This window comes from Sciurus carolinensis, chromosome 2 (genome assembly GCF_902686445.1).
Source record: "Sciurus carolinensis chromosome 2, mSciCar1.2, whole genome shotgun sequence".
Taxonomy (NCBI): Eukaryota; Metazoa; Chordata; class Mammalia; order Rodentia; family Sciuridae; genus Sciurus; species Sciurus carolinensis.
In genome coordinates, this window is record NC_062214.1 from 60,686,040 (window position 1) to 60,758,128 (window position 72,089).

A 72,089-nucleotide genomic window follows, 5' to 3' on the forward strand; every position below is an offset into this window, starting at 1 on the left:
CCACCAGGCCCCACCTGCTAAAGATTGCACCACCTTCCAATAGCATCAAGCTGGGGACAGAGCCTTCAATGCATGGGTCTTTGGGAGACCCTCAAGATTCAAAGGATAGCAGCTTTATTATTATTAACTTACCTGCACCCCCACTAGACTAACTGCTTCAAGAAAGAAGTGATGTCCACTTCACTGTGTGTAGCAGGTACCATCACATAATAGATGCTCAATGAACACGTGATAAATGAACTGATGGTTTAGATATGAGGTGTCCCCCTAAAGCTCATGTGTGAGACAGTGCATGAATTTTCAGAGATGGGATGGTTAGATCGTGAAAGGTATAATGTAATCAGTGGATTAATCCACTGATATGGATTAACTAGGTGGTAATTAGAGACAGGTAGGATATACCTGGAGGAAGTAAATCACAAGGGGTGTGCCTTGGGATTTATATTTTGTCCCTGGTGACAGTAGCTCTTTCTGCCTCCGGGTGGCCATGTCCTGAGCTGCTTTCCTCTGCCTCACCCTTCTGCCATGGATGTTTGCCTCACCTTGGGCCCAGAGCTATGGAACTAGCCAACCATGTACTGAACCTCTGAAGCTGTGTGTCAAAATAAGCTTTTCCTCCTCTAAATTGTTTTTGTCAGGTCTTTTGGTCACAGCAATGAAAAACTGACTAAAATGTGAATCAATGCTTTACTGATACTTTCAGCTTCTCTGGACCAGTTTCCAGCAAGTCATTATCCACTCCCTACCATCAAGCCATAATGACATTCCAAAACTAAGCTGCCTTTCCTTTTGAGCAAAATCACCAAATGAAATGATATTCCTGGCACCACTGTGTATATTCAGATTTCTTGAAAATTAAATCTATAAACCACTGAAAGAGCAGAAGCAGCTCTGGGACATCATCATTAAGTGGTGTAAGTGCCTTGCCTGTGAATGGTTTCTATTTGATTTCTTAGTAGAATTGGGAGATTATTTGCAAGCTTTCCACCCCTTATGATTTCAAAGGCCAAAAATAGACTCTTTTGTTGTTCATTCCATCAGCAACTAATTTTCAAAAGTCAGTGCCAGGCATTGTTCTAGAATGTTCTGAAGCTATAGGAGTGAAAACAGACAAAACCTCTGACCCAGTGGGGCTTACCCTATAAGGAACAGAAGAGGCAATGAAGAAATAGAAATAAAATACATAGACTACTAAATAGAAATACATGCTAATGAGAAAAGCAAAAGCAGAGGGAGATATGAAAAAGTTACAGGTGGATTTGAGGTTGTGTCTTTAGGAAAGGTTTCACTGAGAAAGTAGTTTAGAAAAGGGGTCTGAAGAAAGCAAAGGTGCCATCTTAGCAGACATCAGGGGGGAAGCGCTGCTGGCCCCGGCACAGCCAGTGCAAATGCCCTGGGACAGGAGAGCACTTGGGTGTGTTTGATGTAGACTAAAGAGACTTGTCTAGCTGGGGCAAAGGAAAGAAGAGGAAGGGCGAAGCAGTCAGAGGGACAACAAGTCTCTACCAACAACTGTAGCTTTCTCTCTGAAAAGAAAGGCCCTAGAAGAGTTTGAATGACAGCTGAATATTTAAAATACCATGTGCTGAAACAGAGCCTAGTGTTTTCTAGGATTAAAAGTAGGTGAAAATGTGTATTTATGTTTGTCATTTTCCTATAATATACTGCTCCCTACAATATACTTTCTAAATTATTTTTGGTGTCAGATGTAATATGACTATTATCAAAGATTACAAAATACAAACAGGGTTAAGTAGGAAAATTAAAACCAAACATTCTCCTACCATTCAATAATGACCCTTGATATTTTAGCACATTTCTTATCTTTTTATATATATTATTAAAAATTTTTTAAACTATTGTCATACCTATATGTGTATATATATGCAAATATATGTTACTTGAGCCTTTTTCCCTTCTTAATCATGAACATATTTGCAATGGCACAAAAATTTTCTTTTAAATCACCTTTTCAATGACTTCAAAGCACTTTGCCACATGAATGAACCATATTTTTTTTTAATCATTCACTTCACTCCTTTTCTCTCCTATAGAATCACAGCTCTACTTACAAAATAGATAAGACTCTGAAGGATTGTTTCTATTTTATCTCTAACTCAGAGACCGCACACAAGTAGCAGCTTGCATCCTCTGAGGGGCCAGGTGAAATAGGAGCAATTGTGGTGGTTGGTGGTGATTTCCTCTGCAGAACATTCTGAGGTTCGACAGTCATGGACTAAGGATATTCTGTGGTTGGGTACACTCAGATATGATAGTTACTTTGAAACCATGAATCTGGCTTCTTTTCAATGAAATGGTGGTCCTGGAGCTTTATCCACCCCCGCAGCCCCCAACTCTCTGTTCCCCTGTGCCATGTCGGATTTAATCAATCAGGAAGGAAGGCAGTTACCAGCCCTCCTGCCCACTTTAGGAACCCCTGATGTGATGTCACAGGCCTGTCCCCCAAAGCCTGCAGGTGCCTCCCCAACCCTGACATCTGGCTCCCAGGACTTAGCCAACCTTTCTCCCCAGTTCCTCTCAGCCCTGCAGGGCTCTCTCTCAGTCACACAGCTCAGAAGTCGGCATTCTTTAGCGGTGATTAAAATCCATCGTGATGTTTATGTTGTAGTAACCAGCACTGAGCTTCCCTAAGGAGTTCCCAGATTCCAGCCTTTCCCAGCCCAGGTGCCCAACAACGCACATGACCATCTTCCAGCCCAAGGAGGCTGAGTCAGACAACACGAGGGTTCAAGGCTCTTGTCTTCTGGTTCGTGTGGCAGACATGAACCCTAGCCTCCACCTCACTCCACCCCATGGTGATTCTGACCTTCACTCGTGTCATTTCCGGGTGAGCAGGGCACGACTGGGGTGCCTTAGATGGTGATTCTCAACCCTATTACACATAGCTTGCTGGCAATGCAGAATCTTGGGCTCCACTAGTGAACTGGCTAATAAGTTAGCTGAGAAATCAGACAGAGCCTGATTTCACAAGTTCCTCAAGGGATTTCTGTGTACAACAATATTTGAGAAGCATTACTCTAAATCAGTGATTCTGATTTGAGCAGGCATCAGAATCACCTGCAGGGCTTGTTGAAACACAGGCTTCTTCTTATTCAGCCATAAGAGAGAATGAAAGGTTGATATATGCTACACTACTACAGGAGTGGACCTTGGAAATATCATGCATGGTGGAACAATCCAGACAAAGGGCAAATCCGATATTTTTCCGCTTATATGAGATACCTAGAATTGGCAAATTTGTAGAGACAGAAAATAGAGTAGAGGATGCCAGAGTCTGGGAGAAGAGGGGAGCCAGAGGGGAATGATTGTAAATGGATAAGGATTTTTTGCTGGGGGTGATAAGAAAGTTTGGAATATAGACAATAGTGATGGTTGCACAACATTCAGTGTCTTTAATGCTACTGCTACTGAATTGTATACTTACAGGGGATCAATGTTATAATATATTTCACCACAATTTTTAAAAATCTAAAAAAAAAAAAAATGCAAGTTGATGGGTTCCACCCTCAGAGTTTCTGATTTCTAATTCAGGATGTCTAGGCTGAAAATTCACATTTCTAACAAGTACCCAAGTGATACCAAGGCTGCTAGTTTGAGGACTATATTTTGATTGTTAAAAATCTGAACACTATTTTCTCATCTAATCTGACATAGCATTCTTAGATACATATATGAATATACCACAATGAATTTCACCATCATGTACATCCACAAAACACTAATTAAAAAAATAACAATAATAGCAGAAAGATCATTAGTGTAGAGGGAAAAGAATAGTGGGTAGGAGGAAGGGGGGAAGTGGAAGTACTAGGGTCTCAATTAGAACAAATTATGTTCCACGCTTTTATAATTATGTCAAAATAAATTATATTGTCAGGTATAACTAAAAACCAATAAAAAAAAAACTGAACAAGAAAAATTGATGTCCAGAGCCCATTGCAGGCTGGGCATGGGAATTTGCAGCCCTCCTCAGGTGATTCCTCTATGGGGACAAGTTAAGGAACCACAGGTGGGCATTATCCCATGGAAACCTTCTCCCCTGCCTGTACTTCTCAAGTGACACGGAGAGACATTCAGATTTGGAATGAGCCCTTGATTTTTTCTGTATGGAAACTTTTAAAAGCATCTGGGTAGTAAAGGCTTTTATTCTAGGAAAAAATCCCATCCCACCCTTTTTTCTCCCCAATGATATTTCTAACCAAACAACAGGTCAAGAGGGAAGGGATGGTCATTCATTTCATGAAGCAATAGGGTTAATGGACAGAGTGGAGTTTTGTTACATCTCCATTTTAGTGAATGTGAATTAATTCCTTTAATTAATTAATTAATAGCGGTAATTTAATTACCACTGTTTTATCAAAATTTGACTCCCTGAATTATCCTTAATTTCCTAATTTCTGGCAATTCTGTCACAGGTAAATGTAGCAGAAGATAATGTTCAAGGAAGAGAAAGAAAGCCAACAACACTTTTCTGAGCTTTCTTCCTCAATCCAAAGCAAATCCCATGCATAGGCAGTTTGTACTTGACAATTTTCTACCAATTCTAAAGAGTTCCATACGATTATAGAATTGACCAGACAGCTGTGCAGATGAAAATTGGACAATGAAGCTCTCACATATTTGAGTTTCCATTAAAATTTCCTCAAGCCTTTTTGCACCTTACTCACCAAGCTATTTCTATTTCTTCAGCACCTTGGTGAACACATTGTCCAGGGCAACTAGAACCTCCTCCCTGCTACCTCCTCTCCTCTACCCCACATGCACCCACCACCATTCCCACCTGTGATTCAGGTTCACTCTGCTTCCTACGAAGAAGCAGGGAAAGGATGGTATCAAGTCCACATTCTCTACCCAATTCAACTATGGTGAATTTCTCACATTAAAAATAATGCATTAACATGACTTACCTACCAAAATTTCTGTGACAATATATAAAACCATGTTAACAAGTAACAACATAAGTCAGTAATAGACTCCTAATAAAGAAAAGCCCAGACCAGATGACTTCCTTGCTGAATTTTACCAGAATTTAAGAAAGACTAAGGCTATACTTCTTCAACAATTCCAAAATATTGAAAGGGAGGGAACCCTTCTAAATTCATTCTACAAAGCCAGACAAATACACAAAAACAAGAAAACTACACACCAATAGCCCTGATAAACATAGATGCAAAATATCTCCACAAAATACTAGCAAATAAAATCCTCTGACACATAAAAAAATATTCTCCACCAACAATGCAGGCATGGTTAAGAATACACAAATTGATAAATGTAATGCACCACATCAACAGAGTAAAAGAAAAACCATATGATTATCTCAATAAATACAGAAAAAGCAATTGATAAAATTCAGCATCGCTTCACTGACTAAAAAACTCAAAAAAAAGGTATAAAAGGAATGTAACTCAACACAGTGGAGGCTATATATGACAAATTTGCAATCTACTTCATACCAATGAAAGGGGGGACTAATATAATTTCCTTTAAGATCATGAAAAAGACAAGTATGCCCACTCTGACCACTCATATCCAACATAGTATTAGAGTCTTAGAGCAACAACAAGAAAGAAAGAAAGAAAGAAAGAAAGGAAGGAAGGAAGGGCGTTCACATAGAAATGGAAGTGGTAAAGTATCTCTGGAGATATCATTTCATATGTAGGAAAACCAAACAACAATAACAACACATACCACACACACACACACACACACACACACACAAATTACAAAATCATCACTTTAAAAAAATCATTAGCTTTATTATACACCATAACAAAGTTGCTGATAAATTAATCAAGAAAGCAATTCCAGTTACGATAACTATGACTAAAAAAAATAAACCTAGAAATAAATTTAACCATGAATAAGTTACCTCTAAAATGAAAATTACCAAAAAATGATGAAAAAAAAAATGAAGAGGACATCAAAAAAATGGAAAGACATTCCATGCTCTTGGTTTAGAAGAACTAATAATGTTAAAATGTCAACACTACCCAAAGCAATCTACAAATTAAATGCAATTCCTATCAAAATGCTGATAATGTTCTCCACAGAAATAGGAAAAAATTCCTAAAAATTATATGGAATCACACAATGCCCTCAATAGTGAAATCAATCTTGGACAAAAGAACAAAGCTAGAGGCATTACATTACCTGCTCCAAAACATACTACAAATATATAGGAACCAAAAGAGCATGGCACTGGAATAAAACCATGCCTAAAGAACAAAGGGAAAGAACAGAGAACTCAGACTTAAGTCCTTGTATTTACAGTCAAGTGATTTTCAACAAAGGCAACAAGAACATACATTGGAGAAAATCTCTTCAATAAATGATGCTGGGGATATTGGGTATCCATTTACAGAAGAAAGAAACTTGACCTCTATCTCTCACCATATACCAAAATACACTCAAAATGAATCAGACTAAATGTAAGACCAAAAACAGTGCAAGTAGTAAAAGAAAGTATATGGAAAACATTTCAAGAATAACTATAGTTGACAACAATTACCTGACTATCTTGAAATAGTAGAGAAGATTTTGAATGTTCTAATTAACAACAAAAAGATGTCTGAGGTGATAGATAATGCCAATTATCTTGACCTGATCATTGTACATTCTATACATGTATTAAAATGCCAGTGTGCTTCCCTAAATATGTACCATTACTGTGTGCTGATAAAAATGTGCTACAAATAATACAAGTATCAGTGGTTGCTAGGAATTGAGGGGAGGGAAGAATGAATAAACAAAGCACAGAGAATTTGGGGGGCAGTGAAACTACTCCCCATGATACTATAATGGTGGATACATGTCATTATGCACTTTCTAAAACCACAAAACGTACAAAACCACAGAAAGTATGGACTTCCAAAGATGATGCTGTGTCATTGTAGATTCATCCATTGTAACAGGCATCCTGCTCTGATGGAGGATAGTGACAACGGAGTGTGCTAGCATACATGGGGGCAAGGGAGACAGGAGACCTCTTTACAGTTCCCTCTCAAGTTTTCTGTGAACGTGAAACTGCTCTAAAAGATTAAGTCTATAAAAAATTTACATTCATAATATATTTAAGAGGAGCTCTAGAAAAGAAGACAGATATTCAAGGGTTAGCTAAGGCCTCAAAATAAAACACTTGCTTTAAGGTATCCTAAAGACCCCTCTGGGGGGAAAAAATGATAAAAGAAATTCTACTTCACTTAATCTTTCTGAGCCCTACCTTCCTTGCGACTCTTTCTCTGTCTATCCCAAATTATTCTCACTGATAGATCCAATTATACCTCTGCTATTCCTTTGGCTCCTTCCCCTAAATGAATCATGTTTCACAATATACCCTCAAAATCAATGGCCAAAAGGCTAATCTAGGTGTCAAATTTAAGTTAAGGGCTATAATAAAGACTTCTAAAACCTCAGGAAAAACAGACAAATATGTTTTGCAAATTAAGGATTTTGTTGGTCACTTAATATCTACAGTACTAGATCCATAGTAATTAGTTCCATTTACTGTAAGCCTTTCAGGTGGGGGAAATGGCTAAAAGCAACAAGATGGGAAAGACCAGGGGTGAATTCAAATGATTCAACTGCATACAATTCAGATATTGCTCTTGAGAGAACAATAAAATAAGAAAATAACTACATATGGCCATTATTGAAGTATTCCCTTAAAAGAAGAACCAGTGTCACATATTGGTTAAGAGAAAACAACTGTCCAAAGCCTGCCCAAGGATAGTACAGTCAAGAGAAACATTAGAACCCAAACATTCCCTGTTCATCTACATTCCCAAGGGGAATGTTTATATGGACAACAATTCAACTTTCTCCTTGGTATGGGTGCCACTCTATATCCCATGGATCCCACTACCACAGATCATCAGGTTACCTAAGAGAGAGCCTACAGAATGGGAGGAGATCTTTGCCCCTGCTCCTCAGAAAGGGTGTTAATATACAGGATATACAAAGAATTCAAAAAATTTAACACAAAAAAAATACACCAATCAATAAATGGGCAAAAGAACTAAAAAGACATTTCTCAAAAGGAAAAATACAAATGGTCAGCAAATATATGAAAAAATGTTTGACATCTCTAGCAATTATGGAAATGCAATCAAGACTACCTTAAGATTTCATCTCACTGCAGTCAGAATGGCAATTATCAAGAAAACAAATTATAAAAAATGTTGGCAAGGATGTGGGAGAAAAGGTACCCTCATACATTGTTGGTGGAATTGCAAATTAGTGCAATCACTCCGGACAGCAGTATGGAGATTCCTCAAAAAACTAGGAATGGAAACACCATTTGACCCAGCTATCTTACTCCTCAGTATGTATTCAAAATATTTAAAATTAGCATAGTGCAGTGATGCAGCCACATCAATGTTTACAGCAGCTCAATTCACAATAGCCAAGCTATGGAATCAAACTAGGTGCCCTTCAACAGATGAATGGATGAAGAAAATGTGGCACATATACACAATGGAATATAACTTATCCATAGAGAAGATTGACATTATGGCATTTGCCAGTAACTGAATGGAACTGGAGACTATCATGTTAAACGAAATAAGCCAGTCCCCAAAAGTCAAAGGTCAAATATTTTCTCTAATATGCAGAAGTTAATCCAAAATAAGTTGGAGGAGGATAAAAATTTTAAAAAGAGAGAGAGGAAAAAGGGGAGAGGAATATCATCAAAATAGAAGGAAGATCAGTAGAGTTAGATGAAGGGGATTGAGGAGGAGGAAGGAGGACAGGAAAAGGGAAGAACAGTGGAATGAATGTGACTGAACTTTTGTATGTGCATGCATGAATGTGGCATGGTGGGTTCCAGCATTGGGTGTATCCATAGGATGTTAACTTAGGGGAAAAAAAGTAAGCTGTACATGGAATGAAGAGAGATTAGTGGAATGGAGGGAGGGTAGAGGTGGGGTAGTGGGGAGGTGCTGGGGACTGAATTGAAGCAGTTGAATTCCACACCTTTGTGACAAGGTCAGGGCATATTCTGGTGTTGTATATAACTAAAAAGAATAAATTTTTTAAAAAAGAAAAAGGATTTCCTCAGAGAGCCAAAACACAAATGAGAGCAACTTCTAACAATTCAAAGTCCATTTCCATGTATTAGCCTGTGACTTCTACCTTAGGACCATGGGAAGGAAAATATTCCTTTCTTGTCTGTAACAACTCCTGCATATTTAACAGGAAAGGATGCGTCTGCAAGTGAAATTACTGACTAAAATGTACTGCAGTATTATTTTTAGAAGTCCCAGAAGTTATATCTGGTATGTATATTAAATTCTTCCACTATATATAATTTGAGAAACAACTGAAGGAATGGGAAAGGGGAGGAATACAGAATGATATTGATCAAATTATGCACACATGAATATATCACAATGAATTCCACTTTTATGTATAACTATAACACACCCATTAAAAATAAATAAGTAGCCAGGCATGATGCCACTTGCCTGTGATTCCAGTGACTGGGGAGGCTGAGACAGGAGGATTGTAAGTTCAAAGCCAGCCTCGGCAAGGGCAAGGTGCTAAGCAACTCAGTGAGACCCTGACTCTAAATACAAAATAGGGCTGAGGATGTGACTCAGTGGTTGAGTGTCTCTGAGTTCAATCCCTGGTACTCCTCCCCAAATATAAATAAATAAATAGAAGGAAGACCAGGAGAGTAGAGGAAGGGGGTCTGGGGAGGGAGGAGGGGAGGGAAAGGTGAAGCACTGAGAATTGAAATGGAGCAAATCATGTTATATGCATTTATGAATACGTCAACATGGACTCCACTATTATGTGTAACTATAATGCAGTAATAAAAACATTCTTTAAGGCAACTGAAGAATGAGCCATGGTCTCAGAATCCCTAAAGACCAAAAACTATGAACATAAACTAATTGGAACAGAGTCCTAAGGGTTCAAATGGATTCTTCTAAACCTTCACCTAAACATCCTTAATACACTACTGAAACTGAAGCCAAGAAAGGTCTTAAGCCAATTACCATCAACCTACAATAAAAGAATTATTAACTGTCCTTTGTACTAGTGCCCACAGTACCTGCTTCACCTATTTAAAGGGTTACTAGTTGAGGATATAGATTTGTCCAAGATATATGAGCAATTAAAATGGGCTGTTTCCCAGTAACGCCTAGCCCAAATACCACACCATCCTTGTGCCCTCTTTGAAGCCAAATTGTTTACTGTAATAAGATTTGTGCTCAGCTTTCCTTAGTATCCCTGTCAGCAAAGATTATCAATACTTATTTGCCTCTTCTTTGGGAAAATCAAAAATTCTTCTGGATAGTTTCTTCTACAGGGGAAATTTACACAAATTCACTGAGACATTTTAAAGGATCTGAATTAATGGAGAAATACATTGTTCTTGGATAGTAAAACCCAGTATTATAAAGGTGTAATTGATCCCCAAATTGATCTATAGGTTGATTTTAATCAAAATCCCAACAGATTTTTCTTTTCATGAAAACAGTTTTTATTGATCATATCGTATTGAAAGGCAAATGGGGAAAAAATTGCCATTCTAAAGAAAAACAGAGAGTAAGGACTTATTAAAAAGTTATGGTAATGACTATTGTGTGGATTAGGCTTGGGGATAAATAAAATCACCAGTGGGGGGCTGGGGAGATAGCTCAGTCAGTAGAGTGCTTGCCTTGTAAGCACAAGGCCCTGGGTTCAATCCCCAGCACCACAAAAAAAAAAAAAAAAAAAAAAAAAAAAAATCACAGTGGAATAAACCTCCCAAGATCCTTCCATTCTCATGAGCATCTTTGCTGCAAGGTAGAGGTGGCACAGCAGACCAGTGATGGCAGAGGCCATTCAATAAAGAGAACTAGAAAACAATCAGCCTTCATATAGCAAAATATGACATTGGAATCTACCTCACAGCATGCATAAGATCAGCCTGCTGTGCATCAAGGAATTAAATATCAAAAGGCAAATTTTAGGACTATTAGAAAACAATTTCAGAGAAAATGTGGTATAAATGCACCATGGAGTTTTGTAAAGAACAAAATTGTTGTAAAGAACAAAATTGTGTCATTTTCAGGAAAGTGAGTAGAACTGGAGAGCATCGTGTTAAGCAAAATAAACCAGACACAGAAAACCACAAGTCATACATTTCCTCTCAAATGTGGAAGCTAGAAAGAAAAAAGGGGAAAAGAGCAGGGGAGGTCTCCTGAAAGTAGAAGGCAGATCAGTAGAGAGGAAGAGGGGGACTGGAGGAGGGAGGAGGGAAAGAAAAGGGTAGGTATTGAGAAATGAAAATGACCAAATTATGTTATGCTCATGTACAAATGTATATAACAAATCCTACTACTACTATATATAATTATAATGAACTGATTTTTTTTAAAGAAAGGAAAAAGGGAGGGCAATTTAGGAGAAAGTTTTCAAGAAGGAATTTTTTTAAGGTAGAAAACACCCTATAGCACAAATGATTGATTCATGTGCCCATCTTAATATTAAGAGCTTTTAGCCATAGATAGGAGATTGAGTACCCCCTTGCAATAGGAGTGGAGGAAGGATGGGTGTGTAGGTTTGACACATAAAGTAAGAGATTTACCATTCCATGACTTCTTCTTTTTCCTTTGTAACATAGAAGGCAAGTTCATACCTGGAGTGAGAGTAGGGTAAATACACCGTTGGCTTGGAGGAGGTAGGGAGGGGAGCTGAGTGTAGAATCTGAGGGGTGTGGAGATGGTGTGCTCCCATCACTGAGTACAGGAATAACGGAATGGAGCACAGGAACATAACTGGTGGCCAGGACTCACTGAGCCCCAGCCAAATGAATGCTCCTAAACTGGAGGCGCCATCTGTCCCATGCTAAGACTGCCTCTGGCATGCTTGGCTGCAGGAGACTGGAGACTGGTTCCCCAGCTAATCCGAACAGCCTATCATTATCATCAAGCCCCCTCTCACTCAGTTGATGGTTGGTCATGTGTTAGCCTCCTCACAGCAATAGTTTCCACCTTGGCATTTAAATACCAAAAGATTACCAGGAACAGTGAGCTAAGTACTACCTAAAACCCTCTCCTAATTCTTAGATGCCAATTGATGATATTTAGTTGCAATCTTCCATCTGAAATTAATTGGTAAACATCCCTCTAACAAAGCCAGCTTTGAGGTATTGGTGTGCTTGTCAGTTTGGTACACATAGAGCTTCTAGGCTGCCTCCCTCAGATGCCCCTTCTCTCTGTGGTCTGAAAAATAGCTATCACTTGGCCATACTTCAGGGGACTTGCAATTTCCTTCATAGTTACAAATCACAAGACTCTAAATTTGTCCACTTTCTTTCTCCTGAGGTCCAAACTAGAAAGAAAACTGACTACAGCCTCATGGACATCTCCACACCAAGCATGACAGACTGAGAACTTATCCCTAACTTTTTGTGAATTTCATTATTTTTACATCCCCAAAAGTCCTCCAGATTCCTGATACTGATTGTGCAACAAGTTCCTTTGGAAAACAATTTGCAAACCTGCCCTAATAGAATCTCCTGTCTGAGGCAGGTATCATATTTCACCACAAGACATGTTTTTCAATCATTTAAACAGAAACAATAACAAGATTTCCCAATAAGGATAGTTGATTGCTTATCTCTGTCCTGTGGAGGTTAGGTAGAAGAATTCTAGGACTGATTCTATCACTCATTTGTCAATCAGTTAGGTAAGTAAGCTTCTGCCAGTTATATTCCACTCTGTGGCTCTTTCACCCCACCCCCACCTGCAAAAAGGAATGGTCACGTAGAGCTACCTCCTTCCTCACAGAGACATTGCACAGATTAAAGAGGATAATGAAGTCAAAGTGCTTTGCAAACTGCAAATCTAAGGTGTTATTTTTCCCTTGGTGGAAGTAAATGTAGGCTGTACATCTTCTCTGCAGAAGTGTAAAAGTTTGGAGTTTTCATTAAAGGCAAATTTACCAATATTTATTGAGCCACCTTTGTTTGCATGCATTTGCTAAGTACTTGTGCATAAATCATCTCATTTTATTCTCATATTAATCCAGTGCAGTTAACTAGTGTTAGAACTCACCTCACAGATAAGATACAAAATTAAACAACCTGCCCAATATCCCACAGCCAGTAAGTGCTTGCTTCAGTTCTAGACCAATAAGCACTTCTTCACATAATCCTCAAGGCACCAGGCTCACCACATTGCCATCTTAAGAGGCGGTCCTTGTCCTCATCCTCCAAAACCAATGGCAGCCCCACATTCTAGGTGGGGAGAAGAGAGAAGGAGCAGAGAGACTAACTCTTAAGGAAAGTTTGTGGAAGATACTATTAACACTGGCCAGTGTCACCTGGGCCAGAATATGGCCACGTGATGGTTGACCAGTTTACTGCAAGACACTGAGGGAGCACTTCAACAGGACAACAGAAGAGTGTTTACTAAGAGAGCCATGTTCCAAGGATGGGTATTGTAGGAAAATTAAGGATTTGGTCACATTCCAAAGCCAGTGATAACGAGGAATTGTCACAACTGTAGGTGTGAAGGGGCATGGGATAGATGACTACCAAAACCTAGAAAGAGTTGGAGCTTTGACCAAAGGAGGAGGCTAACCCCAGCTGCAGCTCAAATACATATGATGGATCTGGAACCCATCATGCTAAGTGAAATAAGCCAGTCCCAAAAAGCCTAGATTGAATGTTTTTTAAGCTAACCCACAATAAGGGGGCCAGGGATAGAAATTCAGTAGATTAGACAAAGGGGGAGGAAGGAAAGGGAGCAGGGATAGGAAAAGGGAAGACAGTGGAATGAATCTGACATAATTTTCCTGTGATCATATATGAATACACCACAGTGAATCCCACCATCGTGTACACCCACCAAAAGGGGGTGGTCCTAATTATATTCTATGCTTGTATAATTATATTGAAATGGATTCTACTGTCACAAATAAGTAAAAAGAACCAATAAAAAATAATATATATATATGACTCTACTGTCATATAAATCTTAAAAGAATTAAGATATTTAAAATACATACATTAGCATATGTATATAAAAATATGTATTGGATTTATGTATTTATATTTAAAATCTGTCTTCTCAACAGGCACAAACCAAAAAAGCCTGAACAAAAGCCTGCTCCTTTTAGCCAAAACATCAGGAAAGGGGCATCCTAGAAATACAGGAAACTTAGACAATAACTCATCCAACCCAGTCATATGCCACAGAAAACCACTGGGGCCCACCTTTGCATGCCAGCAGAGGCCACATGATAAGGCTTGGAAGGCCATATCCACCCTTGGAAGATTGTATGAGATGCATGAACCAGTATCCCCTAACCAGATTGGTGTCAACAAAGTTGAATGGGGATCCAGGACTTTTCTTTCTAATTTCATTCTATTGTGATCTGATAAAATGCAAGTTATTACCTGTATTTTTTTGTATCTTCTAAAAGTTGTTTTGTGGCCTAAGGTATGATCTATTTTATAGCAGGATCCATGTGCTGCTGAGAAAGAGGTGTATTCAGTTATTGATGAATGAAATATTCTGTATATCCATTAAATCTACATTATTATTTGTATTTTTTTATTTCTATTGCTTCTTTATTTAGTTTTTGTTTGAGGATCTATCCAGTAGTGAGAGAGGTATGTTAAAGTCACCCAGTATTATAGTGTTATTATCTATTTGATTCTTGAAATTGAGAGGGGTTTGTATGATGTATGCAGATGCTCCATTGTTTGGGGCATATTTATGATTATTATGTCTTGTTGATGTATAATCCTCTTAAGCAGTATGAAATGTCCTTCTTTGTCTCTTCTGATTAACTTTGGCTTGAAGTCCACTTTATCTGATATGAGGATGGAAACCACTGCTTGTTTACAAGATACATGTGAATGGTATGTTCTTCCCCACCTTTTACCTTCAGACTTTGCCTCTGAGGTGAGTCTCTTGGAGATAGCATATTGTTGGGTCTTGTTTTTTAATCCAATCTGCCAGTCTATGCTTTTGATAAATGGTTTAGGCCATCTATATTCAATGTTATTATTGAAAAATGATTTTTATCCACTGTCATTTTGACTTATTTTTAAGTTGAATTAGTTTTCCTTTGATTGACAATTCTTCTAGTGTAGTTCCTCCCTTTGCTGGTTTTCACTTTTATTTTTCACTTCTTCATGAAATATTTTATTGAGTATTTTTTGTAGAACAGGCTTTCTAGTTGTGAATTCTCTTAACTTTTATCATGGAAGGTTTTTATTTCATCATCAATTTTGAAGCTTCATTTTGCTGAGTATATTATTCATGATTGGCATCCATTTTCTTTCAGAACTTGATTTATATTTTATTCCAAGACCTCCCAGCTTTGAGAGTCTTGAGAAATCATCTGAGATCTGGATTGGTTTCCCTCTAAATGTAACCTGTGACTTTTCTCTGACAGTCTTTAAATTTTTATCCTTATTCTGATGTTGGGCATTTTCATTATGTTCATTTTCATTTGTGTGGGTCTTTTGTAATTTTGTGTATTTGGGGTTCTGTAAGCCTTTAGTATCTGATTTTCCATTCTATTATTTAAGTTTAGGAAATTTTATGATATTATTTCATTGCAAAGATTGTGCATTCCTTTGGTTTATATCTTGGAACCTTCATTTAGCCAGATAAATCTTAAATTTTGTCTTTTCAGGTTATCCATTATTTCTTGGAAGTTTTGTTTATAGTCTCTTAACATCTTTCCTCATCTTTTGCTTTGTCAATTTTATTATTAAGATTATATATTTTGTCTTCATGCCTGAAACTCTGCCTCCCAAGTGGTTTAGTCTGTTGATGTTGGTTTCCACTACATTTTTTCTTTTTTTTTTAATCTAATTGACTTTTTTATTATTTATTTTTATTTTTTCTAATTAGTTGTACATGACAATGCATTTATACATTTTTGATAAGTCATACATAAATGAAGTGCAATTTCTCTTTTTTCTGGTTGTACATATTGTAGGATGACATCAGTCATGCAGTCATATACGTACATGAGATAATGTCTGTTTCACTCTATTATCCTTCCTACCCCCTCACCCCTTCCCTCCTTTCACTCCCTTCTACATAATATAAAGTAACTCTATTCTTCTCTAGTCACCCCCCTGCTTATTGTGAATTAGCATCTGCACATCAGAGAAAACATTCAACCTTTGGTTTTGGGGATTTTGTTAATTTTGCTTAGCATGATATTCTCCAACTCCATCCATTTAACCAGGAAATGACATTCTCTATTCTGCCATCTTGAAATTACCTAGATCTGGTTTTCTACAGCACAGTTGGGAATTAATGTCTAGAAATCTGTGATATACTTTAAAATACCTAGAAGACTACATTATGTCCCAAAAATGTACAAATCATATGCCTCAATGAAAGAAGACAATCACAGTAGCTTAAATGAAAATTTTACTAAATGAATTCATATAATTTTTTGGGCAGGTGGGAGAAAAAGAAAGTCAGTGAATTAGGCAATATATCAGTTCATGTTAGCCATCTGAGGAACAGTAAATAAAAACAATGAAAAAAATGAATTAAGCTAAGATGTATGGAAAAGCACAAAGCATACCAACATAAGCATAATAGGAATCCCAGAGTTGGAAAAAAGGCAGAAGTGTGCAGAAAGAACATTTGAAGAAATAATGACTGAAAAATCCCAAACTTGATGAAAGATATGAATCTACATATCCAGGAAGCTCAACAAACTCCAAGTAGGATAAACTCAGACACATATTAGTTAACCTATCAACAGACAAAAAAGAAATATTGAAAGCAAGCAGTAGAGAAGAGACTCATCTTATAAAAGAAAACTTCAATAAGATTAGCAGTCTGTTATTCATCAGAAACCAGGTAAGCCAGAAAGCAGTGGAATGTCATATTTAAAGTGCTGAGAGAAAAAAAAAACTGTCAATGAAGAACTATATATCTAAGAAAATTATTCTTGATAATTAAGGAGAAATTAAAACATTCACAGATAAAATCTAAGAGAGTTCATCGCAAGTAGGGAGTCCTTCAGGCTGAAATGAAAGAACATGAGGCCACAACTCAAAGCCAAAGAAAGGTATAAAGAACACCAGGAAAGGTAATTATTTCTATTATTTCTACATGAGTAAATATAAAAGCCAGCATTATTCTACTTTGGGATTGTAACTCTTCTAAAAAAATAACTCCAAAGACAACTTTATAAGATGATTACATATATATGTTAATGGGTACACAATATTAAAAAATGAAATTATTGCTTACTATGATCTGGAAGAGATAAATAGGAGTGTATTTTAGTAGACTATAAAATCTCAGTCAGTATTAATTCCTACCATATGGTTATAAATGTGAGATATCAATTTTAATTCTCAGGATAATCACTAAGATAATAACTAAAAAAATACAGAAAGGAAAAGTAAAAGAATGAAAAGAGCACCCTAGAAAAAAAAGCCAAACACAAAAGAAGATAATAAAGGAAAAATTGAGGAATGACAAAAAAATGTCAAAAACAAATGTTAAACTATGTAAATCAATACAGAGTTTCCTCAAAAGACTAGGCATGGAATCACCATATGACCCAGCTATACCACTCCTCTGTATTTATCCTGAAGAATTAAAGTCAGCATTCTATAATGGTACCTGCATACCTATGTTTAGAGCAGCACAATACACAATAGCCAAATCATGGAACCAATCTCAGTGTCCATCAACATATGAATGGATAAAGAAAATGTGATATATATACACAATGGAGTTTTATTAATCATAAAGAAAACTGAAAGTATGTCATTTTCAGGAAAATGGATGAAATTTGAGAGCATTATATTAAGTTAAATAAGCCAAACTCAAATATTCAAGAGCAATGTTTTCTCTCATATGTGGAAGCTATAGAGAAAAAAATAAAAAAATAAAAATAAGTGAGGGATCTCATGAAAACAGAAGACCATTAGAATAAGGAAAAGGGACCAGGGGAAGGGAAGAGGGATATAGTGGAGAATGAATTGACTAAATTATATTGCTATATTGTGAGTATGTATGAATATGTAACAACATATCCCACCACCATGTGTAATTTTAATGCATCAATAATTTTTTTTAATTTTAAAAAGAAAGTAAATGTTAATTATTTTTTATCTTCCTTACCAGTGAATACTTTCAATTTAATGGATTATAAATTGTGGTTAGTTCTTTCATCAACTTGACTGGAGAAAGTTTCTCTAAGAGGCAGTACATGCTCTTGGATCAGCATCCAGTACATGGTGCTATTTCTCCCATGGCCAGAAGTCACAGGTCTAAGAGTCCATGAGTGGGAGAGTGGCACCACTCCCTTTTACTCCTACTGGGTCACTAGAAAAATGTTGTATTCCCACTCTTATGACCTTGTCTCTGCAAGCCTAAAGGTCTTCATTGTAAAGGAATAATGTTTCCACCAGGAGACACAGGATGACATTAAACTGAAGCTAAAGAGCACCAGCCAGTCACATTGGCATCCTCATGCCTCTGTGTTAACAGTCAAAGAAGAGGGTGACTATTCTAGTCCAAGTTCTTAATCCTGACTATCAAGGAGCAGTTGAACTGTGTCCAATAATGGAAGCAAGGAAGAATATGTCTATGATTCAGAGGATCATTAAGGGAGTCTCTAAGTATTACTATGCCCTCTGATTGAGGTCAATGAAAATTATAACAACCAAATCTAGGCATGACTATCAATGTTCCAGTTCCTTAAGGAATAAAGGTGTGGGTCACCTCACCAAAGAACCAGAGCTAAGGTACTTACTGAGAGCAAACGGGAACATGGAATGGGTAGCAGAATTATGTAGTTATGAATACCAGCTGCATCCATGTGACCAGTTACAGAAATGAAAATTATAATTGTCATAAGTATTTCTCCCTTATTTTGTTACCAACAGCCTCTCTTATCCCTTTATCATATAAAATATGCTGACTTTGTATCATAATTCAAGTTATAGGGGATTGAAGAGAAGTTAACATCACCAAAGGACTCTATATTCTTTACTGAAGGAAAGGGTTAATGTGGTTGGGGTTATATGCAGGATAACTGTATCATGTTAGGTAGAAGTATGACTTTCTCACTTTTTGTTTGTTTGGAGACTATAATTTAAGGATACGCATATGGGTGCCAAGTTGACAAAGATTAGATTTGTGGTAGTTAATTTCATATGTCAACTTGGCTGGGCCATGGTTCCCAGATATCTGGTCAAGTATTTTTCTGGATAATGTTTAGTGAGAGTAAAATTTATATGTCAGTGTATTTTGAGTAAAGTTTATTACCCTACAAAATGTGTGTGGGTCTAATCCAATTAGTTAAAAGCATAATAGAATAGACCTCCCTGGATAAGCAAAAAGGAACACTACTGGCAGATGGCCTTTGAACCTGAACTGTAGCTCTGCCTGGAGTCTGCAGCCTGCCAACTAGCCCCATGGGAGTTAGTCTTACCATACCTTCAAAATCAGATGAGCCAATTCTTTGAAATAATTATATTTAAGTATATGTGCACATGCATGTGTGCACACATACACACACAAACACACACACACAAAGATTTTCCCTGTGGGAAACCCTCAGTATTCACTCTAATTAAAAATCAAAATTTTGCAAAATAATTTTTTTACTGATCCAACTATATATTGCCTACAAGAGACTCTTCAAATCCAAAAAGACAAACAGTTTGGCACTGAAAGAATGAAAAAAGTAATCCATACAAATAGCAACTAAGAGAGCTGGAGAGGCTGTACTAATATAAGATTAAATAGATTTTAAGACAAAAGTTTTTGCTAGAGATAAGGAAGGACATTTTATAATGATAAAAGGGTCAATCCACTAAGAAGCAATAATAATTATATGTGCACCTACAACAGTGTCCCAAAATACATGAATGAAAAACAGGCAGAATTGAGAGCTACATAGTTCTACATAACAGATGAAACCATCCATGTCTTTACCTTCAGTAATGAATAGAACATTGAGATGGATGGTCAATAATAAGTAGAGGACTTTTAAAAACCCATAAACTGAGTAGACCTGACATGTATTTCTAGAACATTCCACCCAACAATGTTATACGTTCTTCTCAAGTGTGCCTGGAGCCTTCTTAAGGAAACACCATATGTTAAGCCATAAAACAAGTCTCAAAAATTTTTAAAAGATTGAAATCACCCAAATGTTTTCTTCAACAACCATGAAATTATAAATCAATAATAGAAGCTGAAAAACTCACAAAAATGCAGAAGTTAAACAACACACACAATCAATGGGTCAATGAAAAAATCACAAGGAAAACTAGAAAACATTGTGAGACAAATTCAAATAAAAATACAAGTGCCAAAACTTATGGAATGCAATGAGGGAAATTTACAACTCTTAATATCCCAAATTTATTGGGTGTGGTGGGACATACCGTAATCTTGAGAGATTGAGGCAGGAGGATGGCAAATTCAAAGCCAGCCTCAGCAACTTAGTGAGTCTTAAGCAACTTCCCAAGAATCAGTCTCAAAATGAAATACAAAAAAGAGTTGGGGTTGTGGTCAGGGGTTAAGTGCCCCTGGGTTCACTCCCTGGTACCAAAAAATTAAAAAATAAAAAATAAAATCCCACATGAGAAAGATCTCAATAACCTAACTTTATACCTAGTATAAAATGAGAAAAAGAAGAGCAATCTAATACTAGCAGGAGAAAATAATAGAATTAGAGTGAAGAAAAATAAAAAAGCAAATTTTAAAAACACAGTGGAGAATCAATGAAACTAAAAGTTGATGTTTTGAAAAGATCAACAAATTTGAAAAATTTATAGCTAGACCAATCGGAATAAAAGTGCAAAGATTTAAATCACTAAAATCAGAAATAAAATTGGAAACATTAATACAGAATTTATAAAAACATAAATGACTATAAGAGAATAGTATAAAAATTGAATATCCTTTTCACCAAGGTGGCACCAAAAGCTAAGAAGGAAGCTCCTGCCCCTCCCAAAACTGAAGCAAAAGCAAAAGCTTTGAAGGCCAAGAAGGCAGTGCTGAAGAGTGTCCACAGCCATAAAAAGAAGAAGATCCACACTTCACCTACCTTCCGGTGACCCAAGACCTTGCGGTTCCGGAGGCAGCCCAAATATCCTCAGAAGAGCGCCCCCAGGAGAAACAAGCTTGACCACTATACCATCATTAAGTTCCCCCTGACCACTGAGTCAGCCATGAAGAAGATTGAAGACAAAAAACTTGTGTTCATTGTGGATGTCAAGACCAACAAACACCAGATCAAACAAGCTGTAAAGAAGTTCTATGACACTGATGTGGCCAAGGTTAACACCCTGATCAGCCTGATGGAGAGAAGAAGGCGTGCGTTCGACTGGCTCCTGATTATGATGCTTTGGATGTTGCCAACAAAATTGGGATCATCTAAGCTGTCTAATTCTAAATATACCTTTTTTTCAACCTAAAAAAATTGAATATCAAACAAATTAAATAGCCAAAATGAAAAGAAAAAAATCCTAGAACTGTACAAACTACCAAAACTGACCCAAGGAGAATTAGAAAATCAGCACAGATGTACAGCAAATAAATTAATCAGTAATCAATAACTTCCCTAAAACACAACAATAAAAGAATCAGATGGCTTCACCACTTAATATTTAAATAATAATTAATTGGGAGATCCATAGTGGACTAGAGGGAGGCTGCATTCCTTGTCGCTCCATAACTCAGGTTTCAAGCAGAGGAAAATCTGTTTCTCTCTGAGGCAGTCTTTCTGCTCATCAGTCCCCTGCTGTTTACCCCTTTTGTCCACCTCAATCACCCACAGTCTACCAGCATATCAACTACTTTTTGAGTGCAGAGTGCTCACTGACTGCCACCTATCATCTACCCGTTGGCCTGCCTCTTGCCTGCCCATCCCCTGCCTTTCATCTACCCATCACACACATCCTGATGTCCACCTTCCCATTATCTGTCAGTAGCCTGCAGATTGCCTGCAGACCGCCAGTGGATCACCAGCTGCCTGCTGTTGCCTGGAAGTCCACTGTCACAGTACCCATAGGTTTGGTTACATGTGACTGCCACCATTTTTGGGACAACAGCCAGAACCTGCAGGATCCCCAGCCTGACCAACCATACACTGTCTCCAGGACCCAAGGCCCAACCAACCACACCCCACATGGATCAGCACCCACACCCTGTGATGCGGCTCCCCATTTGCCAACACATTTGGAAGCCAGTGCAATCATCTTAGATTATCCTGGAAGCAGAAGCTGCCATATTTAGGTGGGACAGATCCCATCCTGAGATGCCTGCTGGAGACTGGAAGCTCATTGTATCAGACTACTGAAGACTGTGATGTTTGAATAGTACATGACTGTTAAGTGTAGACTTTTTATTTTCTCCTTTTTGAAATTTTTTGTTTGTATTTTGTTATTTTTCTCACTCTATTTTCCTTTTGTTTACCTGTTTACGCAGTTTCTTTCTCCCTTTTCTCTTGCTAACAACCAACTTATTTTGATTCCATTTTCACAATTCCTACAATCTAGTACTTCTATATACTCTTCTCCTAGTCCATTAACACTTACATCCTACACCCCTCCCCATCCTCTTTGACCAACAATAGAAACTGTAGACCTCATTTCAATTCTATTTGTTATACTATAGATAATAATTGAACTCATCCTCTCTGTTTATTACAATATTGTTAATGTCTTCATAGGGGCTATCTGGCTTAGGGCTGCATATTGTCTGTACTGGGTGCTGCTAATATTGATCTTCCCCTTAAAGAAGAGGTTTTGGAAACCTGCAGGGTCACTATGAGCCTATAGGGAGAAAATTGTAATACTCCAGATCTGCATTGCTAGAGGGGAAGATATGTGAACAACATGAAAAAACAAGGGAAGAAAGTGTTCCAAACAAACCAACATTCTATATTAAAAGAATCCAATAACAGCATAGTAGAAGAAATGTCAGAAAGGAATTAAACATACTTAATTAAAATGATTCATGAAGCAAAGGATGAAATAAGAGCAAATGAAGGCAATGAATGATCACTCCAATAAACATTTAAAAGAACAATTGGAGGAAGCAAAAGATCATTTCAACAAAGAGACAGAGATTCTGGAAAAAAAAAATCCTTGAAACGAAGAAAATAATAAACCAAATAAAAACAAAACTCAATGGAAAGCATCACCAACAGACTATATCACTTGGAAGATAGAACCCCAGAAAATGAAGACAAATATTTAATCTTGAAAATAAAGTTGACCACACAGTGCAGTTGGTAAGAAATCATGAACAGACCCTCCAAGAACTATGGAATATCATGAAAAGACCAAATTTAAGAATTATCAGGATTGAGAAAGGTACAGAGATACAAACCAAAGGAATGAATAACCTATTCAATGAAATAATATGAGAAAAATTCCCAAAACTGAAGAATAAAATAGAAAATCAACTATGAGAGGCTTACAGAACACCAAATGCACAAAATTACAACAGACCATACCAAGGCACATTATAATGAAAATGCCTAACATCCAAAATACAGATAGAATTTTAAAGGCTGCAAGAGAAAAGTATCAGATTACATATAGGGGGAAACCAATATGGATATCAGCATATTTCTCAGCCCAGACCTTAAAAGCTAGAAGGACCTGGAACAATATATTTCAAGCTCTAAAAGAATATAGTTGCCAACCAAGAATCTTATACCTAGAAAACTAACCTTCTGAACAAAATCCTTCCATGATTAAAAAGAAAAAAGTTAAAAGAATTTAAAAATAGAAAGCCTGCACTACAGAACATTCTCAGCAAAATATTCCAAGAGGAGGAAATGAAAACAACAATGTAGGTCAGTAAAGGGAGGAACTACCCCAAAGGCAAAGCCAATCAAAAGAGAAACCAAGTCAAGATAAAAACCAAAAATAAGCCAAAATGACTGGGAATACAAAACGTATCTCAATAATAATCCTGAACATTGATGGCCTAAACTCATCAATCAAAAAAACATAGAATGGCAGATTGGATTAAAAAGCAAGACCCAACAATACACTGCCTTCAAGAGACTCATCTCATAGAAAAAGACATCCAAAGACTAAAGGTGAAAGAATGGGAAAAAAATCTACCACGCACATGGACTCAGTAAAAAAGCTGGGGTTTCCATCCTTATATCAGATAAAGTGGACTTCAAGCTATAGTCAGAAGGGATAAAAGAGGACATTTCATACTACTTAAGGGAACAATAAATCAGGAAGACATAGTGATCATAAATATTTATGCCCCAAACAACAGCACATCCATGTACATCAAACATATTCTACTCAATTCAGGGTATCAAATAGACCACAACACAATATTTCTGGGTGACTTTAACATACCACTGTCAGAATGCATGAGAAAATGCTTTCCCCTCCAGAGTCCTATCAATAGAGTATCTCAGCTAACTGAATTTTTGCCAATGGAGAGAGAGAAAATGGTCTTTCATCCACAATTTTAACTTACGTTTCTCTTTTTTAATGATTGAAGTTAACTATCCTGTTGTTTATTAACAGCAAATTTTATTTCCTTCTTCTATGTTTTGAAAGACTTATGATTTTGTCAATTTACATGTGAGGAAGGATAGTTCTTTGTGATATGAGTTGTAAATATGTCCCTGAGTTGTGTTTTTTAAAAGTTTGTTTATGATGCTTCTTTCCATAAAAAAAATTGATTTTCATATAACAAAAAGCACCAGTGAAATAATTTATGACTTGGTGATATTGAATCATGAAAGGTTAGATAGTTCTTGCTAACTCCAGATTTGAAGAGAAAAAACTTTGAAGTTTTCTTTTTATTACTTAATGGCTGTGTTATTTTTAAAATATCTTTGGTACATATAGAATTTATCATGTTATATGAGGTAAGGCAGGGATATTACTTTACTTATCCCTGTAACATTTATTAACTACTTCTTTTTCTCAGTGATTTGAGATGATGTCCTCTTTATACATTCAATTTCTATATGTATCTGCTGAGTGTGCTTACATCTAGGCATTCTGTTTTGCTAATAGACCAGTATGATACTCTTACATTATTTAGGTTTTTTAAAATGCCTTAATGTGTTTTAGTGCTGGTTCCACTTCTATGTTTATTTTTTTTCACTAAATTTAGCATCAGGTGATATAACTTAAAACTGTTTTCATTGAGATTTTGTTAAATTTACAAGTTAATTTACACAATAATGTGGTCCTTCTATTTGTAAAAAGGTTTTTTTTTTGCTTCAGTGGTATTTTAATTTTTATTTTTAATAGATCTCACATTTTTATTAACAAACATATTAATATATTTTTCTTACTGTTATATATGAAATCTTTTCTTCCATTAAATCTTCCAAAAGATTGTTTGAATATACATAAACTACTGATTTTTGTATGTTGATTTTGTACTTGGTAATCTAATTGAGCTATCTTACTGCTTGTAGTTGCTGTTAATATCTTGAATCAAAAAAAAGTAGAATTAATGCCAGTCTTTCTCAAAATCTTCCCCAAAATTTAGGAGGAAGAAATACTTTCCAACTCATTTTATGAGACCAGCATTATCCTGGAACTGGTGTCAGACAATAACATCAATAGAAAAGAAAATTATAGACCAGAACTCCTTATGAATATAAATGCAAAAATCTTCAACAAAATACTAGCAAATTTAATTCAGCAGCACTTTAAAATGATTACCTACCATAACCAATTGTCATTTATCCCAGGAAGGCAAGGATAGTTCAACACACCAAAAAAATTTCAGTATAGAACACTATATTAATAGAATGAAGGGGGGGAAATGCATGATCATCTTAATTGATACAGAAAAAAATTGACAAAAAGAAAAATACCCTTTCATGATTAAAACACTCAAAAAATTAGAAATAAATGGAACTTCAGTGTGACCCCAGGTATTTATGAAATACCCACAACTAACAAGCTCAGTGGTGAAAGATAAGGGAAAGGGCAAGAAAAGAGGCCTGCTCTTGCCACTCACTCTCACACTATATTGGAAGTTCTAGGCAGGTCAATTAGGCAAGAAAAACAAGTAAAAGTCATTCAAACTAGAAAGAAAAAAGTAAAACTTATTTTGCTGATGATATGGATAGATATGTTGTTGACATAGTTCTTCCTTCCTAGTTTGGAGATAATGATAGATGGTAGATGATAGATAATAGATAAATAGATACACCTGTATTTTTATATAAAAAAAACAATGTACAACACTATAAAATATTCATCCATACTCATCCATGAATTTTAACTGCCTCTCTTCTTCACCCAGGCAGTAGACACTCGCTATTCTCAGGTGCAACTGTTAAGTTGAAATGCAAAGAGAAAGAAAGTAGTGTCTTTGGAGATAATTGAAAGTCCCAGCCTAGCATAAAAGCAGGTTTGGAAAAGGAGTCACTCTGATTTTCCCTGTCCCTATCTCCATTGTGTAGAAACCCAGAGAGGGAGGTGTCACCAGGACCAGGCCACAGACAGGGCAGGGAAGGAAAAGCTGGGGGCTACATTGGGCAGTGTCCCTGAGACTGGAACTGGCATAGAGACCCAGGAAAGCAGTGAGACCTGGCATTTGTCCATAGTCCTGTACAGTAAGACAGCTGCAAAGCAGAAATGTCCCATGATCTGACACAGGCCCAGTGAGCCTGCAACCTCAAAAGGGTTCAGGAACAGAGACAAACCCACATAAATACAGATTTCTCATACTAGACAAAGGTACCAAAAACATACATCAGAGAAAAGATAACCTCTTCAACAAATGGTGCTGGGAAAACTGGAAATCCATATGCAGCAAAATGAAATTAAACCCCTATCTCTCACCCTGCACAAAAATCAACTCAAAGTAGATCAAAAACTTAGGCTCTAGAATAGAGACCTTGCACCTAATAGAAGAAAAAGTAGACCTAAATCTTCACCATGTCAGCCTAGGTCCTGACTCCTTTAACAAGACTCCTAAAGTGCAAGAAATAAAATTAAGAATCAATAAATGGGATGGATTCAAACTAAAGAGCTTCTTCTCAGCAAAGGAAACAATCAATAACATGAAGAGAGAGTCTACAGAATGGGAGAAAATCTGTACCACACCCACTTCAGATAGAGCACTAATCTCTAGGATAGATAAAGAACTCAAAAAACTTAACACCAAAAAAAAACAAATAACCCAATCAATAAGTGGGCTAATAAACTGAACAGACACTTCACAGAAGAAGAAATACAATCAATCAACAGATGAAAAAATATTCAACATCTCTCACAACTAAGAGAAATACAAATCAAAACTAAGACTTTATCTTACTCTAGTAAGAATGGCAATTATCAAGAATGCAAGCAACAATAAGTGTTGGTGAGGATGTGAGGGAAAAGGTATACTCATACATTGCTGGTGGGACTGCAAATTGGTGCAACCACTCTGGAAAGCATGGTGGAGATTCCTCAGAAAACTCCTTGGTGTATACCCAAAGGACTTAAAATCACCATACAATAGTGACACAGCCACATCAATGTTTATAGCAGCTCAATTCACAATAGCTAAGCTATGGAACCAACCCAGATGCCCTTCAACGGTTGAATGGATAAAGAAAATATGGTACATGTACACAATGGAATATTACTTAGCCTTAAAGAAGAATAAAATTATGGCATTTGCAGGTAAATGGATGGAACTAGGGAAGATCATGCTAAGTGAAACCAGTCAATCCCCCCAAACCAAAGACCGAATGTTTTCTCTGAGAGCAGATGCTGATCCATAGTTGGGGGGTGTGGCAGGGAAGAACAAAGGAACTTTGGACTGTGCAGAGGGGCGTGAGAGACGGGTGGACCTGTGGGGATGGGAAGGACAGTAGAATGAGATAGACTTTATTACTCTATATACATGTATGATTACACTACTGGTGTGACTCAGCACCGTGTATAACCAGAGGAATGAGAAGTTATGCTCCATTTCTGTACAATGTGTCAAAACGCATTCTACTGCCATATATAATTAGAACAAATTTTTAAAAATCAAAATTTTAAAAAACAAAACAAAAAAAGTGTTCAGGGAACAGAAACTGAGATGGCTATCAACAGAGGTGACTAAGAGAAGATCCTGAGCCCTAAAAGAGTCAGGGTTTTCATCCAGGGGAATTAGCACTCAAGACCAGTGCTGCCAACACTCACACCCAATGTCTTGATGTAGTGTGTTCAGGTCGCCACATCTTAGATGCAAATCCCTGGAGAAAGGAAAATGAGTTATGAATGCAAAAAAAAAAAAAAAAAAAAAAAGTGCCAAGTCCCAAGTATGCAAAGAAAATCCAGATTGACTGAAGTATCATGAATTGATTAAATTTCTACTGCTGGTTAATTTCAGAGCCCTGAACAGAAATAGAGTATAGAAGGTGTCACATGTACACTGGGATTTATCATTAAGAAATCCATACCCAATCGGAATAGCCAACCTGGACCAGGTAGGTAATAAACACTCAAACAATAGACATTATTCCCAAGGTTATGGTGTTTTGTTAAATAATTATCACTGGGTGGAGCTATCTCTTGGGATCGCACTCTTATCTCCTTTAAAATAAACCTTTGTTTTTTTCCACATCCTATTTCATTCTCCCCCCTAATCTCTCCATCTTAAGGGAGATGGGGTGGGGGGTGTGCAAACCACAACCCCCATAAATTTCTATCTCCTTCCTTTGGCCTCGTCCAAGGCAGCCCAGGCATTGAGAGTAGGGGTTACTACAACCACTGTCCCTTCCCAGATTCCAGCCCATGCCCCGTTTGGGACACTGGAGAAACAAAGCCTGTGTTTCTTACAGTGGAGTTAACGGGGCTGACCACTACTAAGGAGTCCTCTATGCCATGAGAGAGACACTATGACAGGCTGGGCTCCTAGAAAGCATTTGACCAGGACCCTAAAATCCTCCCCTCCAGCCATCGATGGCTGAGGAGCTGTGCTTCCTGACACCACCACCCCGCATTTGAAGGAGTTCCTTAGCAGCACAGGGCTATGAGGCAGCAGGGTATGAAGGAGTACCTAATGGGTTGAGACCAGGGTGTTGGCATTTGAGGATCACCTCCCAGGGCACGTGCACCTGCTCCTCTCTCAGGGTGAGATACAATGAATTGCTAGATGCAGGTAGTAAAAGCTGTAAATAAATGAAAGTTTCCTGGTTACAGGAAGGTGAAGCCACAGGCTGGAATGAACACATGACTTCCTTCACACCCTGCTTTCAGAGTAGATAGGAAAGTAGGTGGTGTTTACCTGAGAGGATGTGAAGAGAAATTTGAGGACAAGCAGAAAACAATTCATTGCACCTTTAAATTTTTTATTTTAATTTTTTTTTTTTAACAGGTCCGTTTTCCAGCTCAAGAGAATGCCAGGATACTGGAGGGAAGAACACTGTGGGGACTCTGTGCCGACACCTTCCCAGTGACATTTCCTGAGCTCTGGACCTAGAAACAACCAAAATTAATTGCTGAAATCATCTATCAAGCATTCACTGAGCCCACTCTGCTGTAAAGGGTTGATGCTGGGTATAAGTTTCCATTCCCATGAACTATATTCCCAACATCTTCCACGACCATTTGTCCCAAACATAAACAATCAAGTTTTCGTAGGCATCGTGTCAGGACAGAAAAAGGAAAAATTGCTCTGTTCTCAAAAAAAAAAAAAAAAATCCACAAGAATGAAATGCATATTTTTAAGAATGGAAATAAGACATCACAGCTCACAGTTGAGTCCTTAGTATGTGATATTAAATTCTTCAATCTTCTCTATAACTCAATGAGTAAGATACTATTTTTATCTCCATTTTATAAATGAGGAAACAGAGCCGGGAGGACCAACCAGCTTCCCTGGGTCATACTTAAAGGCAAAATACACACTCAGTCCCAGTGGTGGGCTTCCATAGTGTGTGTACTCAACCACCACCCCTTTGACACATGCCACTCAATCCAAAAACTAGAGCCAATGACAATGACTCTCCTTTGTAAGCAAACTCATAGGTTTAATGTAGTGCCAGATAATACTGATGGCCACACTATAGACTAACAAATCATATTGAAATTCATCTAGAAGAATAAATCAATTAGATACATTAGAACTTTTTAAAAATGATCACATTCTTGTCATATCACATTTTCAAACACATCTACCTGATTGACATTCTTTATCAAACTTCTGTGCTAACTGGGTTAAAAACAGAAAACTGGTGGTGGTAAACAAATTCTACAAACGTTCCTATGGACTGAATGCATCTCCCCAAAATTCATGTGTTGCAACTTCATCCCCAATGCCATGGTAATTAGGAAGTGGAGTCTTGAGAGGAAATTAGTTCATAAGGACAGACCCCTGGTGAATGACACTAGTGCCCTATAAATGGAACCCCAGACTGCTCGCTCACTCTTCTCACCAGGTAAGGACATGAAGTTAGCAGCGTGCAATCCAGAAGCAGGCCCTCACCAGAAGCCAAGTGTGCTGGCACCCTGGTCTCAGACTTTCAGCCTCCAAAACTGGAGAAGTAAATTTCTCATCATTCATTAGCTAGCAGTCTATAGTACTGGTGACAGCAGCTTGAGCCAACCAAGACAAAGGGATTCTATTTTTCATGGGTTCTTGGTTCCCAGTAACCCAGAAGAAAGTTGACAGTGCAATGCTTGAGCACTGCGATTTTGGGGGCAGGATGTTCCTGCCCTTAGAAATGCCTGACTCTGACTTTGGGGGTTTCTCCTTCCTCCAGAGCCTGCAGGACTTTGTGGGCTCAGGATCTAGCCTTTATTCTCTTGCAATAACCCAGAGAGGCCACCTGGATCTCTCAGAAACAAACTGGGCCCAGCGTAGATGAGTTCACCAGTCCTTCAGGCCGCGCCATGCCCGGACTCCCCAGAACCCACCAGCTTTCTTCCTGGCTCCCCAGGACACCTCCATTCTCATCCTCTGCAGCAAGGATGTTAGAGGCTGTGTCCTCGGCCTTACTTACAGACCATAAAGTCTTACCTCTTGCTCTTGCTTCTCCCTCCATTTCTGTCAGGTTTTCTTAATCCAGTCTGTACATCTCAGAACCTGTCAGGAGCCCCAAGGGAAGAAGAGGGAGCCATTACTTTCCCTTTTCCAGTTGAAAGCCAAATGTCTAAAAAGACAATCTCAACTTTAAGCCTTCTCAACCCAGAGCCCAGCAAGTTGCCTGGCAAGCTGCTGACATGCCACTGAGGAAGAGAGATTCAGAAGACATCAGAGCCCCAAGTGGCCACAGGGTCACATTCAGTCCAGCAGTCTTCCCTCCCTCTGTGATCCCACACTCCACTACGTACTGGAAGACTCACCTTCTGTAGCTTTGATGACGCTGTCTGTGAAAGGCCAGGGCAGGGAAGAGCCAGAAGCCTCCTGGGGCAGCACCTGCTGTGCTTCTGAACTGACTTGTCCTTGGGAGAGGCAGGTGCCCTGCCTGGTCTGCAGCTATGGGTTCATATGAAGCACTTTGGGCCAGTCTTCTTCCCCGGGGTCAGCAGGATTTTAGCACCACTTTGGGGGCCAACATCACCCTCTTCACAGCTCAGTAACACCTCCATGAATGACTTCAGTCCTCACGACCTGAATAGGAGTCACTTCCACAAAAGAAATGCCCCATTCGTCCTTGACACGGGGTCTTTTTAATCACTCAACAACCTAGGTTTCCTCTGCTTCCTCACCCAGGCCACTGGGGCACAGCCATCACAAACACAGGAACCACAGTCCACAGCTCCGACTTGAGTCCCCAGGCTATTTCCATGTGTTCTTCCCAGGTTAAATCACACACACCTTCCTAAAAAGTACCCTTTGCCCTTTCAGGATTTTGAGCTCTGCCTCTCACAGACTGAGACTTAGTTGGGAATACGATGCAAAAAAAAAAAAAAAAAAAAAAGACAAAAGACCTGTGTATTTCAAAGAAAAAGAGCTCATTCTGGATGATGCCTAAGTTCCTGGGCCCTCTCAGCTGCAGGACGTGGGCTCTTCATTTCACTGTTCACCCCTAGGGGACAGGCTTTCTGTTTCACCTGTCACTTGCTGGGGATAAAAGGGAACTCTGTAGTACTATGCTGAGATGGCCTTTCTGTGACCCAACCATGTGCTGTAGTCCTTTATGATGCTCCTCCAGGGATTAGGGTTGCCTTCCTCAGTAACCCCAACTGTCCCTCCTCTTCAGTGCCTTGTCTTCCTCCCAAGACTGGCTTCATCTCAGAGTTCTGAGGAATTCACTTCCCAAGCAAGAAGTTCTTGGACCCTTCTGTCCTTGGCCACCTTCAGGCTCTAAGTGCAGCATGGAGGGTGAATGGCTGAGCAGCTGCACAAAACGAAGTGGGCTGGAGGCAGGAATGAGACTCAACCCCCTTCTCAGGGAACCTACTCCCCCAGATTATGGTTTGCGCTTTCCAAGTGAAAGTCTCATGTAGTAAGTCCTCCTGTGTCTTTTCCTCTGGCTCCGACCTTGGAGGGAGATCTCTTGTGGTTCCATTGGGTCACCTACTGCCTTACGCTTGGGCTCTATGTCATAATCACCAGTACCTTCTCTAGCAACAGAAACCCTCTTTTCTGCTAGTCCAACAGAACATCTAGACTACTAAGTCCAAGTAGCTGTGCAGACAGCAAATGTGACTGTCAGTTGTAAACCACAGTTGGGGCTCACACTTTAACAGCCCTTCACGGACCTTCTAAAGGAGAAGCTCTGGAATTTCAGATTCTTGGAGTCCTTGGTCACTGAGCACCATGTCTGCAACTGGGCATTTGGCAGCAACATTTATAAGAGCTCATGCTTCTGCTACAATAAGCTTCTTATGGATGGATCAAATCCATTCTCTGACCCCACACAGTGACCACCATCCCTTCAGTCTGGACAAGGGCGAGAGCACCTCGCCCCTTCAACCCTGAACATCCTTCTCTGGGTCAGTGGGGAAACCATGAGGCACAGGTATAAAGGGGACTGGAGGGAGAGGAGCCACCTGCCTCTGGTGGAGTTGTGCTTAGGATTTTGGGTACAGATGACCCAGGCTCAAAGGGGATTTTCCCTCCTGTGGAGGAAACAATTGGAATTCACATAAACTTTATGAACTCAAGTTTCAAGTATAGAATGAGGATACTAGACTCTGATGTCCAAGGGCTCCCCTGTGGTAGATGGGATATTGCTCCCCTGAATATATCCATGTACTGCTCCCCAGAACCTGTGAATATGTTATGTTATGTAGCAAGGGGAATTAAGTTGCAGGTGGAATTTAGGTTACTGCTCTGTTAACCTTAAGATAGGTAATCCTGGTTATCCAGGGTGAGCCCATTGCAATCACAAGGGCCCTTAGAATTGAGGGAGAGGCAGGCCAAGTAGCATCAGAATGAGAGACAGATTCGAAGGTACTGGCATTCAAGTGGGAATAAAGGGGGGCTTCAGCCAGAGCATGCAGGTGTCCTCTAGAAATGGAAAAAAGCAAGAAAATCATTCTCCCTTAGAGCCTCCTGAGGGAGCAGAGCCTGGCCAGCGCTTAGGTGTCAGCCCAGGGAAAGCTGTAAGACAATAAATTGATACTGTTTAACCTATTCAGCTTGTGGTAATTTGTTACAGCAGCCATAGAACACTAATTCACCTTCCCTCTCATGACAATGTCCCATTGGCTTTACTCTGCTGGCCAGTGCTCCATCTCCCCTGCCTTCAGTTATGAAGCCCCCTGCTGCCAACACAGCTGTGGGGCAGAATCCAGAACCCGGTGTAACCTCACATCAACCATGTGTATGCTCTGAAGAAAAACAGGAGTATAATGTCCCATGTTTACAAAGGGCCTGGCTGTTTTTAAACCACTATCATTAAAAAAAAAAAAAAAAAAGAGAGAGAGAGAAAAAAAAAACATTTTTCACAGTGTTCTTATGAGCCAGTTACTGAGCAGCTCCCTAAGGATGCAAAGCCAAGTGGACATCCTCCGTTCCCTCAAGGAATTCACTGTCTAGTTGGGAAAAGAGACACAGAAGCAAATACTAGAATCCTTGATGTTCCAGAGGTTAGGCCGGCGTTGGATTAGCCCAACTTCTCTCTACAGAAATAGCAACTGGCAAGAAGACAGATAATCAACAGCTCCATGTGCTTCAACCTCAAAACCAGGAAGGGCGGGCATCCGATGCACCACAGAGGTTGTCAGGGCTTCTGTTTTTCCAATCTGTTGAATAATTCGGAGTCCCAGCTAGGACAGGGAGCCATTGAAAGATCTTTGTGTTCTGCTTTGAGTTACATGCTCTTTGTACTTCTTTTGTCAGAGGGGAATAGAAGATTCTAGTAATAGGGAGCAGTAAAGAAAAATCACCACTGGGGAGCAGAATCATAAACAATGTATCCTTTGCCTCATGTTTCCCCTCCCCTTCCTGATCTCAGGTGACGTTTCAAACTTATGTATATTTTTTATGTAGATGTATAGGACTCAAATTCAGACTCAAGTGTTCCCTTTTGGGGTTTGTTTGTTTGTTTTGATTTTTTTTAAACTTGAATTGCCATTGGGAACTGAAAGACTGACAATGAAAATTTAACTAAATTCCTCCTTTTCCGTTGAAATATTGACTGCTGAAATACCAAACTGGCAATATACCAGGAGGCAATCTGGTATACATTTTAGATGGAATGTCTAAGAACAATGTCTAATTTTAATGGGGGCTGAGGCTTGCTTGTTTCTATAGTTAAGATAGAGCTTTTCTGAGTCTAGCCAAGTGAGAAACTACACATTTAGAATTATGAGTTCAATTGACAAAATCAGAGCTGCAATTACAAGCTACCTGAGAATAGTTCTGGAGGTGGGTGGTCTTCCCTGGGTGCTTGCTTTAGCCTGAGTTCATAATAGGAGCGTTACCAAGACCCAGTAAGGAAAGGCCCTGATGGTTTCAAAGATTTCAAGATCACTGCCACTTAGGAAGGGCTGGTGAAAGATACTAGTAACAGTCATGAAAATAAAAACTTGTTACTTTCAAGTTTTCAAAACATCTACCAAGCTGATAATGAGGGGTGTTGAAATCTGTTTATTGCTCTGTGTACCTCCTCTTTTACCTCCCTATCCCTTGCTGACCACATTGTTCATCAATTGCCCACAGGGGATGAGGGCAATGGTTCTCCCTGGATGCTTTTCCCACTGAACCCAGCACCTCTTGGTATCCGACCTTGAGGACTGGCTTCTCCTACTATTCCCTCCCTCTTCCTTTGAAAGACCACCCACCGCTCTAGACTCTCAAAACAGCAATGATTCTCTCCTTCCCCCTTATTTCATCTCAGCACAGGGCTCTGCATCTACTTTAGAAATCGTGGGGGCATAGGCATGAAGTAATGCAGTTAATACACCCAAAGACAATAATCATGTCAGATCTAAAGCAAGCCCCTAGCAAGCTCACACCAGCTGCAGGATCCACAAGTATTTACCACGAAGCCACATCATTCAAGACACCATGGGCAAACCCAAGGACCCCAAAAAGTATAACACATGGGTTCATCCTTGGGTGAAATTCAAATCCCAGTGAATGATGACATCACTTCAGACTGAGGAATGGAGCAGAGTCAGTAAAGTCAGTCTATGACCTGGGCTGGTGGCAAATGTTGTCCTGAGAAATGAAAGGCAGGATATGGTGTTTGTGTTCGAGGAAAACATCTCAAGTGCTGACAATATGTTCAACAACATAGGAGACCTCTCCCATGTGACTAGGGGTATGTGTGCAAGAAGAAGAGTAGAGATGCAGTATGTTAAAAAAAAAAAAAGAAAAAGAAAAAAGAAAAAATTCTTTGGAAGCAGACTATGTCTCCTAAAGCTGAGCTAAAGAGATAGGACTTTCTTCTATTGGCAGTGGGGAGTCACCGAAGAGTTCAGGAGCAAGAGTGGGCTGCTCCTGCTAAGTGAGGTTTGAGGAAGAAAGACTCCAACAAGATATGTGGGATGGATAGGTGGATGGAAGGCAGAGAGACTATGGTAGGTTGAACGGTATCTCCCCAAAATGCACGTCCACCCAGACCCCCAGAATGTGACCTTACTTGGGTCTTTGCAGATGTAATTAGCTAATATAAGGTCATTCTGGATTAGGGTGGGCCCTATATCCAATGGTTGATGTCCTTATACGAAGAGGCGAGGATACACAAAGACAGAGTGAAGAACACCATGTGATAACAGAGGCAGAGACAGCAGTGATGTCCTCACAAACCAAAGAACACCAAGGATCATCAGTAACCACCACAGCCTGGGAGAGAGACATGGCACAGACTCTCCTCCAGGGCCCCTGACAAGGGACCAAGCCTACTGGCACCTTCATTTTGTATTTCTAGTCAGCAGAATTGGGAAACAATAAATTCCTGCGGTTTTTAGTGTCTTGGTTTGTAGTAATCTGTTACAGTAACCTTAGGAAACAGGCCAATAAAGAATTTAGCTGGAGTGCAAGCTCTGGAAATGACACCTGAGATGAAAATCAGGCCCTGGAAAAAAACAATACTTGGAAAGAATGATCCAGGGCAATTAATAGAGAATGAGCCAGATGTAGCAGCAAAATGCTGCTCCGAATTCAGAGTGGGGGGATCCAGTTTGACTCTGAGGGTGTGAATTTCAGGAGGAACCTTATGCTCTTCGGAGGTGCTTCTGAGGGCAGGAGCTAAATTTGACCTCCCAGGCTTGAAGTCAGTCTGCAAACTATGAAGGGCTCTCTGGCAATCCCAACCCAAAGACAGGGATCCTGCATATTGCAAAACCAAGGTATATGGCAAGCACTCTTTTTTGCCCCACATTTTACCGACAAGCCCAGAGTCTACAAAAGTGCAGAAAAGACAAAAGAGCTTCCCCTGCTGAGACTGGCATGGCAGAAGCAGGAAGTTTCTAGAATAACCCAAAGCAAAACTGAATGAGAAAGGAAAATCCTGGCCCTGCCATGTGCAGGTTGACCCTCTAGTGCCTTTCCAGATCTGGAATAAGAGGGCAATAATTTTCCTTGGTGTTCCTTGGCCTCCCTCTCAGCAGGGGCTCTGAAAAACCCTTAGCCTCCCGTCCACACTCAGTACTCAGGCAGCCACATTTCAGAGGGTAAGGGGCCACATGCTCTCACCCCAGAGCCTGCCACAGGGAACCGTCTAAAGAGGTGAATTTTGCTCACCAAAGAGTAATTCACCACCGCCACCCCATGCTGTTCCTGGAACTCCTCCAGAAGCACCCCAGAAGCGATAAGTGAAAGAACACACCGGACTGTTCCCCTCCCCACCTTTCAAGGGAGAAAGACCAAGAAACAATAATCCATCCTGTAAGCCAACTGCTCCTGGACCTCATCTGTGGATTCCAATTTCTTCAAATCCCTCAAGCTTCTCATCACCTGGGGCCCTCCTCTTTTCACTTGGGATGGGGATAGGGCTCTGAAAATGAGGGACCACCTTGTCCCCCAGCTTTGTGCTCACTAGCAGTGCAGCAACCTTCACCCACAGCTCAATCATCTCCTCTGTTCTCTTCCCCGGGGCTCAGAGCTCCCCTCCCCTTGAGCTATCTCCTAGTCTCCACTTCCCCGCCCCCAAGATGCCACTTGCATCATCTAAACAGCAGCTCACAGTGAGGGTTAGAAGCACTAGCAGGCATCTCCCCCCGCTCTGTTGGCACTGTTTTGACAAAATGAGTTTTCATAACACAGCTTGGAGGGCCAGATGAGGACGGCAACACTCTTTTGCCCCCCTCATTCCCTCTGCAAACTTCCCCTTCCCAGTTTTCTCCCTATTCCCCCACCCCTCCCAGGTCACATCTTTTTTACCTTCACCCGAACCAGCCTCCCCACCGCAACTCAGATGTTTCCACCACCCACCATCAGATTCTGCTCAGCCTCTCCCTTCCCTGGAGCCTTCTCAGGCACACAGGCCCTGTATGGCAAACCTCCCCTATGGTTCTGTCATCCTCAGAGCAGAGTGCTCAGTTACACTGAAGCAACTAATGCACTTGGGCTTTTTTTCCAAAACTCCTTGCAACCCTTCTGGGGCTGCCATTTTGAACAAGCAGTCACTGTAGTCTCTGTTCTTGGCACAAGACTGGCTGCTATCAGACAAGTGCTGCCATAAGAGGCCAGCGGGTGGTGGGGCTATTTCTGAGGTCTGAAAGCATTGCAGACCCAAGTAGAAGTTGTCTGTAGAAGTTCCTTTTCTTGTGTTAAAACTGAAGACCCAGATACCCCAGTGATGGTTCCAGCTAGAAGGAGAGACTGCTCCAGGTTACCCCTTTCCTGTACATCAGCCCAGCCCAGCAAGGACTTAGGCCAGGCTTCGCACTCATCCCAGGGACATAGAAGGCCTTGGTCAGCAAGGCCCTGGTCCACTAGGAGAGAGGGGCTATGGATCCTCTGCAGGAAACTCCTCCCTCCAAAGAAGCTCAGATCTAACATGGCATATTAGAGGAGGAAAGAGCACAGAAGAGCTCATTCTTAAAGGGCCTTAAACCCTAGCCTTCAAATCTGATCTCCAAATGAGTTTCCACCCAGCCACCATGTTTTTTATGTGTGCTTTTTAAAAAGCAGAATCTTTGTCCATCTCTAAAATATCCTCTCAGGTCTTGATAAGGGTAGAGTATCTCAGAGGAGATGGAGTATCAAAAGTAGGGGTAGCCTATTCTCCGGCCCCTTTCCTCTTGCAGCACACCATGTGAAAAGCTAGATCAGCAGAGCCCCACTGCCCTGCAAGGCATAGCCAAGGTCTGCCAGAGGCCCAGTTGCCAGAGGTGGGGGCACATGGGCACTACTGTTGCTAGGAGAAGGGGAAAAGGTTTATTACATCCAGGTCTAAAATTCCCATACAGCCTTATCCCATCTCTGTGGGCAGTGTGCACCAAGCTGTCTACCTGGAAGGACATGAGCCATGGCAAAGAATGGGAGAGTAGGGGGCAGGAGAAAGACCACATGAAGGCCAAAGTTACCCAGCAACAGATCTCCCCTCCTGGGCCTGATAAGGCTCCCACATCAAGTTTTTCTTCAGCTAAAATAGGAAGAGTCCCTAGAAAATGATAAATCAGGGACCAGAGTCTGACATGAAGCAATGACTGCCCTCAAACCTGTGATGGAAATTGAGTTATTAAGTTGACTCATCGCATTTTCACTGGGCATTTCCATTATACTGCCTCCTACATCTCCATAGAAAGGTCTGGACCCCTGTCCTTGGGACCTGAGAGTCTACCTGGCTACAGAACCAGGGCACCAACTGCTGAGAATTTTAAGAAGAGAAAATTCCAATGGCAGTTGAAGGCAACTGTCATTCAGAGAAGCCCCAGGATAGCAGAATTCACGGTGCTGGGAGAAGCACTGAGTTGGCCTTAGGAGGAAGGCAGATGGGAGGGAAGGGGTAAACAGAGATCCAGCTTGGGGGCCAGCAAAGAAGAAGGGGCAAAGACAGGAAAGAAGAGATGAAGTCACCCATTACTCACTGGCCCCAGAGGCAAATTCTGTCAACTTGCATGTTGACCTGTCCAATGAGGGAAACTCACAGCCTTTGAGCTAATCAGCAATGTTTTACCCCAACAGGCAGGCTATCTCTGATTTTGAATAGGTGAATGATGTGAATCAAGATCAAGTTACAAGTCAAGCCTGTAACTTTTTTAACTGAAACAAATTAGTAACACCAGGTTCAAAGAAGCTGGCCAACAATAAGACTGGGAAGGGGACATTTAGAAGAGATGTCTGTGCACAGGCATATTGCCAGGTGTATGTCCAATCATGTACATGCGAACAGCATACTAAATTCCAAAATAGTATGGAATACTCTCAGTTCAGGATACCCTCATTGTCCCAGTAATGCTTTTCATGCCCCTAGGCCAAAGAAAATAGCTGGTAGTTCCGTTAATCTGTCGTTAGGTCCATGTGACTTAGGAGTGTGGTGTCTAACAGATGTCACTGTGGTCACTTCGAAAATTTTACAATATTCTGTGGCACTCCTGTGAGTTTACTGCAAAGCCCTGGGGGACCTCATTGCAAAATTTGGGAACTACATCCACAAACCACTGACTAGGAATCATGGTGGAGGCCTTAAGTCTTTACTGCCTACTACTGCAGTGAAAGATGGCAGGGGTGTTTGTCTCAAATTTGTACTAAATGAAATTCATTTTTAAAAAGCCACTGTGTTACCGTGATTTCTGACTCAGTTGTTTTGTTTCTCTAGCCACCCAATCCCAGCCTTCACAGAATGATTTGCTCAAAAGTAACAGTTTAGTTGATTCAAGTCCACACAGAAAGTTGAAGTCACCTGGAAGGTTCCTTCCCTCAAAGAACCTCGATTTTCCCCGTGTACAGAAGTTTAATGTGCAAAAAGCACCCCATTTCAAAGCAATGATAGTGAAATTGTTTCAGATAGTTACACATGATCTCATAAAGCCATCACTGTCCTTCTGTTTGTGGGTTCTCTCTGATGAGAAGAGCACATTCTAGAGGCCAAAGGCTCAGGTCCCCATCCCTTCTCCCGATTCCTGCACCCTGAAGTACAGGGCCAAGAAGGGTGCTCACCAGTGTTTGTGGGCATAGTCCTGAGAAATGGCCACTATTGGGCTGCTACCACTGCTTAAGGGTGTCCACAGAGAAGGTGACAACAATAAAGAGCTTTGGCTATGTCACGAGTTCAGTGATGTATCCCTGAGTTGGGGTCATTTCTTATTATTCCCAAATGGGAATAAGATGAGGTTTAAACCTGGGAAGTAGTCTAGACTATCAGGTTAGCCCCAGGTCCAATGCCAACATCCATTGTCTGGATCATTTTTCTAGCCTCCTCATGTATTGAGTGCTGGGGAAAGGTAGCCTTGGAAGCAGGGGAGGGAAGGTCATGAGGAGACAAAGGAAGAAGAGGGAGGGAAATGGGGAGAACTCACTAATCAGTAGGAAATAAATGAATATTGAAATAAAGAACAACAAACTCTTGATCTCCACTTCAAAAGCCAGAGCCTCCCAGTATTTAAGGGTCCCAATTTCCATTATGTCTGCCTACTGCCTAAACCACAGGGACAGATACCTTTGAATGACCCTCTTCCTGTTGTCCACAGCAATTAAGCACAAATAATTCTGAAATCTTTGCTAACATCGCTTCTCTGACTAAATTTAGCATGTACGATGAAGCTTGTAGCCAGCAAAGGTGACTGCTTTGATGGAAGAGCCCGGTGGGGTCCAGCCCCCTACCCAGACCCTTGAGTTTTCTCCCTTGGGCACTTGGTATTTGATCTGCCAGAAAGAGGCCCTCAACCCTGGCATCTCTAGGGGATCCTGGATTTCATGCTTTCAAGTAGCCCTGCCCACCCGTGGAGCTCAAGTTCAGCACACCCCAGAAGGCTGCTGATATGCCCTAACCAATTCCTCCTTTCACATTCTGTCTCACCATCATCCGGTTCTCCCAAGTTCCACAGGGCTCTCTTCTTCCAGTCTGCACATCTCAGAAGCTAACTTGAGGACCTAAAGAAATGCAGAGTCACATCATTCAGACAACTAGAGATACAGTCCTCAAAGGGGTTTCCCAAAACAGTACTGCCCACCCAGGTGACCAGTGAGGTGGTCAGGAGTGGCCCACAAGTGCCATTTGGTCCACCTGACCAAATCAGACCCTGCGCCTCAGTTCGAACTTGCCTCACGGGGGCTGGGGCTTGCCATACCTCCAGGGCCACCTGACCCAGTGGTCCTCATCTCAACCAACCCAATGCTTTTCAGAGCTTTTGACCACAAAACCACAGTTAGAAATAAATGGAATAAACTTTTCATCTCCACCCAGTGCAGATACTTAGATATAACACAAGTACGGTACACATAAATAGACGTACACATCATTGGGCAGGGGGCATTTAACCTATTTTGTAAGTGATACCGTGAGGTTTTTGTTTCTCATATTTCATTGAACAATGCTGGCTGTAAACCACTAAATTGATTTCACAACCCACTAATGGTTTGCGACCCCACTAGGAGAAGCACTGTGGTATGAGACAGGTTATCTGTTTTATTTAGCCCTCCAGAAGCCTTTTGTTCTTGAGGAATCCCGCCATAATTTTGAATTTGAATGGACCCAAGAGGCTCCTTTCCACCTCCTCTGTTCCCCTTAGGAGACCGTCAGGAGTCCTGACTGTTCTGCTGTGCAGGGGGTTTTGCCCCCAGCAAAGCCTCATGGTGGGCAGTCTGGGCCTGGGCCACATCTCTCTCCATGGCTGTCTTCTCTGCATCTCATTCCTCATCCTCCCCACCCAACTCTTCTCTCTTCCAGGTCATTTACAGGATTGTGAGGTGAAAGGCGGCTGAGCACAGGGTGCCCGCAGCAGCTCTGGTGGGGAAGGAATGGACAGGGAGAATCCTGTGTGTGAAGGAGGAAGGGAAGGTCGGGCCCTGCTCCTGGGTGGGGGCTGGCACTGTCCCTCTCTCCAGGACAAGGGCTGGTTGCTACCACAGCCCAAGTCGTCATGGACAGTAGCTTTTGCCCACCTTCCCCCAGCTTTTATTTCCCAAATCCATTTTTTCCATCCAGAAAACTCTTTCCACAGAAGAGACCATCTCTGACCCTATGAGTCCAGTGGAGGGTGGGCTGTCACCCACACCTTTAAATGGCTGGGGTTTGGGGACATCTGAGATGTCATTAAGTTCTCGCTTAATAAGGGTGAGACCCTGAGCATCATTTGGCAGAGAGTTTCAACAAGAAACTGCAGCCTGCTTGGTCTCCCCACCTCCCCACTGCCACCTGGGTGAGCAGAGAGGGAGAGGAAGACGAGGGACCCTGTGGTCCCAGTCCAAAGATGCCTGGATGCTCAGGCACATCCACACTTGCATTCTTCCCTCCATTCCTCTTTGGATGGTGAACATTTTCTTTGTGTTGTACTTTTGTTATCCCCACCAGCTTCCATGCCAACCCTGTAGTTTGGTCTCTCAGGAATGTCCTAGAAGCTGGGGTTAGTGCCACCGATCCTCTGCACAGTAACAGCAATTCCCGTCCAGGACACTCCAGGGCTTGGGGCCCTGCCGGTGTTCCCTGTTGATAGGTACAGAGTTCCCCTTCTCTCTCAGAAGAAGAGGGTCATTTCTCCAATCTCCAATTTCCTCCATTGGCTTCTTCCTGCTTACCTTCTCTCAGACCAGGTTCCCTCTCCACTCCAAGTATGACCTAGTCTTAGTTGTGCAGCTCTCCCATTCAATGTTATAACTACCCTAGGCTTATTCCTGGGGCATCACAGGAGACTCTGAAATCCACAAGCTAGAAGGGAATGCAACCTTCAGACCCTTCATTTAAAGTTGAGGTTTCAAAGGACCATCAAACACAACCCATGCCCACAAGGAATTTACAGTGTCTTTGGAGAGAAAGATAATTAAGGCTTACATGCAAGACAGCAGCAGGAGGCAGACTTGTTTGTAAGATTCTTAAAGAATGCCAGATAGGGAACTCCTTGGCCTGAGTCCAGGGGAGAGAGCTTCACTCAAGAGGGGCCTATAAGTTGAAATCTGAGCAAAATTCAGTTCTTGCAATGTGGGGAGCATTCCAGAATAGTTAAGAGGAAGTGGTAATGTGCACAAGGTGCTCAGACAATTACAGAAACTTCTGGGCAGAGAACGGAAGATGGCCCAAAGCTTTAGAGGATGGGTAAGCCTCCAAGGGTCCAATCTTTCACACCAAGTTAGAGACTTTGGACTATAATCTGTGGATAATGAAAAGTTGTTGAATGCTTAGTGAGCCTGGGAAGTGACAAACGCTAAGTGGTACCAGGGGAGAATGACTTGTCTGGGATCCATGGAAAGAACTGGGAGGGTTGAGCCTGGACCTGGAATCCCAGGCAGGAGGCAGTGTGCAAGCATGGGCTGAAGGGATGGGCACTGGTTTGATTTGTTGACTGGTTGTGTTGGGGTCAAAGTGACATCTGGGTTTAAAGTTTGGGAGGACTGAAAAATGAAAGAGCAGTGGAGATCAAGAGCACAGTCAATGAAGTTCATTTGCAGGACCCTCTTGCCCTTGGTGGCCATTGGTGGAAATCCTGCCCCAGGGACACAGCAGCTTGTTTGCTTACCCCTACCCCTAGTCCCCACCTGTCCCTCCTCTTCAGGCATCAGAAAATCTGCTTCTTGGACCTGAATGCCACTCTGCCCCTAGAGATATTAGTATTTCTCTCATGTGACAGATTCCCAATCAATGGCCTCATCAGTGGCCTGGCTGGAGGGCAGGATCCATGTCTCAGCCCACCAGAGCTTGTTGGGTCACTGAGGGCAGCTGACATGCCACTTGGAGCCCCGCTGGGCCCCTGAACTGACTCACTGGGGGGCCTTCTCTCTTAGCTCAATGGAGTGGGCAGGGGTCCCCTTGGCACCACCTCTTATGGTGCAGGCCTGCCTTCCTGACCAGAAGTTTGCTGAGAGCAATGGGGATCTCTGCAGAAATGCACATTATGGCCAGGAACCAAGGCCAGTCCTATTTCCCCACAGTCTGATCATCTATCTACTCTTGTTCCTCTTAATGCACAAACCTAGTCTAGCCTGGTCCAGAAATCCAGGTGCTTCTCTTGGTGCTATTTCCCCTGAGGTGTCACTTCTGTTCACACGCAGTGGGGGAAGAGGTCCTTGCTCTCCGTTTTGATGTCACCAGAGCTCCCCAGGGCTGTTGCCTCTCCTCTGGAGTAGCACTGTGGTGTACAGCGAAGGTTCCTCTCCCAGTGCTCTGGTCCCCGGCACCACCACTGTGGGAAGCAGTCTTTGTGGCAATAAGCAGGGGCAGGTACAGATGGGGCTGCTTCAAAAGACAACCTGAGAGCAGGTGTCCAGCTCAAGCCCTGGATCCAGATCAGGTTCACTAAAGGGTAAAGCATCTGGAGTTAGCCCTCCTGTGTCTTATCTTCTGTTTTTTGGTCTTAATGGCAGTCCTCAGGCCACCAAAGATGAGCTTCCCCCACACCCCTGAGAAAAACTGGTCCTTTTGCACAGGATCTCACAACTGAAAACATTTGCTCCACTGAGGGGCTGACACGCAAGGCAGTGACCCAAACTCTGGAAGCCACTGTTACCGGGGACCCACTGGTCACAGGGATAGCTCTCTAGCCCATGCTACATTGGGTGTGGATACACACTGGACCCAACCTCAGACAGGTCAGGAGCAAAAAATAATAAATAAAATTCACTTGCCCTTTCCAGCCACAGTGACCTCAGGTCTAAAATGAGGTCTTTGGACTCAGTGCATTGTAGATGACCCTCCAGCACTGCAGCCCATCAGCTTTTTCTTCTTCGCCCCAACTCAATCTGTCCTGCTTCCTAAATGTCAAAGATGCAGGGAGAAGTCCTGGTAATCACATCCTGATTGTATTGCCATTTGCCTGAGTGGAGATCAGGTGGTGGCACTAGGACTCACCCTTGGAGAGTGCTATCATCCCCAAAGCATTGATTAAATACCTCTGGTGGCTGCAGGGCACCAGCAAAACGAACAAACAGCAGAGCCCACCTCCAGAGGCTCGCTCACTGCTCAGTCGGGGAGACAGGCAAAGAAGCCACCATCTAAACGATGCGGTCCTCACAGATGGACTGGAGCCAGGCCCAGGCCCATGCCTTTCTCCCACGTTAGCATGAGATGCCGGCGGTTTGGACTGGTCATGGAATTTGGTGGGAAAAAGAAACTTAACGTTTGGCTCAACTTGATAGCACACACATCCTTCTTGTTTGCATTTTGTGCTTTTGGCACTTTCTCTGTTTATCCTTTGGTTTGGAGGCGCTTGGAATCTTTTGATATGAAGAAGCTTTTATAAATTTGACTGATGGATACTGATGCTTCCATCCTGGAACCCTGTTCCAGGACTGGTAGCCCTGACTGTGTGCTGATGGGCATTGGCACCTGGCATGCTGGTTCCAGTCTCTTCTGAGCAGCTTTCCCTGGCAGCTCTCCACACTGTGAAAACTGAGGAAGACCTGAGACACGGTAGCAGGAACGGTCCACCCACTGGTGCTGGCTTCAGCCCTGGATCTCCCTAAGGAATATTGGTTTCTCCTGTTCTCTTTGCCCTTCTCCTCTTCATCCAGCTCTGTCCCAAACAAATACCAAACCTATAGGTTTGGGTGACATTTTTAAGTCATGGCAACTGTTCCCCCTCCTTACCCTCACTCTCCTGGGCACAGGAGACTCTCAACTTCCTTCCTTTTTGTCTACCTGCCTCAGTCAACCTTAACAAGGAAGACACAGAAATATTACCCTCTGAAACTAGCATGGATGTGTGTCAGCTGGGGTGTAGGGTCAGGGAAGAGTCCCCTCTCAAAGATGGCTTTGAAACTGCCATTGAACACATGCCACTCCAAGCAGCCCAATGACTTAAAGTAAAAAGGCCTCCAACAGCAGTTTGGGGCCTCTGTCTGTTCTGTTTCTATGACTTGCTTTTTGAAAAGGCCTGGAAAATTTTGAACCCAATTCCAAAAATGGAAACTTCACTGGCATTTTAGTCTTCCTCCCAGTCCTTCCTAAGTAGCAGCAATGCTCAGAGATCCCTTCAGAGAATGAAGTCCCGTTTCGATGTCCAACTGACAGCCTGAGTATCCTGAACCTGTGACTGTACACCTGAAATTAGTCCCACCCTACCATAGGCTGATTTACAACAGGTGATGCTCCCTAAGGTGGATGGAAGTGGCCATTAGTCCCCAGATGGCCCTCAGCTGAATCTGTGGTGCATCCTGCTGAACTCATCTGTACCCACCTCTTGGGACGCATAAAGCTACCATGTTGGGAAGCAGTCCTTTCTTCCTATAGAACTTGCCCTGACCAGTGGGAATCCTTGAGGAGTTCCTCTGAACCCAAAAGTTTGACTTCCAGGAATTTGATTCAAATAACCCCACTTTGGATGGGGATCCTTCCAGGAGGACTATGTTGCCTCTTTCAAATGTCCTGGGGAAAGAACTGAATTGACAGGCCCTCTTGTGGTGGGTTCTGTTGTCACACAGTGTTGCTATTGTTGCACTGACCTGAGTAGTTCCCCCAACTTGTCTCACAGTGATGATCCCTTCACTAGTCATCTTCAAAGGAAGAAAGACCCACTTTCATGGTATTGGATTCCATCATGGGCGCTCCACCCTTGAGTGTACACACCCACTCAGTTGCTATTTCCAAAGCATACCTGGTATGCTTGTGTGATTGGGTTAGGGGTTGCCTCTACGGGTTGGGCAACTAGAATCCCACCCTTTCATTCCCTACCAGCTCTCACCCTCCTTGCACATAGCATAGTGAGCCAAGTTCATAGACCATTCTCAAGGTATTACTTGGTCCTACCCTTACCCATCCCAAAAGACTTAAGAAGGTTGGCTATCAGGAACTAAGAGGTGGAGTCTTTCCCAGAAGACCCTAGCTCCTGGGCCACTAGGCCCACCCTTCATGTAATTAGATTTTCATTTGGAAGATTCATGACAGGTCATGAAAGGTTCTAGAACATTCTAAATCCATTTTTTAAAATAAGTGTTTATTCCGTTTCTACATAACTAACAGGGTGCTCAAGTGAATATTTTAATTGAAGATACTAGTTTTTCTCAATTTTAAAAAAGTAAAGGCAACTACATTTACATTTCCTTCTGTATGTTCTGTCCATTCTGTCTTCTTGGGGTTTATGGTCACCCTTTGTCTTCTACTTATTCTGTATATTTCACAAATGAGTTCATTTTCGAACACTAAACTAAACCAAAATTCTAAGTTTTCTTAACATAGGCAATGGGGCCCTCCATATTTGAAATTGGAAAGGAGAATACATTCCCCTAGACTGTTTTGGAAACATAATCTTAACAGAGAAACCATTGACCCTTTTATTCATACATAGTACTCAAAGTTCAAGTTGGTACTAGTATAAACATGAAAAAACTAACCTCGTTTCTACTCTAGGGCCAATATCCTAGATTATATCAAATTTGGCTCCATTTATCGCTCTATTTAAAAGTTTGAAATATTTAATTAGGAGGATTAGAAATCCAATAAAGATAACTGTGATACTCAGTTTGATATCCAAGACAGCTACTAAGTGACTAATCGGAAAGTAGTGTGTACAGTATGGATACACTGGACAAAGTGACAATTGAGGTCCTGGGCAGAATGGAACAGGATAGCACAAAATTTCATCATATTACTCAAAATAGCGCACAATTTAAGATCTAAGAACCAATTGTTTCTGGAATTTTCCATTTAATATTTTTGGATCACAGTTGACTACAATTAACTAAAACCATGGAAAGTAAAATCACAGATGAGGGGGCTAGTATAACATGATTTCATTGCCATAAATTAAAAACATCTTAATAGACAAATGGTCCTACTTCAAATAAAACTATCACAAATTCTGCCCATTATTTGACAGTAGGGCTATGTAGCATATCAACACTTATTTACTGAGGTGACATGTTGAAAACTTGCATTTTTGGAAAATATAGGAAACTTCTTTGCTCAAAATTAACTGAGCATTTTATGATGATTTTCAGGAGCATATTTATAGACTAAGAGGACATCTGAATAGACCTGTCTTCAGAAAGATTCAGGGAAGAAGTAAAAGAATTGCCAACAAATATGTTTTAAAATGAGACATTGTGTTTGGTTTGGCTTGGCTGAAATTTTTTAATTGACATATAATAATCATATCTATTTATGGGGTACAATGTTCTCCTTTGATACATATATATTGAAGATTAAAATTTAACCGCAGGTCAGCCTCAAAAATAGATCAAAGCTGCTCTCATAGTATGATTTTTTTTAATTGTGGAAATTTGTGCACCAAAAATTTGGCATATTTTCATAATTTTTGTATTTTGTTGCTAAATAATGAGAATGGCTGTGCACATTCTACATTTCTACTTAACACACTGCAGCAGAGGAAAGCTTTTATCCCAATATCCCTGAAATACACGTTTATTTTCCTTTTGAACACTTTTTTTTTTTTTTGAGGTGCTGGACACCTCTTGATGTAAGACTACTTCAAAGTGTTGTTCAAACTTAAGGATTTTGATGAGATGAATGTAACTTACAGCTCTGGCAAGGATTATCCCACAGCACATCTGTAGAATTATTTTCTTGTCTGTGTTCCACATTGACGTAATTCAACATCAGGATTCCCTTTGCTTCCTATTTTTAACTTAACAAGTTCATTATGACTATAAAACAAATGACAGAGGACCAAGAAAAAGAGTAATCACTATTTAATGGTCAGAAAGCCTCATGGTGACCACCAGTGATGGACGAAGGGCTAAGACTCCAAATGATTGGAGTCCCAAACATACTCACAGGGTCTCCAAACTGTCAAAAGATGCAATCGACTGATGCACAGAGCTTTGTTAAAGGGGAATTATTTTCATAAAATATTTAAGCTTTTTTAAATTCTATATCTACCTTTTTAAATTCCTCCATGCGCCTCTCAGAGTTGATGAAACGGCACCTGGGGAATGTCTTCCAGAACACCTGACGAGAGGCAGGATGACCAGGACTTTGAAAAGTTTCAAAAGGGCTTATTTGGGGTTGCTTTCTATTGGTCGGCTTGTTGGAGGGAAGCCCTGCCCGCTGCGTGTGCTGCTGTCTACCCCTTGCTCTTCCAACCCGTGGGTCATTTCCTAGATCTCAGTTCTACTCCAGCTGAGCTGACTGTGAAAGCAGCATGGAATCAACGTGCTCTGGGGTCAGCAGGGGCTGTGTACTCACTCAACTAAGAACAATGGGCAAACCGTTCCAAAATGCAGACCATCCTGTTCATTGGGCATTCCAAAGTGGCATTGTGCAGGTTTTTTAAAAACCCATTCGTCATTTTGATAAATACGAAAATAGCATACTGTTCTTTAAAGTTACTTAAAATTTCAAAATTCAACCCCTTAACTTGAAAAATGTTGAGGCAATGGGCCGATGCACCCACTTGCTTTCTTTTTTTTTATTTGTTCTAATCAGATACATGACAGTAGAATGCATTTTGACACATCATACATATGTAGAGTATAACTTCTCATTTTTCTGCTTATACATGATATAGAATTACACATGTTGTGTACTCATATATGCACATAGGGTAATAATGTCTGATTCTTTCTACTATCATTTCTTCCCCCATGTCCCCTTCCCCTCCTTTCCTTTCCCCTTTCTAATCCAAAGTACCTCTATTCTTCCCTAATTTCATTCTTTAGGGTTGAGTAATATTCCATTGTGTATATATACCACGATTTCTTTTTTTTTTTTTTTTTGGTTGTGGATGAACCTTTATTTATTTTTATATGGTGCTGAAGATCCAACCCAGTGCCTCACACATGCCAGGCAAGTGCTCTACCACTGAACCACAACCTCAGTCCCTCCACAATTTCTTATCCATTTATCTGTTGAAGGGCATCTAGGTTGGTTCCATAGTTTAGCTATTGTGAATTGAACTGCTATAAACATTGATGTGGCTGCAAAACTGTAGTATGCTGATTTTAAGTCCTCTGAGTATAAAACAAGGAGTAGAATAGCTGGGTCAAATGGTGGTTCCATTCCAAGTTTTCTGAGGAATCTCCAGACTGCTTTCCTGAATGGTTGCACCAATTTGCAGTCCCACCAAAAATGCATGAGTGTACCCTTTTCCCCACATCCTCACCAACCCTTAGTGTTGCTTGAATTCTTAATTGCCATTCTGACTGGAGTGAGATGGAATCTTAGTGTAGTTTTGATTTACATCTCTCTAATTGCTAGAGATATTGAACGTTTTTTCATATATTTGTTGACCGATCTTATTTCTTCTGTGAAGTGTCTACTCAGTTCCTTAGCCCATTTATTGATTGGGTTATTGGTTTTTTTGGTGTTAAGTTTTTTGAGTTCTTTATATATCCTAGAGATTAATGCTCTACCTGATGTGTGTGTGGTAAAGATTTTCTCCCATTCTGTAGGCTCTCTCTTCACATTGTTGATTGTTTCCTTTGCTGAGAAAAAGTTTTTAAATTTGAATCCAACCCATTTGTTGATTCTTGATTTTACTTCTTACACTTTAGAAGTATTGTTAAGGAAGTTAGTTGCAAAGCTGACATGGTGGAGATTTGGGCCTACTTTTTCTTTTATTAGGCACAGGGTCTTTATTCTAGTGCCTAAGTCCTTGATACACTTTCAGTTGAGTTTTGTGCAGGGTGAGAGATAGGGGTTTGATTTCATTTTGCTACATATTGGATTTCCAGTTTTCCCAGCACCATTTGCTGAAGAGGCTATCTTTTCTCCAATGTATGTTTTTGGTGCCTTTGGGTTTGTCTCTGTGTCTTCTATTCTGTACCATTGGTCTACATATCTGTTTCAGTGCCACCCACTTGACTTTCAGACTCTACAATAAAAAGAACAAAACAAAATGATTGATTACTTGAGGGCTATACTATGATTACACATTGTGATGCCATAAATTAACTGTCAAATTCTAGGTCCTAATAAGGAATTAGGGAAGTGGTCAGATACAAGATAAACATACCAACATCTCCAAAATCAATACCTTTCCTATTTAACAAACATGCAAAAAATATAGAATATTGCATTCATAAAACTATTGAAAAAAATTTTGATCCCTCCCTCATACCATACCCTCAAAATCCCAGTGTGTAAAATATAAAAGACGAATCGAAAATATCCAGAAGAAAATATTGGCATGTATTTAACTGAAGTTTGAATTGAGTGAAAGCTTTCTGAACATGAAGTAAATGAAAGTGATCACAACAGAAGAGTGAGTTATTTTAAAACATATAAGATAAAAAGTGAAAATTATAGTGGTTAAAAATATACAATGAGGGCTGGAGCATGGGGGGGTGTGACTCAGTGGTAGAGCACTTGCCTAGCATGCATGAGGCCCTCGTTTGATCCCTAGCACTGTAAAAAAAAAAAAAAAAAAAAAAAAAAAAAATTGACAGAAATAAACGAATAACAAGTTTAGTATAACACTCTTACATATCAATAAAGAATATAATCTGATGTAGAAGAAATAAGTATAAATTCATGAAAAATATTTGATCTCAAATGTTAATCAATCACAAACCAGCAAAATTATATCATTTTTGCTGTTAATAATTATGTGTTTTAATTATATGCAGTGCTGATCTGGTGAAGTGGGATGGCCATGTTGGGGGTGTGGGGGGGTCCTCTGGCCTCCTTCTTGAGAATTTGGCCCTAAGAAGCAGAGTTGACTGACCAGTTGCCTGCCCCCTGGAAAACCCCAGCCAAAGCTTCAGCATGACCAGAGTCCTTAAACCAACCCATTCCTGCTCCCCTAGAATTCTTCTTGCAATCTACTTTGGTTTGGGGGCTCCACACCCCCTGTTCAACTTCTTAGCATCAAGCAGCAGCCGGAGATGACTCTACCCAATTCTTCCCTCCACCAACACTGGGCTGAAGGCTTTCCTGCCTGTCTGCTTCCTCCCTCTTGCTAGAATCTGCCCCTAACTTCATCTCATTATGGTGAGATAATACAGGCACTGAGGACACACGGCTGTCTCCTAGACTGCTAGTGGGAAGATAAATGAGCACTCCCATTTTGGAAGCTATAAATAATTGAATTATGATATTCTCTCATTCATTCAATAGAATATTTTCATAGCTAGTAAATATCAAATCTGGGAAGAGCCCTGACTAGGAAAACACTTGTTCTTTAATCTTAAGTGAAAAAAGTGAGAAACAAAAATACATCAACATCATGGTATTCATTGGTAAACTATCACATATAGTAGATACATAGGTAAGAAAAAAAGATGGTCCGCGGTTCCATCAAGATGTATGGATGCCTCTCTCCAAGGATGGAATTATGAACGATTTTTATTTCTCCCCTTCTACCTTTCTCTGTTTCATACCCTGCAAAAAGTGTACATTCTTTCTTTCACAATGAGATATTGTTTAAAAAACAGGATTTAAATCTAAGCCAAAGCAAGAGGTAGCAAAAGCATGAGGGGAGTGTAGGCAGAAACAACTGTAATGAAGTGGAAGAAGAAAGGGGGTCCTGCCTGGGTTGGATAGAAAAGGTGCATTCTGATGGCAGATAGGGCCATGCCCACCAGGAGGAAATGGATATGCATAGAGAATAATAATCTGAACAGTCATGAGGGCTTGTGAGGAAAGTAATGGGAAACACTAAGAGAGAAACTCAAATCAGAACTACAAAGGACCAGTGCCAGACTATGTGATCAGAGGAAACCATCGAAGGTTTTATGGCATTGAGAATTGATCAACACTGCTTTCTCCCCAGTCTTCCTCTAAATTTTCAAAATATGCACTCAGAGAAAGCAATCTCCCCTAGAAGAGGCCCCCCGAACAGGGCCACTGCGCCATTCGTGCCTTCCCATCCAGGGAGGCCAGTCTAACCTCAAAGAGGCTACTTCTCTGGATTCGTTGTTCTTTTTGCTTACCCTGCTTTTCCATTTTAAAGGGAGATGTTTGGGAAAGATTCCCTTAGATTATGTGGTAGTCACACATCCCCAGAATGTGGCTCTGAATCATCCTCCCCGTCCCGAGGGATGCCCAGATGTCATTACATTCTGAAGTGTGCAGAAATATCTCAAAGAAATATCTTGAAAGGAGGGGTGAGGGTAAACAGAGTCTGTAGGTGAATACGTGGAGCTCCAGTCTTTCAGAGACGTCTTTCTGGTACAAACACACTCACTCTCTCACATGGAGGGGTGGGGCGGCAGGAACCCACCACAACCTATCGCTTCCCCTTGCTGTGGACCTGAGAGGAAATCTGAGATGAAGTGGTCGAGGACATTTCTACACTCCTGTCTTCTGGAGAGACCTCTGCTAGGTCAACAATGATCAAATTTTTTAAAGGGATGGAGAGAGACAGAAAACAGATCTTCAACCCTGCCCTTGAAGAGTCGGGAGAACATACTTTTAGAAATTTCCCCAGGCAATATTTCTCAGCCATAATTTAGTTCACAGTTTGGGCAATTATGACAACTGATCTTCTAAAGATATTTTCATTAGCAAAGCAATAATAAAGGTCCTCTAGGGTTCTCCCTCTTGTTTCTGTTTGACTCTCAGGGATCCTGCAGAGCCCATCTCCCCTGAGGATCCACCCTTGTCTGCTCGTTCTTTATACTTCTGTATCCTGTAAGGAGCCACACCTGTCACTCTTAGATATCAATGATGTGAGACCACGTGACCCAAGAACCCATTCTGGCAGGCCTCTCTTCTCCCTACCCCGGGAAATACTAGCCCCCATAGTGTCTTCCTGGATCACTACAGATCTGACCTTCCAGGAAGGGAAGGGTCCCAGATACTGGGACCTCCCACCCCATCCAAGTGCTGTCTATTCCAATCTCCCTCCCCTCGGGGGTGGTGGGGGCTGGTTGGGGAAGGAGGCCATCAAGTCTCCTCTTCCTTCTAGGCTGTAGCAGGGCTGTCTCCTTCCAGTCTGTGCATCTCAGAAACTCATGGAAGTTTTAGGGGTGAAGCAAACACTGGTTATGTCATTTACACTTTTACAACTAACCACTAAATCAATCCCTTTTCATTAAATTCCCAAAGGGAAGCCTTCCTTCCTACCCAGGTACTCTTGACAGGACCTGCTACAAGAAGTAGTCAGAGTACAAGACTCATGATGGTTTCCAGGCCCCCAAAGGCAGGATCAAATCACCTTAGACCCTCAAGGAGCTGAGAAGGCTATTGGCATCTAGCTAGGAGGCAGCCTTTTCTCTCATCTCACTCTACGTAACTCCAGGATTAGTGGGGATCAACTGAGATGCTTTAGAGAATCGTTCAAATATTATTGTTGTTTTTAACAAGGAATACCATAAGAAATATATTTTATGTGGGCACCCATTCCATCCATTATTGTACCCAAACATGAAACACAAGTTTTGCAGACCATTCAACATATGATGTTCAGTACATGCTGATATTTTCTCTTCTATTATTCTGACTTTGTTCAAGACCCACTAAATTATTGGACAACTCACTATCAGGCAGCAATTGGCAGCTTAAAAAGCACTGATATAGGAGGCAAGAGCTGTCCCTTGGGCTCCCAGGCATCTCCCTTTCTGCCCTGATTCCCTGTGGTGTATCACAGTGAGCACCCAAGACTCTGGCAGAGCTGTCAGGGAAGAGGGATCGATCAAGCACTGGAGAATCTGCTGCTGGACCTCACACCATAAAGAAGACACAGGCCAAATGATCTCAGCAGAGCACACGCTATGGATGTCATTCCAGGATCTTATTCGTATCTCTCCAGAACTCACCTCTGCATACTTCCTGTCACTTTTTAGGTTGAGGGGCACAAACTCAGCTCCTGAGTAGACAAAGATGCCCAGAAGACAGATACTAGCAGAGGAGGGAATTTCTGAGGGAATCTGCCAGATGGTTTCCCATGCAATTTCCAGGTTTGAAGCAAAATTTGTCCAGTAAAACTGTGTTCACTAAGCCTTTCCCATGCCGTCCTTCCTCCCGCCTGCTGAAGAAACATTTTTTTATCTATTGGGACAATCGCTCAAGGAATCCTGGGTCCCCATGTGACCCCAAGTTTCAGAGATAAGCTGGTCACCCACTTGCTGAAGGACTGGCATTTAAGAAGTCCTTCAAATCCCAACTTGCAGAGGGTGAGATGAGCCCCTCTGGTATCCTCTCCCTTTGGACGCAAGAAATAGATAAATCCCGCTCCAAGCCACCCTCCCTCTCCCAGGGTGAAAAGCCTTGTCTAAAAGTTTCCCAGGGGAATGAAGCAGGAAAGGCAAGGGAGGTAGCCCAGAACCCTTCCACAAGCCCTACTTTCCTCCTTTGCCTTGCCCACAAACCACCTGTCATTGCTTTGGGAAGCTGTGGTCCTATTGTCCTGTCCATTGAACTGAGTATTTCCAGGAAAATCACCATCAGTCTCCAGCAAAATAACATCCATCTGGTTGCCAGCACTCTGGCCCTGCCAGACACTCCAAGGTCCCAGAGCACTGCACAGGAGAAACTGTAGAAGCTATGGCTGGGTTCACTGTTGCTGAGAAGTCAGGAGGTCTAACTTTTGTTGTTCTCTCCTCTCCTCTCGTTGAGTCGTCTCTTCTGTTTCCAACTACCAGAGACTGGCCCAGGAGCAGGATTTTATCAAACCTGACCATCCAAGGTTACATTTATCTGCATCTCTGGCTCAGGCCACTGCAGAGTCTTCTGCGTTCTCAGTGGACCATAAACATTTACAGAGTGCTCACTGCACCATGCTCAAAACTGAGGAAGTGACAAAAGGCAAGACAAATTCCAAATGGGCAAAGGGCTCACAATGTCACTAGGAAGACAGGATTAATATTGGAAAATGCACACTATAATCCAAGCAATGTTTTGGCCCATGAGTGACCAAGATAAGAAGTCCAAGGAACAAGAAGACAGAGGCAGGTGGAATGGGAGCTCAAAGGGCAGTGGTAGGATTTACATGTCCAAGAAGAACTGAAGATTCCACTAAACCAGGGAGGGAGTGTCTGTGTGAGAATGTCACAGGGGGTTGAGAGAGGGACATCAGGAAGTTTGTTTAGTCAAGCTAAAGACACCATTCATGCAGTAGGCAATTAGAATTCTGAGAAGCTTTCTAAAGCCTCCTGTGGGTTCATGTTGGTTTTCTCCAAGATCACACACACAAAAACATTCTAGAAAGGCAGTCACAGCCACAATTCAAGCAGTAACTTCAGTTTTCAGGGATCCTGTGACATCATCAATGACACAGCACAGTTGTGAGTCTGAGAATAATGAAGGCCATGAATGGCCCAGTCTCAGCCTCCAGGGCCACAAAGAATGAGTTCCCCCTGTAGGTTACTTCTCTGGATTTATTTTCTCCCTCCTCTGCATTTTCATTTTTGTCAAAGCGGCAACAAATATGAAAAAAGAGACTCTTCCTGTTCTCCTCCCATTCACCAATGCTTAGTCTTCCTCCTGCCACAGATCAGAGTCAGTTTAGGTACCTGATGGGTCAGGAAGCACAGTAAGCAGGAAGATCAGTGCCTGTACTGGGTTGTATTGGACTTACAGAGATGCCTAAGACCACTTCCAAATTCAAAGTCTGCCAATCTCTACTCCTCCCAAATTTACCCCCATTTCCAAGGTGGCTGGGTATATGGTTGACAGTTATTACCCCATTTTCAATGAGGGACAGGCATGTGACTACCTTTTTTCCAATGTGAGCAGAAGAGGTGCATGGTATCCATAAAAACTCCCAGGTTTTTCCCATAAGTCTCACAAGCTAAAACAGTGATGACATTAATGATGGCAATGTTGGAAGCCATTTGTTACATTCGGCAATGCCACCATCAGCCTGGTCCCCAGGGGACTGCACAAAGCAGCACATCCTCTACTTGCACCACCTGCACTCCAACAATCTAGAACATCTGCCCTGGACTATTAGGTGAGAAGGAAGTAAAGACCTCTTGTGTTTGAGTCACTATCTTTTGTATCTATTTGTCATAGCGGTTGGGCCTAACATAATCTGTAAGACCCAAGTTTTCTTCATGAGTCAACTGAGTGACCAGATAACCAATTACTTATGATTTGGGGTACTGATAGCCTAGGGAAAGTGAGAATTAGATGAAAATTTAAATGAAGGGCTACATATTAATATACTTTTGGAGATGTCAGCCTCTGCTGGGTGTATTTGAAATTGAAGGCAGATGTGGAAATTCACTCAAAGGAGGTATCTAATTGAGAATTGTTCTTCAATTCAGCAAATATTTCTTGCGAGAATCTCACAGGTTCCCTAATGGAAAAGGAACTGTAAACAAAATTGAAGAAGAACTCAGGCCTGACTCTAATCAATGTAGCATATAGTAGAGGGATAAGTTTCAACAGTTTACTACTTTTTCTTCCTGCTTGGCTCAGTGGTGTCTCAGTTCCAGACATACCTTGTTTGATTCTGACTGAAACTCTTAACAGAATTCTGCTGAGCTCAGAGCAGGACTTCAGGACTTCCAGCCTCATGCTGGCTCGGGCATTAAGGTGAGCAGAGATCCAGGTGTGTTTTGAGTGACTTCCTAGAAACAACGGTGCTCTTTATTGAGCTCCATAAAGCTCCATTGAGCTCCACAGTGACCAAACAGGTCCTTGCCTGCAGAGTTCTTTGGATAATACCGACATAATGCTATTGTGCTGTGTAAGGGAAAGAAACCAAAGGGTCCTGGAAGGAGAAATGATGACTTTCCTCCACTTAGAATTCCCCTTTCAAAGGGGAATTGTGTCTTAGGAAGAAAACTACTGTTATCAGCACATACCATCCAGGAAGGCAGAAATGCTAGGGGGAACCTGGGCTGGGGAAAGAAAGACTTCCCCTGGGTCAGCCACCAAGACATCCTCATGAAAACTCCAGGAGCTTTCTGGAGCCGGCATTTTAAAACACACATGTTGACATATTACACATCAAAGAACCTGATATATATCTTCTCTCCAATTCCCATTTGGGGAAATAAAAATATCCCCAAATATGCCCAGCCCGGGGGGGACCCTCACCAAGTGCTTTAGTCATGACGGCAGGTGAAGAGGCATGTCCCTCGAGAATCACGAGCTCCCCTCTTGAGTAGCAGAGCACATCTTGCCTCAGCTAAGGCGCAGGACTGCCCTGGCCCACCTGTCTGCTACTAACTCTGGAACACGGGAGCTTCACCAGACCGGAGGCAGCCCCTCCCTGCTGCCCAGAAACTGTTCTGATGGGGAGAAGATGGTGCCCCAGCTTCACCCTCACCAGGTCAACAGAGAGAACAAGTGCTCGTGGGCCCAGAGCCAGGCTTAACAGGTGGTGAGGCATAAGTGTAGTGCATCTAGGCTGGGGAACGGGGGGTGCACTGGCAGTCTTCCCCTCTCTACCCCATAAAGTTCTAATCATAACCTCCCTTATCTTCTCAGGAGGGCTGGCTTGGTGAAAGAAAAGCCCTTGTCCTTACTGAGCACCATCAGGAGTGAGATGTAAGCTTATACAGAGAATGTGCAGAGGACTATACTATCCTACCCAACAGAGAGGGGAGTTCTCCTAAGAGAGGGAAAGGTGTGGGAAGAGGAAGGAGTGACAGGGGAGGGGAGGAACGCTAGTGACATTTCTGTGGTCGAGCAGAAGATCAACAATAGAGCCCAAGCAATCTCTGGTGCAACTGGATTATCTGGGGGAAATGGTGAGGGGCAGTAGGAATGCAAGCCACTGACAAGTCTGCGGCCGGGGGACAGTAAGAAGATACTTTTCCAGAAGTCAAGGGTATGCTTTGGCCTTGTGCAGATCTAAGCCCTGGAGCACTGATGGTAAGGTGACCTCACAAGCTGCAGGCAGCTGGGAGGCCCCCTTCCTGGAACAGGAGGGACCCATGCAGTGGACCACTGTCGTCCTGCACAGCGGCTTCACTGGTGACACATGTGTCTTAATGAAGCTCAGTTACTTCGATATTTTGAGAAGTGCTAAATTGCAATCATCCCATTTCTTAATCCATGTAATGGAAAGAAAATGCAAATGAATGCCCCCAGAACATGCCACAACTGGATAAACCCTTTTCTCCATCTCTGTACTCTTGTGAAGTTAGACATCAGCTCCAGCAATGCCATTAACTGGTCTCAGGTCCTAACAACCCAGCTAAATGAACTTCTGCTGCCGCTCTCTTAGCTGACATCTGGGCCACCAGAGACAGAAGTCAGGCTGCCTCTGATCATCTGGCAACCCACCCTCTGGACTCTGCACAGCATCCTCCCCTTGGTGAAAGTTTCGTAGTACCTGACACCGAGCTCTGGAGTACTATGCAACCTGCCCTTCCCTGCAGGCAGAAACTTGGCAGAGGGATCTGCCCAATCTTGGGAGGCTAGTGATAGAAGCTAAAGAGGCTCTATCCTCCCTGGGTTAATGACAAGAAGTTCTTTTCTAAAAACAAGTAAACCAGGGGATGGGGATAAGGGGTTCTATAGCACAAGGAGAATGAAAACTCACCCTGGTGACTCAGGAGCATGAAAGATTCCTAAACATCCTAATGCAGGAAAGCAGGCCTGAGAACTGGAAATCTACAAGGGCAGGTCTCTCTGCCCCCCGCCCCCACCACCACCCCTTTGGTCTGTTTTGTAGGCTAGTATGTCTCCAGTGCCCAACATAGGACTTGGCATATAGTAGGTGCTCAGTAAATATTTGTGAAATGAATAAAGGAATAGATAGATCAGTTTCTTACAAACTGAAAGTTGATCTGTGGAATGATGGAGTTGCAGAGGACCCATGCTGGTAGAGCTGCTGTAAGCAGATCCCTAGGAGGACAGCTGGCTCCTTTCCAAAGGGCATGTTTTTCCCTAGAAGCCACAGGAGGACCAGTGGAGGCACAATGCCTCCATCCAGCCTTCACAAGCTCAGAATCCAAGGAAATCATTCAAAAAAAGACCTCCACCCAGGGGCCATCGGCAGGATCTGCAGGCATACCTGCCAGAATTGGACCCCTCTCTCTGAGCCACTGGGGTCTACAGGTCCCTTGAGTACTCAGGACTCATCCTCTCTCCTCTTTTGTTGTCCCCCTGCCTACAAGGCCCCTTTGACTCAGCACCAGGTGAGTGACAATGCCACCTCTGGAGGCTCCCTTGGGTGACCTCAATGCACTAGCCTCCTCCAGTCTCATGCCAGGACCACGAGCCTCCTATCTGCTTTTCTGCCAAGCTCCACTTTTCTGCTCCACTTTCTCCGCGTGCACATCCCTGGAGCTGGTGAAAAGCCCAAAGCAAGGAAGGGCCCAGAGAAGTTGCTAAGGCTTCTGCTTTTAGAAACAGCCCACTAGGCCATTGAAATCACCCACTGGAGCCAACTAGGAAACAAAGACATGGGACATTTAAAAAAAAAAAAAAAAAAAAAAAGAAGGAGAAGGAGAAGAATCTTTTTAAAGGCATCAAAGAGATTACAAGATAGTGAGGAACTATGGGCAAAGACAGTCCTAGAGAAGAGAACTCAAAACAGTAAACTCAGCTCTCAAAGCTGCTTTTGCCTGAAGGGCACTGGTGGCTCCAGGTGAATCTGCTTAGAAGCCCAACTGTGCTTCTGATGGGCTCACAGTCCAGTGCCCTCCCACCCTGAAGGCTCACACTCTCAGAATAAGGGGGAACTAAAACTCAGCCAACTCTGTACAAACTTGCAGCTCAGCTTCATGCCATTGGGTTGGTCCAGAGAACTTCAAGCTGTGAACTTGGATTATGGTGGTTCCAGCTGGGAGCACGAGCCTGCAGGTATCCATCAGAAGCAGAGAAATGTTTTCTCAGGAGGAAGATAAAATATCATCCTAGGCCTTAAATTATTTCTACAAAGAAAGAACTACTCTGTAAGTGCTCCCCAGGAACTTACAAAAGAAAAAAAAGAAGTAGTATGGAAGCCACCCCAAAAAGATGCTGTACTGTTGTCTGACCCCTGGGGCAGAAACGAAACTGATCCCTCCCCAAGCTTCAGTCCGCCCTCACTGTCCACTTTTCTGGGATGAACCTGGATCCAGCTGCAGGTTCTCTATGAAATCTGCTGCATCCAAGCTGGAGGCTGTTTCTGGCTAAGGGGCAAATAGGAAATCCAAACGAGGACCATTAAAACCCATCACGCTCTCCACATTTTTTCTTCGCAAGGAGCTGTAATGTTCTCTTAGCCACCAGCTAGCTCCACCCCAGAGAGGGCATCTAACACTGGACTCAGAACACATCCCACCTCTTGACCTGTTCTCCTGAGCCTCACTCTGATCCTTCCTGGTCCCACCCACATCCCTTGGCCTGCCCCCTGTGATTAGCTTCGAGACTGATCACCACCTGAGCCTGAGGTCTGCAGTGTTTGGGCGGCTGCCCTCCATCATCCCTGAGAGCTCCGGGCCGCAGGGTTTTGTTTCTTGTCTGTCTTTTACTTAGTAAAAACCCTCGGAAAGGAGAAACTGTCTTATTTTATTCACTAGGGTGTTCTCAGTTCCTAGAACAGTGCCTGGCACAGAGCAGGACTCGAGAGTCTACCTTCAGGGGAATGAATGAAATCATAGCCTTTCCTTGAAGCCTGGTAGCATCCGGGCTCCCCCACTTTTCCTGCAGTACTGGACTTCCCTTTCCTCAGGTAGGGCGGGGAGCCCCTCTCTGTATCTTGCTTCATTTTCCTCTTCTTTGGTGTCCTCCTTTTGTACAAGATTTTCCCAGTGCCTGGATCATCTGGTGTTTTCAGAGGATTTGTACAGTGAAGTGCTGGCCAACTTCATCTTCCTCTCTAAAAACACTCCCAAACTCACCTAGAGGCAGGTTCTCATATTACTATCAGTGTCACTGTCAAAATTGCTCACTGCCCTGCCACTCAAGTGCAAGATCCAGGCCTGGCTCAAAGAGAATTAAGGCTCTGGTCCATGCCCACCCTGAAGCTGGGCCACCAAGGGGAAGCCTGGACCAGAGATTGTAAACAAGTGCGTGGGGAATGTATGAATAGCTGGAACCTTCTTCAAGAAGGAATGCTCTTTGCTTGAGAGTGGAAGGAGAGGGTTGGTCCATGCTTATGACAGGTGAGTTCTCAAGACCCTGATGTGGACTATGCCAAGACTCAGAGAAGAGAAGGGACTGTCTGCATGCAATGAGCAGGGAAGGCTGGACTTTTTTTCTTTTTTTGGTTGTTGGGGAGGATGAGAGAAGGAATTGAGTGATGAAAAAAAAAAAAAAAACCCCAGGAAACAAAAAGCACAGAGGAGCAACAAGTATGAGGCTGGACACTGAGCTGGGACAAAGGGGACCTTCCAGTGACAAGGGGACAAGAAGAATATTTAAAAGCAAGAATTCCTCAGGTGTCCTTGTGAGCATGTGGGTGTCAGCCATTTGTAATGCTGGTCCTCTCCAGCTCCTCCATAAAGTCAAAACTTTACCCCCAAATATTTCATGTGAATGAGTTTTGATTGTATCTTACACTTGTCATGATGTGGTAAACAGAACAGCTGTGTGGAAGGGAGAAACCGCAAGGCCCAGACAGCTTTGTGGTCCCAAGCCCTTGGGTCTTCAGGGAAACTTAGAAAGTGGAATTGCATCCGAGTTCCCTAGATCTGGTGCCGGGCAGGCCACATTGCTACTTAAAAAGTGGAACTTGAACTGAGTGTTGACCTAAGAGGTCCATGCAGGACAGGGAGGGTATGTGGCATGTTAAGAAACAATTGAGACTGGGAGGACAGAAATGAAAGGACTGTGCAGGAAGCTAAAGGAGCCAGGTGCCAGCTTCAAAAAGACCCCTAAGCTGAGTTAAAGAGTTTGGACTTTTAATCTGTTGGCACTGGGGAGACACTGAAAGTTCATCAGCTAAAGGAATGCCTAAGCCAAAGAGTGATTGACACAAATCACCCTGAGAGTGGCATCTAAAAGGTCCTAGGACAGCCCTGGGAGCTCCTGGAGACTGAGCGACTCTGCGGTTAGGAGACTGCAGGAGTTTAGGCTACTGGGCAAAGGACCTGGACAAGAACTGGGCGGCGGCAAGCAAGGACCAAGACTCACGTTGGCTGGAAAAGTGGCAAGAACCGGTGAGCTGGTGGTCAGTAGGGGAGGGGAAAAGAGGAGAGGACAGTTGGGCACTGATACCTGGGAGAAGAGGGGGACCAGAGATCCCCCAAGAGAAGCAGGGAGCTTAGGGTGTGTCAGTTGGGAAGGAAATCTGCCAGATGAGCTCATGTGAGGAGAGACGGGAGGTTTTCCTCAATCTTCACACTATTCTCAAATGCAAACCTCCTCTGTCCTCTGCTGTGTATAGAGGCGGCACACAGGCTTGCTTTGGGATAAGAGAGGCACCTGTGTCTCATTGGGCAGAAAAATGCCTCACCCCAAAATGCCCACTACACAGTCATTCAGCACCCCTGACTTAACGGCATTTGCAAAGGGAAGCTGGCAGCTACCACCTGGCCCGGGTCTTTTGCCAGTTTTTGCTGGGACCACCCTGCTGTCCTGGCGAACCTGCTCAGAATCCACACAGCCTCCAGGCTACCCAGCTACCCAGCTACTCAGCTGCCTTTTCCCAAAAAAATCACTCAGACCACCACCTGTACAAAAGCAGCCCTTGGGCATTTGATGTGCCCCCTGGGTGAAGATCTGAAACTCCTCTGGGATTTAATCCCTCCCCCGTGCATGTCTGCTGTCCTCTGTCTTCTCGTGCTGTCTCTTGGTTCTTCACCTCTGCTTCCAAAGTTTGCACCTGTCGCTTTTCACGTAATGCAGTTGGAGGTTTCACATTACATTTCTTTTTCTCTTTTGCATCTATTTCTTCCTTGGGCCAATTTGTGTCACTGGTTGGCTAGTTTGCAAATGCTTTGCTGTATTCATTTTCTCCACAATCATCATTCCCCTGGATAGATAGTGATGATTTGGCCTACAGCCCTGTAATTACACCATGTCCCGTCCTTCTCTAACCCAACCTGAACTCTTAACTCACACCACAAGTCCTAGAGCCTGGCAGCATCATGTTCGGTTTTAACTCCCCACCTACCCTAGGCTCTGGCCCTTCGTGCTGCACTGATTCCTGGGGAAGCCAGTAGTGGCTTGTTTTTTCTGGGATCTTCTCCAGGCAGGATGCAGGGGTCCTGCAGGGGACATTTGGTCTTCTTCAAGGACTAGATCCTCTTGTTCTGCTTCAGCATTCTTTTGCCTATAGGTTTCTGAGAAGGAAACTCTGTAGTACTTTTTGAAGTCTTTTCTGCTCATCAGAAAGACCCGGTCAAATATCTGTGGGGGTGCAGCCTGCCTTCCTACCAGTCTAGCTGACCCTTCCTCAGATGTAAGGAAATTCTGTTCCTCCAAACAGGGAGGTGGCTTCCAGAGCATGGGAAGGAGTCTGTCCCCCCACTCTCCTGCCCACTCCCCTCCAGGGCAGGCGGCGTCTTCATCCAAGCCTTCTGGCCTCAGGTATCTGGGATGGTATTTGGAGTCACATGTGTGACCCTCCAGCCAGGACATCCATGTCTGGCCACCATGATTTTGATACAAGAGGCATCAAGGTATCTGAGAGTGAGGGGGATGGGGGTGATACTGGGCTGTGGCCCATACCCTCAAGGAGAGAATCCACACAGCCAAGGGACGCTGTGGAAATGGGGTACTAGAGGAAAGGAAAACTAAAAACCTCACTTCTCAAATGGAGCCCCTGAACTAGGAGCCATGGTGTCTCCTGGGAACTTGTTGGAAATGCAGAATCTCAGGCTGCACACGTGTGGAGTCAGCACATGGCACCCTCTACACAGGTCTTATGGCGATCCCTCGTGCATCTTCATATACTGTGTGGCCTTGGCCTCGGTGGGTTTCATGGTGGTCCCCAAGGGGGCCTCCTAAGGACTCCCCCTGGGCTGGATGTTGGATTCTCTGGGCCTCACCCCTCTTGCTGGAACCCCTGGTGCTTCTCATATCCAGCATCCCCCCAACACGGGACACCCAGCACTGTAGCCTCCACCGCAAAGCCCCAGAGTACCCTGACTGAGAATTGCAGCTGAACCCCCAGCAGAAGCTGCAGTGGCTGGACCAACCAGTTGGTGTCACCACCCTCCACAGTGTCTCCTGGCTCTCCTAAAAAGCTCAAGGCTGTCAGACTCCTGGGAACCTTGGTAATTCTGAGCTTACAGTGCATCTGTTCAGACGTGCTGCATTGTGAATCCAAGGGGGTTTTTTGTTTCGTTTTTGATAGGCACCTCCAAATCCATTCTCTGCTTTGCATGCAGTGGCCCCACCCCTCCCAATCTGGATGGGGGTGAGAATGCCCACCAAGCCCACACTGGGCATCCTCCTCTGTGTCGGTGGGGAAGCTATGAGGCACAGGTGTAGACATGTGGCACTGGTCTTGCTGAGGGCTCTGGGGACAGATGGCCCAGGTTCAGAGAGGATTTTTTCCCTCCTGTGGGGGAAATGGTTGGAATTCACATAAACTCTGACCTCGAGTTTCCCTAGTATAGAATGTGGACATGGAAGTCCAGGGTGTCGGGGTCCTCTCCAATGCAAACCACCTATGTGACAAACTCCCTGGGTGTTGTCCTGCCCAGTAGGGCCCAGTCCTCAGGTACAAATTGCAGGTTGGACCCTTCCAGGCTCTAGGACCTAGTCCCAACGATAACTGTTAGTAGCTTAGGGAAAAGATGCTAAAGCTTTAAACACAAAACTCTAATATGGAATGGAGCTATGACAGCCACGCTGGCATGACTGAATAAATGCCTGGTAACAAAGTTGAATCCAAAGCTCCCACCATGGCTGTTTTGAAGACAGGGCTCAGGGAGACTTTGCACATCAGGGTCCTCGGGAGAAAAGCAGGGCGGGGGGAGGGGACAGTGTGACAGGCTTGTCACAGGCAAGGAGTCTCTACTTGATCTGCCCTTGGAGCCTTCATCTGACAGGCTGCCCATGGGCAGCAGCTGCCTTTTGTGAGGTTTGTTCCACATCACAAGCATGGTCACTGCTGCCCTCTGCCCAGGGAAAGCATAAGGTCAGTGCTGCATGAGACCCAGTCCTAACTGCTAGTGTGGCAGGGAGCAGACCCTCCATGGTCGTGCAGAGATGATGGGTCACAGCAAGCTGAGTTCAGCACTCAGGCAGGTTTCATCCTTCTCTAAGTTTCACACTGAATGATCGAAGGGATAGGTGTACAGGGAAGGAATGTGGAGGAGGAAAGGACACTACCCAGTCAGTGTCTGAGAACTTCTTAGGAACCAGTTTAGACCCCAGGGGCCTCGCTCACACTTCTCTGCAAAGCCAACACTCTCTCTGCCCACCTAGAATAGCCTGGTGGAACTGGCTAGGGTCAGCCATCCTCCTCCCTCTGCACACCTGGTCCCTCACCTTGGAGAGAAACCCAGCACTGGGTGGCAATGTGACACCATGAATAGCACCCAGACCTTCAGCAGCAGGCAGACCACTGCTAGCAAAGGATCTGGGCAAGGTCATTATCAAAGCCTTGGCTTCCTCACTCAAAAGTAGAAATGGTGACACAGAAGCAACTTTGCAGTACTGCTGTATACGTGAACACATTAGTGCTGTGTGCCTGGCAGTATCGAAAGTACTCAAAAAACATTAACACATCCAATTCACAATAGCCAGATAAGAAAGGTACTAATACTGATTCTCCTGTCACAGATGAGGAGAGGGGATCACAGAGGTTAAGAGAGTTGCCTAAGGTCACACAGGTGGTAAATGTTATAATCTGGATTCACACCCAGGGAGTCTGGCTTCAGAGTCCAAGCTCAGCTTACTGTGCAAATGAGTTTCTTTACAACACATGTAGAGTTCTTATCCTGACCCCTGGAACACCATAAAAGCACCACAAATTGCAGCTGCTGCTCTCAGTTGCCGGGATGCAGATGCCTCAGAAAAACAGACACTGGCCATGATGGGCCTCTGTACAGACTTCATCTCCCTCCTACTCCAACAGCCTGAAAGCCAGCAACGTACCTGCCCCAGTCACCTTGGAAGCCCAGCAGGCGCCAGCATCCTAGCCATGACTCCCTGAACAGCTGCGGGATGTGTAACAAAATGACACTTCATTTCCTGAGCACCCACTGTGAGTGCCATCCCCACCTCCCAAAGTTGTGAGAAGATGAGAATTTTAGGTCTCAGCGAAGGGACACCATCGCCAAGTGAGTGGTGTAGAGAAGGAGGCTGGTCTGCGCTGCAGCATACCCTGCCCCTGGCAGAGCTGCCAAATGAAAAGGAGATTATTCCATTTCATTAGTTACTTTATGTGGTGCTTATACAACTCTGCTGTTCTTCACTTTCTATTCCAGAACATTTCCAGTAATTATTTTCCACGGGTACTGATTCCAGCTAACGTAAGAAGAGAAAAGTATATGAACGCTCGCCAAGACCTCTGGGGAACAGGGAGGGAGAGGGAAAAGATCAGGTACCAGGGATTGATGTCAAGCCCGGCTGAATCAACAATAGTCTTAAAATTTTATAATGTGGGAAAACAATCATTACAAAGAAAAATGTGTGATGGTGGAACAGTGGTCATCCCAAAGCCCATCTCTACACCATTGATTTAAAAGAGAGAGGAGATGTGGACAATCCCTGCAAAACAGACTCCATTTTGGCAAATGGTTAGTCCTAACCTCACGTGTTCTGAGTGCGCTCTTCAGGGATCACAACCGGACAAAGAGGGAAACCAAGTGTCGTGGTTTGGATCTGGAATGTCCCCCAAAGACTCATGTGTTGAAGGCTTGGTCCCCAGGGCAGCAGTTTTCAAAGGTGGGGGCCTTGGGACGTGATTGGATCATGAGGGCTCTGCCCTCACCAGTATATTAATCCATTGCTTGGTTCATAATTTTATCCGGAGATGGTGGAGGCTTGGGATGTAGGGCCTAATTGGAGGTGGGAGGTCCTTTGGGGCATGCCCATGAAGGCTATATTTTGTCCCTGTCTTCTATGTCTCCTTCCCCTTCCTACCTGCCATGGTGACAGCTCTGCTCCACCACACTCTCTCCACCATGATGCTCTGCCTTACTGTAAGCCCAGAAACAACAGAGCCAAGTGATCATGGACTGAAACCTCTGAAACCATGAACCAAAATCAAACTTTCCCCCTTTCGTTAATTTTCTCAGGAATTTTGTCACAGTACTAGAAGCAAACTAATACACCAGGTATACTATGTTTGGGCACAAAGCCCAAATCAGATTCCAGGCATATCTGGGCAGAAAGCAATCCAGAATCTTGGATGCCCAAATGAAATCTAGAAGGGGAAGGGCCTGGGCTCTGGGGGGCACAGCCCCTTGGCCCTACAGAGACTCCTTTCTTCATCAGGAGGAACACAGCCTGAGTTGGCACCTCTTTGTGATCTTGAGTCTCCTTGACTCAGAGCTCATTATGCCATCCCAAGTGTAAACTTTTAGGGTCTTAAAGGAAAGTACCCCACCTCTTCCCTTCAGGGAAATGAGCTAGAGAAAGGCAGAAGACTCCTGATCCAAGACCTGCCCCTTATAAACCATGTGACCCTTCCCAGACTCATTCCTGCACATACGAAATGAAGACAATCACCCAACTCACTACATTGTCAGTGGAACTCAGAGAATGATGAGGTGCCAGGCAAATGGAGAACTGGGGAGAAGGGACATGGTTGAGTGGAACAGCCCTAAACCTATGTAAATGATCATAGAATGCTCAAGTTCACTCCAGGGATAACACCTAACCAAGCACTTACTGAAGAACTGAATAGGACATTGTATGCAAAGGCTCCTGACATACAAGAGGAAATTAGTGGTGACCATTCCCTGGTGTCCCCTGAGGCAGATGGCTGCAGTACCTTCTTGGCTAAATTATACCTTTCAATGATCAAAATAACCAATGGAACGTGCTTGCTCCCATATTATAGGTGGGAAAAGTAAGGCCAACATGGCAGAATCCATGAGCAGTAAGGCTAAGAATCACACGGAGGCCTGCCACATCCTGATCCTTAGCACTGCCCAGCTGATTTTCTTGCAGACTCTTACAGGCTCTGAGGTTAATGCATTAAAAACACTCACAGCAGGACACCTGCTCACAGGTCCCATGCCAGATGAGCCACTTAAATATTTAAACTGGAGACTGTGAGCTATCTTCTTTGCCAACAGATACATATGAGCTCATTGTGTTTCCATCCATGTCAACTTGGCTCATCCAGAAACCCATCCCCAGGAACTAGGCAAGGGGGCACACACCTGAAATCCCAACTACTCAGGAGACTGAGGCAGGAGGATTGCAAGTTCAAGGTTAGTCTGGGCAACTTAGTGAGATCCTGTATCAAAATTAAACAAAAAAAAAAAAAAAAAATAGGACTGGTAGTATAGCCCAGAGGTAGAATGCTCCTAAGTTCAATACCCAATACTGAGTTGCAGGGGGGCAGGAATATGGAGTTTGCTAAGCTAACCCACTAAACCTCATAAGACATAAAAGCAAATTTTGAGGCACTTTACAAAGAGTATCACACCCAGGTACTTTGTGGATCAAAGACTCAGGATGTGGCTCATGACAACCACCTGGAAAGTTCACATCTATTTGGTTCCCAACAATAATGGAAAATGAACCCTGTTTTCACAAGTTGGGTGCTGTGTACTATACACTGAGTCCACATCAAGAGCTCTTGAATTCTCAAATAAAAGCCACAAGAAATTCTGGCACTGCTGGGCTGGAGGTAAGCACTGGCTCACACCTGTCAGTAGGAGCAGTCAGGAGGTCTCATGGGAACAGATCCTTTTCCTGCACTGGTGGTGTGAGAGTGGACACGTCCAGGTCCCTAGAGCTACACACACACAAGAGAAGTCATTTATTTGCACCAAAGTAAACTTACCTCTATCCCCAGAAGACTTGGAACTTGTCAGTGATTAAAATATAATTAATATTTAGACCTGCAAATTCATGATGTGCTTATGGGCAGAGCATGCAGGGAAGGTATATGACCAAGAGGGCTGAGTCCAAGCAGGTAGCCTGAAATTGCACTTTACTACCATTCTCCCCTGTGTTGAGTCATGATTCTCTCTTCTGTGCTTGTAACACAGCCCTGGCCCACCCCATCCGCCTTCTCCCTTTCCCTTCCCTCCAGGAGATGGCAACACCAAGGCACCCATCACGAGATGGCTTCAGTAAACAGTCTCCCCAGCAAGTTTGGAGCACTGGTACCCCCCACCTGCTGGACCCTGCTCTTCTGGGTCATTTTCCCCGATTCCACTCAAAGGGTCTCCAAATTCAAGAATCTCACTGAAGTGGACAGACATGGGATGCAGACTTAAGACATCACCAGGTGCCTTTAGGGAGTAATGTGCCCATGGCCTTCCAAAGCATCATTTTGTAATGACACTCCCTCAGTTTCTCCCCCATCCTCACACAATATAAGAATGACCATACAATTGGTACTTTTTGGATAAGAAATGCAAGCAGAAGAAGGAAGGATTTTGACATTATGAATGGTCCCCTATGATTTGGCAAAAGACCTCGGGGATTAACTCCAATTGACTGTACCGGGATAAGGGGTGCACAGTGTTGACAGTTTTTGACTATCTGTCGAGCAAGGTGTTTTGGGATTTGAAATTTTCTTACTAAGGTAGTAGAATTAACATGAAATTTGTCATGGAAAAGTTTTGATTGTTCTTCCATAGAAAACACAAAGGAAGATCTAGTAGCCAAATCTACAATAGTATTTCCTTTAGTTAAAGGTCCTGGCAAATTAGTGTGGGCCCTGATATGTCCCACATAGAAAGGTTCACAATGTTGAAGGATTAGTTTTTGTAGACTAGAAAAATAAGGAGCAATAGTAGAATGTGGAGAGATATAAGGTACTGTTTCCAAAACAGATAAAGAGTTGACAATATAATGGATGTCCGTTAATAGGTTAAAAGGCACATTATTTAATAATTTGAAAGCCATAGTTACTGCAGCCAATTTGGTAACTTGAGCGGAGTGGGGTTGAATAATGAGAGTATAGACTTTGTCATTGATGAGAACAGCCCCAACTCCATTTTTAGATCCATCAGTGAAAACGGTTGTACAATTTTTTATAGGATTAGATCTAGTGACTTTAGGGAAAATGATGGGAGTATTTTTACAGAATTGGATCCAAGGATGTTTGGGGTAATGATTATCAAAAGTTGCAGTAGTGGTACAGTACAGTACAGTCCAATCTGAATCATTATTTATTAGCCATGATAGTTGATTGGCAGTATATGGAGTAATAATGGTTGTTGGTTGTACACCAAAGGTGGTGATACATGTTTCTATGCCTTTGAGTACTAGCTGAGCCATAGTGGTAGGATAGGACTGTAACATTTTTTGTAGGAGAACTAGAGAGATGAATGCTTTGTAGTGGACCACCTTGCCATAAAACGCCTGAGGGGCTATGACTCTCAGGAAGGATAATCAACATTAATGGCTGTGACGGATCACAGCGAACTATCTGACAAGATGGTAACCGTTCTTGAACCAATTGTATAGCCCTTTTTGCTTCAGGGGCTAGACTTCTACTAGAATTTAAATCAGGGTCACCTTTAAGGATGTCAAATAAAGGCTTTAACTCTCCTGTAGATAATTTTAAATAAGGTCTGATCCAATTGACATCTCCTAATAATTTTTGATAATCATTTAGGGTTTTTAATTGATCTGTTCTGATAGTAAGCTTTAAAAGTTGGACTGTAGTAGAAGACAGTTTTGTTCCTAGATAATGTTGTAGTTCTCCTGTTTGTAATTTTTCTGGTGCTATGGTTAATCCCCAAAAACTTAATTTTTCAGTCATGAACTGTAATGCCTGTTTTAGAATGTTTTTATCTTTATGACATATTAAT

The 72,089-nt window shown here is 42.4% G+C and overlaps 1 pseudogene; it reads left to right on the forward strand.

Moving 5' to 3' along the window:
- Positions 1-2,701: 2,701 nt before the first annotated feature.
- On the forward strand, positions 2,702-21,411 carry LOC124976332 (60S ribosomal protein L23a-like; annotated as a pseudogene).
- The last annotated feature ends 50,678 nt before the right edge of the window (positions 21,412-72,089 follow it).